Source organism: Bombina bombina, chromosome 5 (genome assembly GCF_027579735.1).
Source record: "Bombina bombina isolate aBomBom1 chromosome 5, aBomBom1.pri, whole genome shotgun sequence".
In the NCBI taxonomy this organism is placed as follows: Eukaryota; Metazoa; Chordata; class Amphibia; order Anura; family Bombinatoridae; genus Bombina; species Bombina bombina.
This window is the reverse complement of record NC_069503.1, coordinates 825,487,763-825,559,851: the sequence shown is the minus strand read 5'-3', so window position 1 is coordinate 825,559,851 and position 72,089 is coordinate 825,487,763. Positions and strand designations below refer to the sequence as shown.

At 36.1% G+C, this 72,089-nt stretch overlaps 1 protein-coding gene across 1 annotated transcript; it reads left to right on the top strand.

Annotated features, from left to right (window-relative positions):
- The first annotated feature begins 42,100 nt into the window (after window positions 1-42,100).
- On the top strand, window positions 42,101-58,251 carry TGIF1 (TGFB induced factor homeobox 1). The gene is made up of 3 exons (XM_053713125.1): window positions 42,101-42,706; window positions 54,381-54,607; window positions 56,845-58,251. The coding sequence occupies exons 1-3, from the start codon at window positions 42,646-42,648 to the stop codon at window positions 57,421-57,423; spliced, it is 867 nt and encodes a 288-aa protein (XP_053569100.1). The 5' UTR covers window positions 42,101-42,645; the 3' UTR covers window positions 57,424-58,251.
- The last annotated feature ends 13,838 nt before the right edge of the window (window positions 58,252-72,089 follow it).

Here is a 72,089-nt window from a genome sequence, read left to right as displayed (position 1 = left end):
TTACTTCTATTATCTAATTTGCATTGTTCATTGGAATCTTTTGTTGAAAAGCATACCTAGGTAGGCTCAGAAGAAGCAATGCACTATTGGGATCTAGCTGCTGATTGATGGCTGCACATATATGCCTCGTGTTATTGGCTCACCCAATGTGTTCAGCTAGCTCCCAGTAGGGCACTGATGATTCTTTAAGAAGGGAATAAGGGATATAAAGAAAATGAATTTGATAATAGAAGTAAAAGGGAAACTTGTGTTAATACCAAACTAATAATATATTATACAGACCAAGGATTGGAAAAAAAAATGTTAACGAGTCCTTAATTAAATCTTTATTGGGAATTCCAATCAGGATCAACCACAAAGAGAAGAAACAGATACAGCCATAGCTTGATTCTGCTTTCAATATAATCCAGAACACTTTTACTTTGCAGTGCTTCTACTCACATGATGCAGAGGCCTCTCATCAGCTCTGGTTATAGCGCTCGATTTAAAAAAACTTCTGGAACTACAGCATTGCAAGCACAGCTACTGTACACCTGCAATGTGTAAACGTCTATATTGTAAAACACTTTTAACCCGCACATGGCCAAGCTGCTGCAGTCATTTAGTGCAGACCCTTCCTTGTGATTCACCTGCTGACAACACCTGGCGATCGTTGTTATAGCTTTATCAAGGAGTATATTCACTTGTGTCTTTTGTTTGCACATTTGGTTACATTTTTATTTAGTAATTTGTTTAAAAGTGTAGGCTCTATCATCATGAAAAAAAATGTTGCTTTCCATGCCCATTTAAACAGTTATAGTACAAATTATTTGTAATGTGAGATATCCTACTAAACTACAAAATGACAATAATTTCTTTTACATTTTTATTTGTAATTATTAGTCCATTACTGTCCCTCTTGAAGCACCATTATAGTATTAAAATTACACACTCTAATCTGTTAGAGCATGTAATTTTAACTCTAGCTACGCTAAAGTGCTATGTGATTAACCCCCGCAAAAGGGTTAAAGGGACACTAAACCCACATTTTTTCTTTCCTGCTTCAGATAGAGCATGCAATTTTAAGTAACTTTCTAATTTACTCCTATTATCAATTTTTCTTCGTTTTCTTGCTATCTTTATTTAAAAAGCAGGAATGTGACGCATAGGAGCCGGCCCATTTTTGGTTGAGAACTTGGGTTATGCTTGCTTATTGGTGGGTTAATGTAAGCCTCCAATAAGCAAGCACTATCCATGGTGCTGGACTTAAAATGGGCTGGCTGCTAAGATTTACATTCCTGCTTTTAAAATAAAGATAGCAAGAGAACGAATAAAAATTGATAATAGGAGTAAATTAGAACGTTGATTAAAATTTCATGCTTTATCTGAATCATGAAAGAAAAAAAATTCGGTTCAGTGTCCCTTTAATCACATAAAGTCCAATCAGCAGAACTAGTAGCAGGGTTTAATCACATAACATTACAGCATCACTAGTGATAATATTACATGCTTGTAAGAGGATGTCATTTTAAAGGGATACTAAACCTAAATTTTTCCTTTCATGATTCAGATAGTGCATGCAATTTTAACCCTTTAGTGACCAGACCATTTTTTTATTTTCTTGCTGTTAAGGACCAGGGCTGTTTTTACATTTCTGCACTGTTTAGCTGTCATTTTCCTCTTACTCACTTACTGTACCCACACATATTATATACCATTTTTCTTGTCATTAAATTGACTTTCTAAAGATACCATTATTTTAATCATGTCATATAATTTACTATAAAACAAATTCTAAAATATGATGAAAAATTTGAAAAAACACACTTTTTCTAACTTTGACCCCCAAAATATTACACATCCCCTTTGTTCAGAAATAGCAGACATATATGGCTTTGGCATTGCTTTTTGGTAATTAGAAGGCCGCTAAATGCCGCTGCGCACGACACTTGTATTATGCCCAGCAGTGATGGGGTTAATTGGGTAGCTTGTAGGGTTAATTTTAGTTTAGTGTAGAGATCAGTCTCTCACCTGACACATCCCACCCCCTGATCCTTCCCTGACCCCTCTCAAACAGCTCTCTTCCCTCCCCCACCCCCCAAGGATCACCTTCCTTTTAAGTACTGGCAGAAAGTCTGCCAGTATAAAAATTAAAGATTTATTTTTTTATTTAAAAATAAATAAATAATTATTATATATTTTCTCCAGTGTAGGATCCCCCTTACCACCCAACCTCCCTGGGCCCCCCAAACAGCTCTTTAACCCTCCCCCCTCTACCTATTAGCTGCCATGTTAGGTACATACTGGCAGCTGTCTGCCAGTACCCAGTTTGCAGGAAATTAGTCTTTTTCTTTTCTTTTTCTTTTTTAAATATGAAATAACCATTTTTTTCTGTAGTGTAGCTGCCCCCCTCATTTTATGTTTGGGTTTTATGTCTCTTTAAAATTATATCAGATATTTTGCAAGTTTTGCTTAATTGGCACCACAAAGCAAATAATCCACTTCCTTGTTATCTCCCGACTTGACTACTGCAATAACCTACTCGCTGATCTTCCTCTTTCCTGCCTCTCGCCCCTTCAATCCATCCTAAATGCCTCTGCCAGGCTGATCCGGTGTCTTAAATTAAGATGTCTACCATAGGAATTTGACTACCACGTCACTTCCGGTGACGTGTAATCAGCTGCTGGTGGGTTGTGGCGCTCTCTGCGCATGTTTAAGGCACAATAAACAGCGCTCACTGGAGGCCCAACCTCCTACAAAAAGCTGTTTAAGGCAGAATAGGTGACAACTTATTTTAGAATACCGGTGTTCTAAAGTAAGTTGTCTACCGCGTAGGAATTCCCGCCTTATCGCTCTGTCCTTCTCTCCATAACACAGATTTTATTTTGCAATAATTTTGAAATAGTTTTTACTTGCTGTATTTAGTTCCTTTTTCACCGTTCTATACCTTTATAGCAATATCTCAAATTAGTCAACGCTGTACCGTGCTGTATTTTTGTGTTTTCTGAATCATCATTTCCTAAAGCCTCCAATATAATCCTCAGACGTTTTTACCTCGTTATGAATTATCTTCTTGCTTCCACCAATGTCTAATTGATTAGTTTTTAAACAATAGTAGCAACCTGTGCAATAATAAGACTTAATTGTGTAACTTTATTTTTAATATTTAAGCCCATTAAATTACATAGAAAATGCAATCAAAACAGAGCAATAGCCATGGGACTGTAACGGGAGTTTCGTTTCCAGGAGTTGTTTTAAGGACTTCAGTCGGAGCTAATTAGACATTGGTGGAAGCAAGAAGATAAAATTCATAACGAGGTAAAAACGTCTGAGGATTATATTGGAGGCTTTAGGAAATGATCATTCAGAAAACACAAAAATACAGCACGGTACAGCGTTGACTAATTTGAGATATTGCTATAAAGGTATAGAACGGCGAAAAGGAAACTAAATACAGCAAGTAAAAACTATTTCAAAATTATTGCAAAATAAAATCTGTGTTATGGAGAGAAGGACAGAGCGATCAGGCGCCAATTCATATGCGGTACACAACTTAACTTTAGAACACCGATGTTCTAAAGTAAGTTGTCATCTATTCTGCCTTAAACTGCTGTTTGCATGCGCAGAGAGCCCCACAATCCTCCAGCAGCTGTTTACACGGCACCGGAAGTGACGAGGTAGTCACATACCTACGCGGTAGACAACTTACTTTAGAACACCACCTTTCCCGTCGATCTGTATCTGCTGCACCTCTCTTTGAGTCCCTTCATTGGCTCCCCATTCACAGCAGAATTAAATTCAAAATTCTTACCCTTACATACAAAGCTCTCACCAACGCTGCTCCCCTCTACCTATCCTCTCTAATACACAAATATACTCCAGCTCGTCCACTAAGATCCAACAATGACCTGCTCCTTGCATCCGCAACTATCACCTCCTCTCATGCTAGACTGCAGGACTTCTGTCATGCAACACCTACCCTCTGGAACACTCTCCCTCGTGCTGTCAGGCTTAGCCCTAATCTTTCTTCCTTTAAATGTTCCCTGAAGACTTTTCTGTTCAGGGAAGCCTACCACCCAACTCAATAATAAATTAACTTCACTTACCTAACATTTCCCTCATCTAACTCTGTATTAACATCTTTCCAAATCTTGCAGTCCTCACCTCCTGTTTCTCAACCTCCTACCCTTCTAGATTGTAAGTTCCCACGGGAATAGGGCCCTCAATCCCTACTGTATGTGTTTGTAAATTTTGTCCTGTCTCTTACAAGTCTTGTATTGTTTTATTTAAATGAATTGTATCCATGGACAGCGCTGCGGAATATGTTTGCGCTTCATAAATAAAGTATAATAATAATAATAATAATAATATACATACTAAGCACACTTAAAACTTACTTTAATACCCCTTTAAGGTACCTCACTGCTAGGCCAGAATGTGTCTCCACAAACCTGAAAGCAGGTTTATTCAGTAGAGTGACATCCATTAACAAAATGTTTCAAAATACTATGCAATCTTTGTCCTTTCAAGTAATTTATGAGCAACCAGTATCACTCAAATGGTAAATGTGTGGCCCCAGAGGTATCAACGATAGGCTACATTATATTTTAATCTATAATGAAGCCACAGCAATTTAATGTTAAAAAAGTACAGTAATTCACATATCCATTTAAGTCAGAAGACCTGTGTTTCCACAGATTTCCTCAGCACATGGTAGTTCCACTGCAGCTAGGGGTTCTGAGTTAGAAAATATAGAAAAGCATGTTGGTGAGTACATACCGTCCATGTGACAATCAAGTGTGCTCAAAGCATAAAACACCAGTTTCTCTGAGATCAGCACTGGTTGTGTGCAAAAGACACCAATCTCAGATAAGTAATACACACATTCAGAGGTATATTTTGTTAAATATTGTGTTGGAGCCCTATGGACCCAACTAAAAAAAAATTAAATGTTTTTTTTTCCCTTGTTGTTTTGTTTGAGTCAAAGTATTAAGAATGCCTAGGCACTATGTCCTGTGACAGATCTTGGTAATGGATTGTATGTCCTATGTTTTGTTTTTGACAATATGTTGATTATTGATAATACTAAAAATTCAATGATTAATTTGTCTGTATAACCTTATGACATTTTTTTATTATTTTTATGCTGACGTACTTTATACTTTGTTATGTATAATATATATGATTATGATATGATGTATAATTAATATATTATGATTTTTCAATAAAAAAATATAATATAAATTTTTTTTGAAATGTGCATTCAAGTTTGAAAAGAAGTTTGTAAAATATGTTACTCTTTCAGTGCCATATGTACATATGCTACAAGTGTCTTCTACACCTATATTTAAAGTGACAGTCAACTCCAAAATTGTTATTGTTGAAAAAGATAGATAATCCCTTTATTACTCATTCCCCAGTTTTGCAACAGCCACAGATACAGGCGTTATATATCTTTATAAACAATAACAATGTTGGTGTAGACTGTCCCTTTAAATGCCACACCTGTCAGCAATGGTGCAGATCACGTCAGGGATAATTTAAATTATATTATACAAACTACCACCAAAAATCTGTGCAGGAACGGTGTTTGAATTCTGGTGCGAGTCTTTAAAGGGACAGTCTAGGCCAAAATAAACTTTCATGATTCAGATAGAGCATGCAATTTTAAACAATTTTCCAATTTACTTTTATCACCAATTTTGCTTTGTTCTCTTGGTATTCTTAGTTGAAAGCTTAACATAGGAGGTTCATATGCTAATTTCTTAGACCTTGAAGCCCACCTCTTTTCAGATTGCATTTTAACAGTTTTTCACCACTAGAGGGTGTTAGTTCACGTATTTCATATAGATAACACTGTGCTCGTGCACGTGAAGTTATCTGGGAGCAGGCACTGATTGGCTAGACTGCAAGTCTGTCAAAAGAACTGAAAAAAGGGGCAGTTTGCAGAGGCTTAGATACAAGATAAGCACAGAGGTTAAAAGTATATTATTATAACTGTGTTGGTTATGCAAAACTGGGAAATGGGTAATAAAGGGATTATCTATCTTTTAAAACAATAAAAATTCTGGTGTAGACTGTCCCTTTAAGTTCAATTAGCAATTTCTGTCTTGGGACATGCAAGGACAGATAAGTTTCTGTCCTATTCAGACCTCAGTTCATGCCTTGATAAACAAAGCACAAGTGCTGGTGTCTAGAGGAGGGGCAAGAGAAGGCAGCCCGCCGCCCTGCCCTGCATGATGCTCTTCAATCCAATTATACATATGTTTGCATTTGTATTATATACATTATTATTATGGGGGACATTTGTTGCCCCCTCCCTAGAACAATTTTTGTGGATGCCCATGCCTGCAAGTGTTTGCTATAGATAATACTGGTTACTTAGTCTCTTGACTAAATCCTGCCATAAATAAAATTTAAAACATTCTCAGACAAGATATTATAAAATAATAATAATAAAAAATAGTAATAATTCACTCACTACATGGTGAATTGATTGCTGTAAGTAACATCTGTATTACTAGATACCTTACTTGACACTCCTCACCTGCTGCATCACATTGTGCAACACTGTTTTGGTTCCCCATGTCTTGCTGAATGAAACTCAAATTATTGCAAGTACCCCCTATTACCTTCGCTTTTGCCAAAATGAAATTGCTGTGAGCATGAGTGCTTGCTTTTTATTCACCCTTATGTCATAAAGGGCTATAAACCAGACATCCCAAGTCTCCCTGAAGTTCAGGGAGTCTCCCTGATTGTAATAGCAGCTCCCTGATGCCAGCAAATGGAATGCAATCTCCCTGAAACTCCAAGTACCATGAGCCAATGTTGCCCAAATCCAGAAAGGTGTTTCTTTAAGGAATGCCTTTAATTGCTGGGACGTTATAGAACCCTCAAAGCATGCATCAGTAACCAAAAAGCCCCCACTGATTTTAATAAAATAAAACACAAATACTATCTTATTTTCTGCACGTAAATAAACTTTGTATTCTAAAATATTTGAGCATTCAACAAGCGTACGATCACTGGAAAATAGGTTTGTTGTATGTGGTTCTGCAATAAAGCTACTTTTTTAATGTGACTTTAGTGGGAAGCTAGTTTAATGATAAGTCTCTATCTTATTTAGGTTTCAAGGTGTCCAATATATAACTGGGAGGGGGGGTGAAGCCACCTCCCTGAAATTATTTTTTGCAGGTTGGGATGTCTGTATAAACCGTCCAGTGTAACCTCTGACAGCCACACGTGCTTCAGAACAGAAAACAATATTTGCCTGCTAATAAAATATTTATCTTTATAAAATGGGGGCCAGCATGATTAATAAATATAAAATAAAAAGGAATATTTTGCTTGAATCTTCTATTAAAAAAATAATGCCTAAGGAATCAATTATTAGACATGTACAATGTGAAAATGTGTTTCCAATTACAAATTCTTTCTTTTTTGTTTTGTTACAGACACTAGTGTATAAAAACTACACCAGATTTATAAGCCAAATTAGAGGAAGTGTTTATTCAAAAAATGAAATACTATAAATGATGCCAACATTAGTGTATTTAGCCACCACAACACATTGCAGGTCTGGAGCAGGACTTGGTAGGTGGCTGGTAGCTACCTGCATATGCTACTGATAACTGGCTAGTCAGTAGTGTCTACTGAGGAGATACATCGTTTGCAAGTACCCCAGTGCTAAAATAGATATTTTTAACATTTTTTAGTAAATTAGTTTTTTTTTTTTTGTTTTGTTTTTTTTAAATAAATGTCCTTTTAATGTTTCACACAGATTTCAATGTGTACAATGTAGTGTTATATGAAAGGTATTTGGCCTTTCAGACATTTATTAGTGGCATGTTTTTATGCTGAGGCAAATTTTATTCCACATTTGAGATTGTGAAACCAAATGTTACTGAGTTTTACACATTGAGATTTCAGAGTTATTATTATTTATGTATTTATGTTGTGAAGCATTGGTTAAGTGTTTTATGTTTGTGTGAGGTATTATTATGGAATATGTAGGTGTTCCAAAAAAAAAATGTGCATAACATGAATAACTAAAGATGTATAAATTGGCACAGTGCTTCAAAAGCATTCCTGAGCTTCCTAAAGAAATATAATATGACTAGACATTATGGTGCTCTCTTGTCAAGAATGAAAAGAGAAAACTTTTCTCAAGCTTAAAATGTGGCCTTTTAATTTATCTTATCTTTTTGATTTAGGCAATAATTTAGATCAGTGGTTCTTAAACATTTCATTTTTTTTTAGTTTTTATATTAGTCATGAATATCACATTTAAATACAAGATTTACACAAATGAGTAGACTGTGCTGTGCCGCCAAGAACCACTTGCTAGGGCAGTACTTTGGTGCCATGCAGAATTTCATAATGAGAGTGGTAGATTTTGTTGATAACCGCTGCCAGGCCCCAAAGGATAATTAGCTGGTTGGAATCATGAGAAAATTACACATAACATTATAAATATACAAATACATTTAATTATAGCCTACTTTCTTCAATGATAAAATAAGCATAATCTGCCAGTGTATTTGCAGAATAAAAATTCTGAGATTTCATATAAATGTTGGTCTTAATATTACCTGCTATTTCAATAGTTAATTTTAAAGGGACTTAAAGCTGCAATAAGGAAATGATATAATGTGTTAAAGTGTTTTCTTTGTGTACGATTGTTTATATATTTAGCGAAACACAGCTGCAAATTGGCAGCATCACATAAATGCTGCCCCTGACTTTAACGTTGTGTTTAGCCATTCTTTTAAGTATAGACAAGCAATAGTGCAAACATTAAATTATACAATGCATTATTATTATCAGAGCATATTGTTATGACTTTATTATGTCCCTTTAATATCTACTATCAGTTGCTGTAGCATTTATTTTACCATGTCAGTCAATACTTTCTACCAGATGCCATCTATCATGTTGGACCTGGGCATATACAGTGCTATCATATGCGTGAACCGACTGACATATCTTTAGAATCTCTCTTTTTTCTTCTATTGTGTCCTTAGGCATGTATTTTTTACTTATTTTAAGATTGCGTTTGTGCGTTCTCAATGTTCAATTTTACATTAGATTGAGAACGCGCATTTGCAATTGCAATATTCATATTTCACAATATTGCAATTTCACATTTGTAATATTCATTCACTAGATATAGATATATATTATTATTATATTATATATATATATATATATATATATTATATTATTATATATTGCTACAGTGCAATTGCAATATTATAAGTAAAACACGATTGCTACTGTTCAGCAATGTTTGACTGATTCCGTTAAAGGGACATGAAACCCCACATTTTTATTTTCATGATTCAGATAGAACATACAATTTTAAACAACTTTCCAATTTACTTCTATTATGAATTTTGCTTAATACTCTTGTTATCCCTTGCTGAAGGAACAACACTGCACTACTGGCAGTTAGATGAACACATCTAGTTAGCCAATCAGTTAGCCAATTGTGTATGATGTGTGTATTATTTTTCAACAAGGGATACCAAGAGAACAAAGCACATTTGAAAATAGAAGTGAATTTAAAAGTGTCTTTTTTTTTTTTTTTAATCTTTATTTTACATATTGCCATTTCAAACAGTTACAGAAATCCAAAATAAACAGTTAGTGTGGCTAAATAGCCCTCAGAAAAATAAAGTCAGCATAACATAATCTTGATTACCAATCGACATAGTGTTCCATAATCGTTACTATAGTTACAAACATAATACTTCCTTACTAACATAAATAAGAAACATAAATAAGAAACTGGTTGGGTAGAAAGAGGAGAATACAAGAAAAAGAAAAAAAAAAGGAACCAACTTAAGACATATACGTATATAAACGATTCCTCCGCCCCCATCTCGCCCATTATATCCCTACATTATTGATTGCAAGCCAGGTACTAGGAAAGGTACCAGCCAGCACTTGCAGCTGAAAGAAAACTGAATTAACAAATGGTTTAACTATAATATTTTGGGTCCCGGATGGTAGTGATAATATAAAAACTTTCCAATGTTTAAAGAACAGTTCTATTTGGTCATCAGACATTCCTTGAAGATTGTATTGTTCAGACATACAATGAGATAACAGGGCCTGTTTAAGCTCTTGCAAGGTGGGCGCCCTTTTTGCTTTCCATTTTCTCAATATCAAATTTCTACTCAAAATTATAATTATATTGATCAGTTTCAGATTCCGAACTGCTCCTTGGAATTTAACTAGAAAAAAAATCTCCAAGGGCTGAATAGCATAATCAAGTCTAAGAATTGCGTTCATCCAGTATACTATCTTAGCCCAAAACTGCCCAATCATAGGACAGGTCCTAAAACAATGTATGATATCTGCCAAGGTAGCACTGCATCTTACACAAGGAATATTAACCCCATACCATCTCGATAATTTTGCGGGGGTCAAATATGTCATTAGCGCTATTTTTATTTGAGATTCTCTCCATGCTGTCAAAACCCAGCTCTTTTCTGTTAACTTGAAAGTATCCACTATTACCTGTCTATCAATATGTGGAAACGCAGAGCGCCATTTAGTAACTATGTAATCTAATTGTTCTAAGGAGGGATTCTGATTGAGAATAGAGTAGAGAACAGAGATAGAATAGCATCCCGTTAAATAAATGTTAATCTTGATTTGTAAATCTTGGAGCGACCAGTCCAACCCATATCTTTGTTTAAGTCCACCTATGTAATTCCTTACTTGCAAGAATGCATAAAAATCGCGCTTTGTAAGTTCAAATTGGTTACTTACCTCTCCGAAAGTTAATACGTTTAGGTTTACGTCCACCAGTTGCATAATGTAAATCAAACCTTTCCTCAACCATTGCGTAAATGGTCCAACACCTAGATCTGGCAAGAAATTTGGATTCCCAACAATAGGGAGAAATTTGGAGACATGTGGAGAACAACCTGTTTCATTACATATTTCCTGCCAGGCCATAATAATATTCCTGAAAGTTACTAGTTGAAAGGGGTCTGAAGGAAGTTCTGTAATTGTACAGTGTAAGAAAGCATCTAGTCTAAATGGGGAGACCAGTGCGGTTTCCCAGGCTATAGAAGAGATTTGTTCCCGCTCTAGAAGCCAATCTATCGCGACCTTACTGCGCGCAGCTAGACTATACAGTTGCATATTCGGAAGCGCCAACCCTGCCTCTGTTTTATTATTCATAACCCGGGCTATCGCTATACGTGGTTTAGCGCCTTTCCAGAGAAATTTCAAACAGGCCCTGTTATATTCTATTAGGTCAGTTTTATGAATAGGAATTGGAATATTTTGTATATAATACAATAACTTGGGAAATAGGACTGTTTTTATTAGCATAACCCTAGCAGTTAAAGAAATTGGAAGATTGATCCAATCCTCCAATTTCCGTTTACAGGCAATAAAACATTTATGGAAATTCATATTGTACCATTCCTCCGGATTAGGGCTTAACATAATACCCAGATATGATATATTCCGAACTTCGGCAAAAGGATGTATGGTATCATACTCTTTTTTTCTGTCCAGCCACATCAATTCCGATTTTGTCAAGTTGATCTTATAACCAGATATTTTCCCGAAAATACTAATTATTTCCAAGAATTTGGCTAAGGTATCTTTGATGTTACTCATAAATAGGAGCAGATCATCTGCATACAACAATAGAACTAGTTTTTGCCCCGCAATCTTGATGCCCTCTAGTTGTTGCCGCAGCATAATCGCTAAAGGCTCTAGAGATATATTAAATAGTAGGGGGCAGCCTTGACGGGTAACCCTTTGTAGTAGGAAACGTTCTGTAATCTCTCCATTAATAATTAAAGCCGACCTTGGGTCTGAGTAGATTAATTGAATGTATTGATTAAAATTTCCCGTTATTCCGAATTGTTCTAGTGAGAGAAACAAGTGCTCCCAAGAAATACGATCAAATGCCTTTTCCGCATCAACCGATAGTAAGGCTAAATCTTCAGTACTCCCGCGTGTATCTTTTTTAAAGTTATTAGCGCAGAAGTCCAGTAATGTCAGGACTTTCTGCATATTTTTAGCAGGATTCCTATTAGGCATAAAGCCAGATTTAAAAGTGTCTTAAATTAACAAGCTCTATCTGAATCATGCAAGTTTAATTTTGACTTTCCTGTCCCTTTAAGGCTAATATGTTTGGGAGTCCAAGTGCCGCACAATATATAAGGCATTAGTTTATTACAATGAAGGAGTAAGATGCGGTTATATGAGTGTTTATCTTTTTTCTTCTGTTTTGATATTATGATTTATTTATACTGCACAACGGCTGAATACAATATGTACTTATTTAGGTTATGATGAGGGAGCTGTCACTATCACGTGACTATCTGGTGCTAGATCAGTAAACTGCTGGGAAAGCTTAATAGCAAATTATAATTTAAAAAAACTAAAATTTAAAATAAACAGACAAATAATGTAATATTTTTAAATTGTAGATTATTTTGGCAAAACAATAAGCTAGTAAAAGGAAGTCCAGTTTGAAAAAAGGGATAATTATGTGTAATTTTATCACTAGCTAGGCTTTAACACTTTTTGTTTATCCCCTGCAGGTGTTAAATACATAGTTAAAGTACTGCTCAGGAGCTGCAGAACAATGCTGGTCCCAAGGGTAAACTACCATGGATCCAATCAGCATAAAATCTATATAGGTATAGTCTGTGAATTCTTGCACATAAAAAGATTGTGCAGATTTAGATAATGGAAACAAATTGGAAAGTTGTGTGCTCTATCTGAATCATGAACGTTTTATTTTGACTTTTTTTTTCTTTCATGATTCAGAAAGATCATACAATTTTAAACAACTTTCCAATTTACTTCTGTTGTCTCATATGCTTTATTCTCTTGGTAACCTTTGTTGAAGGAGCAGTAATGCACTACTGGGAGCTATCTGAAAACCAATGGCAAGAGGCATATATGTGCAGCCACCAATCAACAGCTTCTGAGCCTACCTAGGTATTCTTTTTAAAAAAGGATACAAAGAGAACAAAATAAATAAATTGGAAAGTTATTTAAAATTGCACGTCCAATCTTAATCATAAAAAAAGGGTTTTATTATAAACACTCAAAACTATTCTGTCTTCATAGTGCAGAGATTGGTCTTTAACCATTTACCTTTATTTTTCTTAGGGTATTTAGTAATGCCTCCTAATGAATGTACTGTGATTTTAGGTCTTGTATTTCTGATTTCATATTTTCAAATCCGTAAATATGTTTGTGATGGACCAAACGTCTGTGATGTCGTTATAGTTGCCCATGAAGAAATGAGCAAACTTGTAGCAGGTCCAGTGTAGTTGGATGTGTGGCTTCTATAGAGAAAGCTGTGGGTGTAAGTAACCTTAACCTTTTGCCAGCATGTGGTTAGGAACATTTTTCAATAGAATTGAATTACATTTAATAAATAAATTATGCAGATAAAAACAAAAAGAGAGAGAGGCGCCAAGGCATAGGACAGTACCGTCGGATCACAACAGAGAGATAAATGACCCCTCCCCAGGTGATCAGAATACTCACAAGCGGAGCGACACTATCGTATGGGCAAGCCGGAACTATTTGGAGTCGCCCGGCAGACACACTGTGGCTAGATGACAGACAGGCTCCATGTCCAATCACAGTATCGGTACATTGAGGATTTTGCGATTTCTACCATACACCAGCGCACCTCCTTTTGGGATTTCCTATCCTGTTCTGAATAAATAAATTAAACTAATGTAATTAAATAGCAAAACCTTACACTCATTCTAGAGCTCAAGTTCTCTCTCATCAAATACAAAAAAAGCATAGTTTCACATATTAATAGAAATTCCAAATTTAAAGGAGCATGCATATTATTTTAATATATGCAAATATATATCAGCAAATAAATAACCTAAATAAATAGTAAAGGAGCATTTAAATGCCATTTTGTTTTGCGGTCAAGGGACACACCCTTTTGAAAACATATAAAACCTTATATCAGTTCAGAGGACTGCAGTTAAAGAACTACGCTCTGCTGGTCCTGCATTTGTATAGCATTTGGTTGTAAACATGTTACTATGTTTTTGGCTAGGAATAGCTCACACAAAGTGAATTAGTGGTAAGAAAATGTCCCATCCCGCAAAACAACCACAAGAGGTGTCAGTACAGATTGGGTTTATGTGGTAAATGGTGACATCCCTCTTTAGCAAATATCACAAATGAGACACCATCAAACATTGAATAGAGTAAAAAAAAAAAAAAAAAAGCTAGTCAACCACAACAGGAGCAGATGTTTTAATACCAAAATGTGTCTTTAGCATAGAGGAAGTTATCTGCAGTATATCTGTATGGCCCCATTTAAAAAAGACAGTCTAATCCCAAAATACTATGCAATTGCCCTCTGAACAAGCGATATAATGTCACGATTGTAAGGTACTAGGCAAGGTCTCATCTATGAAGCTAACTATGAACCATTCTGAACACATATGGTCACTTCAACCATGACTCAGGCTGTATCAACACCTCAGCAACCTGCTGTGATGCGCGGGTCAATCTCTGCTCATGCACATAATACTATGTAATGTAAGTAAGACATCTTGCCTTTTGATTTGACACACAAGCTCTCTATAAATTCTGTTTGTCTTTCTGAGGTGTTTGGTTATTCTAAGAGCTTTGCTGCTCAATAACTGGTGTGTTTTTCCGTCTACCTTCCCTAATTCCTGTACCAGTTACCTGTCTCTGAGCATGTTACTGCTGTTTTTATAGTATTCCTTACTATATTTGTATCTTATACCCTGGCTACTGTTGCTACTAATCGATTCATACATACACTTCTCACTGTTCTTTTGGTTACTGTTGCTGCTGATATTGGGCGCGATCACATATACGGCGCAGGTTTCGGTGCAAGCGTGGGAACCTGCGCCGCCCGTAAATTCACCTCGCACATCGGGGTATTACATATACGGCGCCGGCAGTTCATAAAGTGCCGTAAGTCTGATAAACTAGTGATGTCCAGAAATGAGCGTAACTACAAATTTCTGGAGTCGCTAGTGACTTACGGCACTTTAGAAACTGTCGGTGTTCTGTGAAGGGACCGAACTTTGTAAAAGATCGAACAATGTCACTTCCTGTGACGTTTCATCAGCTGTTGCTCTCATTTTGCACGAAATGCCCATGTGTGCCAGTGTCATCACATACCTGGCCGCATACGTCACGGTCAAACTATTTAGACTTGTGAAATTCTGAAACCTTGTTATAGCGCATGTGTGGGCTGTTTTATCACGAATGAGGGTGGTTTATGGAACGATGTTTATTCAACACTGTATGTGGTGTGAAACAGATATAAAAGTATACTTATTTTAAAATATTTATTTATATGGAACCTCAAACATGGAATGATGTTTATTCGTCCCTGCATGACTCGGCTATCGCCACTGCATGTCTATTTTAAAGTAATCATAAAGTTAAGTGCTTTGAATGCACGCCTTCTTGTTTGTATGCGTTTGAGGTTTACATAAATATTTTTAAATAAGTATACATTTACTTCTGTTTCACACCACATACAGTGTTGAATAAACATCATTCCATAAACCACCCCCATTCGTGATAGAACAGCCCACGCATGCGCTATAACAAGGTTTCAGAATTTCACAAGTCTAAATAGTTTCACCGTGACGTATGCGGCCAGGTATGTGATGACGCTGGCACGCATGGGCATTTTGTGCAAAATGAGAGCAACAGCTGATGAAACATCACTGGAAGTGACATGGTTCGCTCTTTTACAAAGTTCAGTCCCTTGACAGAACACCGGCGCCTAAGAAAAGTAAAGAAAATAACAAATCTCGCGTAAAAGTCTAACGAGCCTCCCAAAAATAAGCCCGACACGTAAAAACCCCTATATCCACAATCCCCCCTCTCACTACTAATAATAAATGTATTAACCCCAAGACCGACAACCCCCCCAACGCAATAAGCCTAATTATTAACCCCTAAACTGCCATAGCCCACACCGCAAGTAATAACTAAATTATTAACCCCTAAACCGCCATAGCCCACAACGCAATTAACCTATTCAAGTATTAACCCCTAAACTGCCATAGCCCACATAGCCTATTAAATGAATTAACCCCAAATCTGCCGCCGCCAACGTCGCCGCCACTATAATAAAGTTATTAACCCCTAAACCTAAGTCTAACTCAACCCTAACACCCCCCTAACTTAAATATTATTTAAATAAATATAAATAAATATTACTATTATTAACTAAATTATTCCTATTTAAAACTAAATACTTACCTATAAAATAAACCCTAAGATAGCTACAATATAATTAATAATTACATTGTAGCTATTTTAGGATTTATTTTTATTTTACAGGCACAAGTACAATAGCTATAAAATAGTTAATAACTATTTAATAGCTACCTAGTTAAAATAACTTCAAATTTACCTGTAAAATAAATCCTAACCTAAGTTACAATTACACCTAACACTACACTATCATTAAATAAATTAAATTAATTACAATTACCTAAAAATAAATACAATAAAATAAACTATAGTACAAAAAACCAAACACTAAATTACAGAAAATAAAAAAAATTACAAGAAGTTTAAACTAATTACACCTAATCTAAGCCCCCTAATAAAATAAAAAAGACCCCAAAATAATAAAATTCCCTACCCTATACTAAATTACAAATAGCCCTTAAAAGGGCTTTTTGCGGGGCATTGCCCCAAAGTAATCAGCTCTTTTACCTGTAAAAAAAGAAATACAACCCCCCCAACATTGAAACCCATCACCCACACACCCAACCTTACTCTAAAACCCACCCAATCCCCCCTTAAAAAAACCTATCACTAACCCCTTGAAGACCACCCTACCTTGAGCCCTCTTCACCCAGCCGGGCAGAAGTCTTCATCCGATCCGGGCAGAAGAGGTCCTCCAGCCGGGCAGAAGTCTTCATCCAAGCGGCATCTTCTATCTTCTTCCATCCGACGTAGAGCGGCTCCATCTTGAAGGCATCCGACGCTGAGCATCCTTCCTGGCCGACGACTACCCGACGAATGATGGTTCCTTTAAATGACGTCATCCAAGATGGCGTCCCTTCAATTCCGATTGGCTGATAGAATTCTATTGGCTGATGCAATCAGCCAATCGGATTGAAGTTCAATCTGATTGGCTGATCCAATCAGCCAATAGGATTGACCTCACACTCTATTGGCTGTTGCAATCAGCCAATAAAATGCAAGCTCAATCCTATTGGCTGATTGCAGAATTCTATCAGCCAATCGGAATTGAAGGGACGCCATCTTGGATGACGTCATTTAAAGGAACCTTCATTCGTCGGGTAGTCGTCAGCCAGGAAGGATGCTCCGCGTCGGATGTCTTCAAGATGGAGCCGCTCCTCGTCAGATGGAAGAAGATAGAAGATGCCGCTTGGCTTCTGCCCGGCTGGAGGACCTCTTCTGCCCGGATCGGATGAAGACTTCTGCCCGGCTGGAGGATCTCTTCGGCCCGGATTGGATGAAGACTTCTGCCCGGCTGGGTGAAGACGGCTCAAGGTAGGGTGGTCTTCAAGGGGTTAGTGTTAGGTTTTTTTTAAGGGAGGATTGGGTAGGTTTTAGAGCAAGGTTGGGTGTGTGGGTGCTGGGTTTTAATGTTGGGTAGAGTTGTATTTCTTTTTTTACAGGTAAAAGAGCTGATTACTTTGGGGCAATGCCCCGCAAAAAGCCCTTTTAAGGGCTATTTGTAATTTAGTATAGGGTAGGGAATTTTATTATTTTGGGGGGCTTTTTATTGTATTAGGGGGCTTAGATTAGGTGTAATTAGTTTAAACTTCTTGTAATTTTTTTTATTTTCTGAAATTTAGTGCTTGTTTTTTTGTTCTATAGTTTATTTTATTTAATTGTATTTAATTTTAGGTAATTGTAGTTAATTAATTTAATTTATTTAATGATAGTGTAGTGTTAGGTGTAATTGTAACTTAGGTTAGGATTTATTTTACAGGTAAATTTGTAGTTATTTTAACTAGGTAGCTATTAAAAAGTTATTAACTATTTAATAGCTATTGTACCTAGTTAAAATAAATACAAACTTGCCTGTAAAATAAAAATAAATCCTAAAATAGCTACAATGTAGTTATTAATTATATTGTAGCTATCTTAGGGTTTATTTTATAGGTAAGCATTTAGTTTTAAATAGGAATAATTTAGTTAATAATAGTAATATTTATTTATATTTATTTAAATAATATTTAAGTTAGGGGGGTGTTAGGGTTAGACTTAGGTTTAGGGGTTAATAACTTTATTATAGTGGCGGCGACAGATTAGGGGTTAATACATTTAATAGGCTATAGATTACAAGGTAGGACTACTCAGCATTGATGCAATGTAAATAGTGTTATACGTAAAGTACATGTAGGTGAAACCAACTCTATCAACGAGTCCCACTTATGCGGACGTCACCTATATGGTAGAAATTTCCAAGTGTAAGTAAAAAAGGTAAGGACTCACCCAGATGGCACCCTCTCAGTGTAGAATGATCTATGATATTCAGTTGCTGTAATTGTAGCAGTCCCATTTGCACATTCTAACACTGAGCATCCGTATGTACAGAGTGTTGTAATCCAGGGCCTTCCTAAGTATCGGCGTGATACCGGTTTAGCAGGCATATACTTCCATTGCCGCTGGGGCTCTCCAAACCCCTATTTTAAAAGTCACAGAAAGGAAACAGATTCCGCAGCAAAGATGTAATGAAGGACTATGAGAGATTTGCAAGTAAAACGGTATTTAATACATCTCAAAACGTGTATAACATAACAGGCACAGCAAAACAAACCCGCTGACGCGTTTCCCGCTTCACAAGCAGTTCATCAGAGCTGGGGAAAAGGTGTTACAAACAGCTGTTAAATCACAGGTAACAAAGGTGAGTAGCCAATCGGCATACAGTATTCTCACCTACGTCTCAACAAATCACAGACATGTTAGTTTACATTGTCAATAAAGTTGATACACATACATTCTAAATAATCATGTACATACAAAGGATCGTTAAAACAAAAACACCAATTCTAAAAAGAGTAATATATCAAAGTACTGAATAGCGGTACCCTTTTGCAAACAACTAGTGCAGCTGTCATTACATTTGAAGTAACACAGTCCCGCATTATAAAGTTCCCACAATATAAAAGTCAAATGCAAGCAAGTATCTTTTAGGGCAAATGCGGAAATGTGTTACAATGTAACGACCATACTTGTTAGAAAGAAACTGTAATTGTATATAGGATATAATTAAATATCTGAGCACTCAAAATCTTGTTAATAAATTTGATAACAACACTAGGACTGAATATATAATTTGAGATGTGAACGCTCCAGTGATTTAGTCTAATACATCCCATTTATTACATATGTTACCCAGTCATTAGATTAGCAATGAAAATCCAAATTTATATTTGAATTTGGAGTTTCACTTACACCAGTGAGTAGAACATGAAGTACGTATTAACTTTATTTAGGCATCAATGAACAGTTTGATATCACTTATTTTGTTAATCCCTAAGGGGGAACCTGTTTTTAAAGTATAGATCCAATAGATCTCTCTCTTACTCAGAGCTTTATATCTGTCACCACCTCTGGAGTTCACTTTCACTTGTTCAATACCTTGGAAACGAAAATACCTAAATTTGTCAACATGTTCAAAAAAATGCTTAGCCACTGGTGTTTTTGGTACATCTGCCTCTAGGGACAAAAGGTGTTCCCTAATCCTATCCTTTAGGCCCCTAGAGGTGAGACCCACATATTGAAAATTACAATGTAGGCAAGTTATGAGGTACACCACAAATGTAGAGCTACAGTTGATACGTTCCCTGATATTATAAATGATATTAGTATTTGTTGAATGGAAAGTATCCCCTACAAGAGCATAATCACAGCTCTTGCACGGTCTCACTCCACATTTGTAGAAACCACATTTTTTGGACAACCAATTGCCTGTTTTGCCCCCCTTCTTCAAGGTATTGCTATTGGCTCCAAAGCTAAGATTCTTATTTATTTTATCACCTATGGTATCAGATCTATAGGAGATAAATTTACAATTTCTCGATATTACTTTAAGATCTTCATCCATTTCCAATAGGGGTAACCTTTTCCTAATGACATTACAAATAGCATCATATTGGTTACTGAATTTAGTTATAAAATTAATACCAGTGCTGCTATGGGTCACATTCCTATTCTTGGGTTTATCTTTAAGTAAATTGCCTCTATTGAAACTAGAGACTAAATTAGCAATTTTGGTTAATTCCTCTAGGTTATAACCTCTGTCAACAAGGCGTGCAGTTAACTCATTTGCATGTTTCCAGTAGCCATCTAATGTACTGCAGTTACGCATTAACCTGATATATTGGCCTTTGGGGATTCCCTTTTTCAAATGTTTTGGATGTAATGAATCAGCTCTCAAAATTGTATTCCCAGAGGTCTCCTTTCTGTATACCTCTGTGATAATTGAGTTCTCATTGTGTCCTATTAGTACATCTAGATAGGATATACTATCTCCTGAGACATTATAAGTGAAACTGAGGTTGTTATCATTACTATTCATATCGTCAACAAATCTCTCTAGATTTACTATTTCACCCCCCCCAGACTATCAGAATATCGTCGATAAATCTGGTATATAGCAGAATGTCATCTTTGTATGGATTATCATTGTTAAAGATCTTCCTTGTTTCAAAATCAGCTAAATATAGATTAGCATACGAGGGGGCAAATTTTGCCCCCATCGCTGTCCCTCTAAGTTGTAAATAAAAATCGCCATTATACATGAAGTAGTTGTGATGTAGCAAAAAAGAGATAGCTTCTATTAGAAACTCAATTAAACTATCATCATATCCAGAGTACCTAAGGAGCATTCTTCTAATTGCACTTAATCCTTGTTCATGCGGTATGCATGAATACAGGGAAACTGCATCTATAGTCGAGAATAAAAAACCTTCTTTCCATTCAAAATCTCTAATGGACCTCAATAAATGTTTAGTGTCTCTCAAGAACCCCGGTAATGACTGGACTATTGGCTGAAGCTGTGCATCAACCCATTGGCCCAGTCTTTCCCCCAGAGAGCCAATTGCAGAAATAATTGGTCTCCCTGGGGGATTAACCAAGGACTTATGTATTTTAGGTAAATACTTAAATACTGGTATCCGTGGGTATTCAACATAAATGGAATCCACTAACTTGTTGGTAAGAACAGCATTCTCTGTCCCTAAATCCAACAAATGCTTAAGCTCCCTTTGAAATTTAATAGTGGGATTGAAGGTAAGCTTTTTGTATGTATTGGTATCCCCTAACTGACGAAGAACTTCTTTATTGTAATCAACTTTATCCAACACAACAATGGACCCTCCCTTATCGGAATTGACTATCATCAGTTCAGAATTAGTGCTCAATCGGTTTAATGCAGATATTTCTTTTTTATTTAAATTACTATATTTAGATGTTTTCTTGCTATTATCATTATTTAGTTTTAAAGACAGTTCTACTAGATCTTGTTCTAGAATTGAATGAAACAACTCAATTACATCATTTCGTGCCTGTACTGGATAGAAATCGGTAGACTTAGGTTTCAACATTGGTTGTTGTTTCGATACAACTCCAGAACAAGATCCATCACTCTGTAAATCACAAAGAGTCACAACATCACATAGTTCTTTAAAGTTACAATTATCACTAATGGTAATCGTGTCTCTCATATCATCCTCCACAACCTGTGGTTCAGCATTAGCACTGAAATGCTTTTTCAAAGCTATTTTGCGTATGAACTTATTTACGTCCAGCATTGTATCAAATAGATTAAAGTCTCGTGCAGGAGAGAAACCCAATCCCTTAGATAACACAGATCTCTCATGTGACCCCAAGTTCTTGGAGGATAAATTAATTATTTGGTGTTCTTGTTGTTGTTCTTTTTCCATTGTGTCCTTCGACTTGGATACCTGGGTACACTCTTGGAAGTCTCTGTTTTCTCCACGATAGCTGTTGTATGTTTCTCCTTTTTTGTGCGCTCGTCTGAAGACTGCCCGTTTTTTGGCCTCGCTCCCAGTTCACTGCTATCGGTCACTGGTATTCTCACTGGTGTGGAAGTTGTTGGCAGAGACTTTGTTAATATTGAGGTGGTTGACATGGAAGAGGATGCATTGCTGGAGTCGCTATGGCCTGTTGCACTTTCAAAACTAGAAAATGTCACTTTACGTTGACTTTTATTCTTATTTTTATTATTCGTCTTCTGTTTATTTTTCCGTTGTTTCCTGTCTGCACTCCAGCTATAAACTATCCCCAATTCATAGTCTTTAGAATCCCTTTCATATTTCTTATATTTGTTGTCTGACAACTCCGTGCTTAATTTCTCTAGAGTGTCATCAAGTTGTTTTTGAAAGGGTAACATTCTTTCATCATCCTTAAAGACTACCAATTCCTTATCCAGATCCTCAATCTCTGTTAAAATGGTTGCTCTCTGTTCTTTTTTGAATTTAACAAGTTTCTCCATAAGGATCAGAGAGCACTCTGAAAGGGACTGATTCCACTCCTGCATAAACTCAGGAAATTCCTTATGAAATGCTGGAAATTTTTTCATTCTCAAACCTCGCGGTATCTTTTTTTCTTCCAGATAACATTCTAGGAATTCTATATCCCACCACAGTTTCAATTCTTTAATGTGTATTTTCTCTTTGTTTGCAAATAGGGTTCCTAATTCAGCTTTGTTTTCACAAATTGCTGTGCCTTTAAATAATTCTGCAAATCTCTCCCTCCTAGCTGTATCAGTCACAGCAGCCATCATATTATAATATTAACTTGGAAAAAAGTTCTTAGCAAAAAATGTACTGAAGATAGTCTCTGTCAGAGAAATTTTTTATTGTATATAGATTACAAGGTAGGACTACTCAGCATTGATGCAATGTAAATAGTGTTATACGTAAAGTACATGTAGGTGAAACCAACTCTATCAACGAGTCCCACTTATGCGGACGTCACCTATATGGTAGAAATTTCCAAGTGTAAGTAAAAAAGGTAAGGACTCACCCAGATGGCACCCTCTCAGTGTAGAATGATCTATGATATTCAGTTGCTGTAATTGTAGCAGTCCCGTTTGCACATTCTAACACCGAGCATCCGTATGTACAGAGTGTTGTAATCCAGGGCCTTTTGCTGTGCCTGTTATGTTATACACGTTTTGAGATGTATTAAATACCGTTTTACTTGCAAATCTCTCATAGTCCTTCATTACATCTTTGCTGCGGAATCTGTTTCATTTAATAGGCTATGTGGGCTATGGCGGTTTAGGGGTTAATACTTGAATAGGTTAATTGCGTTGTGGGGTATGGCGGTTTAGGGGTTAATAATTTAGTTATTACTTGCGTTGTGGGCTATGGCAGTTTAGGGGTTAATAATTTAGTTATTACTTGCGGTGTGGGCTATGGCGGTTTAGGGGTTAATAGAGTTTATTAGGGATTGCGGTTGACAGGTAGATAGACATTGCGCATGTGTTAGGTGTTAGTTTATTTTTGCAGGCATTTTATGGAGTTACGGTGCTCCCATGCTCAGCGCAAGGCCTGCTACGGCTGCCTTTTATGGCGAGGTAAAAATAAAGTAAGATTTCTCCATTTTCGCCACGTAAGGCCTTACGTTGGATATTGGATACCGATTTACGACGTGGTCCCATGTTAGCCTATGGGAGTTAAAATTGCGAGCGACGGGTGAAATATACGCGCGTAACTTGTATGCTACGCCGTATATGTAATACCAAAATTGCGGAAAATCTGGCAGCGCCGGCTTTTGCGGGCGACGCTGCATATGTGATCGAGGCCCTGGTATATAATCCTGGCCTAGGTCCAGACTACACTCCTCTCTACTGCTGCTGTGGATCATGTATATGACCATAGAATTGCTTCTGATTGCGCACTATTGGTTGCTGCCATACTGCTTTCTTCATTCATTTTGTCTGGACCCTTGAACTCTTCTTAGTTTTTGCGAAATCAGAATTTAAATGTGAACATTGAAATATTTTTTATTTATTTTTTTGTCTTAAAAAATGGGGAATATAAGTGTGTTTACTTTTTAATCGAAGCTAATACAGCATTATCAGTTTTGTTCTTCCTACTAATGTGATCAGTACTTCCTACTAATGCTGATTGACTGACAGGCACTTGCTAATTCCCATATTTAAAGGGACAGTCTCCCAGAAAATGTTTATTTTATTCTTAAAGATAATCTCTTTATTGCTAATTTGCCAGTTTTGCATAACCAAAACTGTTATATTAATATACTTTTTACCTTTGTGATTACCTTGTATCTAAACCTCTGCAGACTGCCACCTTATCTCAGTGTTATTTACAAACTTGCATTTTAGCCAATTAATGCTGGTTCCTGCATAACTCCAGAGGATTGAACACAATGTTATCTATATGGCACACATGAAATAGCACTGTCTGACAGTGTGAAAAGTTAATAAAATGCTCTGAGATAAGAGGTAGCCTGCAGAGGCTTAGAAACCGTCTAAAAGAGGAGATTTAAAGGTTATAAAGTATATTAATATAACAATGTTGGTTGTGCAAAGCTGGGGAATGGGTTAGTAAATGTGTTAACTATCTTTTTAAACAATAATAAAAATCAAGTAGACTGTCCCTTTAAATACTGTTCTTTCAAATCAGTATATATATTTTGAGTACAGTGTAACTTTAAAGGGACAGAAAAGTAAGAATTTTCATGATGCCGATAGAGCATGCATTTTAAAACAACTTACTCTAATTTACTTCTATTATCAAATCTGCTTTGTTCTTTTTAAATCATTTGTTAAAGAGTAGGCTCAGGCGCATCAATCTGGTGAGAAAATGACAATAGGCAGCAGTAGCCCATTGCAGCTCCTGAGCCTACCTGGGTATACTTGTCAACAAAGGATATCATGAGAACAAAGCAAATTTGGTAATAGAAGTAAATTGCAACATTGTTTAAAATGTCATGCTCTTTCGTGATTTGGATAGAACATAACATGTTAAACAACTTTCCACTTTACTTCTATTATCAAATTTGGTTCATTCTCTTGTTATCCTTTGCTAAAAGCACAGCATTGCACTACTGGCAGCTAGCTGAACCCATCTAGTAAGCCAATCACAAGAGACAGGCACCAATCAGCCTCCAGCTCCCACTAGTGTAGGCACCAATCAGCCTCCAGCTCCCACTAGTGTATGATATGTGCGTATTCATTTTCAACAAGCACTTTTTAAAATAGAAGTTAATTTAAAAGTGTCTTAAAATTAAATGATCAATCTGGATCATGCAAGTTTTATTTTGACTTTACTATCTTAAGTTTGACTAAACAAACTAATTTACATGGAAACTTTAAAATGCGTACAACTCTTGAAAGCCTTAACAAATTTTCTCAAAAGTTTTATATATATATATATATATATATATATATATATATATATATATATATATATATATATATATATATATATATATATATATATATAGACCTGTAATCACTACAAACCCTAAACATCTGGAACGAATCAGTTCAGCATTTTTTTTTTATTTACTTCTATGTGAAAAACGACTTATTTCACAAATGACAATATAAAGATCTTGGTCCAAAGGTGCAACCTAAACTACTGCAACAATCTTCACAAAATTTGGCATGCAGAGGGCTTATATCATAGGGCTTTGATAGCATAATTTGATGAGAATGTGCTCATTAGATTCAGAGACATAACTGAGATGTGAAGTTTATTGTGTAAATGATTGCTTGCGTTCATGAGAAAGAACAATGCTAGACATTTGAATAATAATTCTACATAGGTTTTATTTTGATTCTGAAAGTTTTAAAAGATAGATAAGTTGATTTTGGCTGATTTTTTTAAAATGTGTTAATCTCATGTGTAGATCATTTGCCTTGAAAACTTGAATACCTTTTAACTGTGTTTTAAGATGGAACAAATGGCTAATTTACTATGTAGTAACTATGAAAAAAGAAACTGACATAAACAAATTGGGTCAGGTTCACATCCCACTCAAGGTGATTACATGTTTTGCAATAGTCATGTATCAGAATTAAGGCATACAAATACTTGTTTCTGTATTCTACATATAGAAAGGGATTTTGGTCCAAGTGTCATTATCAGCTTTTTAGGAATTGGGAAATTAAATTATAAATGTTTACATTAATTCCTGAGTTCTTACCTAAACACAGAAAAGCGTGGAAATTCCTTGTTTCAATATTCACTTAAAGGGACAGTCTACACCAGAATTTTTATTGTTTTAAAAGATAGATAATCCCTTTATTACCCATTCCCCAGTTTTGCATAACCAACACAGTTATATTAATATACTTTTAACCTCTGTGATTAGCTTGTATCTAAGCCTGTGCAAACTGCCCCCTTATTTTAGTTATTTTGACAGACTTGCAGTTTAGCCAATCAGTGCCTACTCCCAGATAACGTCACGTGGACGAGCACAGTATTATCTATATGAAATACATGAACTAACACCTTCTAGTGGTGAAAAACTGTTAAAATGCACTCTGAAAAGAGGTGGCCTTCAAGGTCTAAGAAATTAGCATATGAACCTCCTAGGTTAAGCTTTCAACTAAGAATACCAAGAGAACAAAGCAAAATTGGTGATAAAAATAAATTGGAAAATTGTTTAAAATTATATGCTCTATCTGAATCATGAAAGTTTTTTTTGGCCTAGACTGTCCCTTTAAAGGGACATTCCAGACAAAATTGGAATGCACATGGGTGCATTTCAGTTTTGAATATAAGCATTTTTACAAAACGCATGTGTTAACAAAATTAATCTAGTAAAAGCTATAGCTGTTTAGGGTGGAGGCATTTCCGGTGGGAGGAGCTGTTCAGCAGCACACGCTGAGTCTGGCATGGTGCATGGAGATTGAGCAGCTGTGTACAACGAACTCCTGTGGCCATCTCTCCCGTTGCTGGTGCTCTGCTGCATCCTAGGGAGACGGCCGAATAAATCCTGGCCTAGGCGGGAAAAACCTCCAAGGACTGTTTTCTACGGCTTCTAGTCCGAGCCGCAACCTCACCCTGTAAAATAAAATGGGATTTGAGAGAAACAATTAAATAATACTGGTTAACTGAAGCCTGTGGACATATCCATCCCGCAAAAACGTAAAGATTCAGCTGGCGGGGCTGGGGTACACTTGGTCCGGCACGGATACAGCGGCACTGTGGCACTGGAGCAGAGCGTCTGCAGAGGACCGAACTGAGACCAGGGAAGGAGAGCGGTACCCGTTGTGGGGTGATTACACCTCCTAGGATTCGCTCAAGGTGAAGGATTCCCCCTGCTTTAGGGGTATGTCATATCGGACAGCTGTGAGAACAGCGACGCAGCAGAAGAAGAGAGCCGACCAATCTGAAAGCCACCCTGCGGTTGAGCCCTTTGATTCTCCCAATGAGAAGTGAAGGTGTGTGAAAACCTCTCAATCAAGTCACGCCTTGTATCCAGTTAGTTTCTGCTTTGAGTATCGGAGCAGTGCCCGGGTTACACAGGCAGAGGAACGGGCTCCTAGATACTTGCGGCCATAATTGGATACAGAGGAGAAGTCCAGAGTGGGGCACGTAAGTTAAAATCTCCTGTCGCCTGCCTTGCTACCACAGAACTGTGAAGCTCGCTTGCTAATGGGAGCCATTAGATATTGGCTGTAGGAGAGAGGCTGACTCTCGAGCTAAAAGACATAGTGTTTGCTCCTTTTCCTATTGTTAGACCACAAGAAAAGAAAAGGGGATATCTGTACAGTGAACTGGGTTTGCCTCACCAGGGTTGATACTGAGTCTTTGCCCTAAATAACGCTTTCCCTATATGTGAGACTCTCAAACTGCTAGTTTCAGATTGCCACTTAGATATGGAGGACAATATTGGTATTATATGAAAGTGGCTAATTCTACGTGTCAACAAAGAAATGTTAGAAATGTATTTCCAGGGTTGCATATTGTAATTTGAGAATTGAGGGGATAACCAATATGTTTATGTATGTATTAACCTGTTATGACAAGTTTGGTCAAACCTTATCTTTCACAGGGAGATCCTGAATGTGTTTAATTGGGGTTGTCTGCCTATATCTACATAGTAATGTGTAATAAGGTTTTCTTTAGGTGCTGTGTACTTTTCTAATCCCCTATACATTTTCTGTATACTCGTTGGCTCTTAGAGGAGTTAACAAATTAGACCTAGGCTTAGGAAAGCTTTATGTGAACAAACAGTGGTGTAACAACTATGTAATAAGCCCCTTTTCTGATTGTCTTAATTTGACTATACTTAGTCCTCCACCCCAATTGTTTTTTCACAAAAAAGAAAAGGTTAGAAAGAGGAAAAAAGGGGGAAGGAAAGCTACAAAAGGAAGGGGAAAGGGAAAAAAAAAAGGAAAAAAAAAGAGGGAAAATAAAAGAAGGGAATAAAAGGAAAAAAAGCTAATACCATCTGGATAAGGTAGTAGAGACTTTCAGGCCATACGCACTACTTTGCTCTATTAAGCACTTTGTAGTAACACTAGTATAATTGCTATATAATAGTTTGAGAATTTATATAGGGGGAACGGGTGGGAGGGGGGTTTTGTGATTTTTTTTTATTTTTTTTGTTGCATGGGTCTTCACTTTAAGTGCACTTGATTTATTTTTATTTTTTCGATCTATCCTTTAAGGATAGATTTATCACTCAGGTGAAGTCGAATTCACCCAAAATGCCTGTAAAAGTAAAAGATATAAAAAGTAAAATAGCAGATTCCAGTTTGGATAGCTCTTCAGAAATTAGTAAAATGTCTTCTGATTCACATACACTGATTGCACAGTTAACAGAGATATTTTCTCCTCAGTTCGATGTAATTAAGAAAGAACTAGGGACTATCTCTGCTGAATTAGTTTCATTGTCCTCTGAAATCAGACAGTTTTCAAACAGACTAACTGAGGCGGAGACAAGAATCTCTGAGGTTGAAGATATAACTCATATTCATGGGGATTTAATCCAGAAACAGGATGCTAAAATTAAAAGTATACAGTCACGCCTGGAGGATCTGGAGGATCGTTCCAGGCGGAACAATATTAGGATAGTGGGTCTCCCAGAAACATCGGAATTTGAGGATTTATTAAAATTCACCTCAATTACATTACCACAAACGTTAGGGTTTTCCCCTGAGTTGTTACCACTGGCGATAGAACGGGCACATAGGTTGGGCCAAAAGAAACCCTCTTCAGATGGAGTCTTGAGGAAGAGAATCTGTATTTTTAAATTACTAAAATTTCAAGATAAAGTTGAAATCCTGAAACGTTTTAAAAATAATGATCCTCGGATTCTGTTGTTTCAAGACTTTTCATATGAGACTTCTGCTAAAAGGAAGTTGATGGCCCCATATTGTTCGCAGCTGATAAATAAAGGGATTAAAGCTCGACTGGTATATCCTGCACGTATAATTATTGAGGACAAAGGTACTAAACTTTCTTTTGAAGAGGTAGCAGATGTTAAAAAATTTATAGAGACAGGGTAAAGTTGGCTGTCTTATGTGGAAATGTGTTTCTCTCTCCCAGATAATAAGGAACATATGTCAATAGAAGTTGTGAGGCTGTTGTTTTTGTACCTTTTAGGTACTATGTCTTTTCCCTTTCCCCCTCCCTCCCCCCCATTTTGTAAATTTTTTTTTTTTTCTCTCCCTCTCTCTCTCTCTCTCTCTCTCTCCCTCTCGCCCCTCTCCGCCGCCGCCCCTCCCCTACCTCCCTCGCCCCAGGCCTTCAACCCACCCCGAGCGGTTTATTTTTTGTATAATGGCTAAATTAGCTGGATTTTAGATGGCGGAAGGTATTAAGATTTTATCTTGGAATATAGGAGGGATATCTTCCCCCATTAAACGTAAATTGATTATTAAAACTCTGGCTAGCTATAAACCAGACATTGTTCTCCTTCAGGAGACACATCTTAATGAGCAAGAAGCGGCTAAATTGAAGATAAAATGGGTTGGGGAAGTAGTCTCCACTACCGGTCGTGCTAGAAAATGCGGGGTCGCTATTTTGTTTCACAAAGAGTTAGAATATAAAATAGATAAGGTAGAAATAGATCCGGCGGCTAGATACATCTTAATTCATGTGTTTATAAAGAATTTTAAATTGATAATCTGCAATATATATGCCCCAAATAAGTTCTCCAGAGAATTTTGGGAGAAAATACAAATCAAATTATTTCCTTTTAGTGCCGAAAACTTAATTTTAGGGGGGGATTTTAATGCCACTTTATCCCCAACACTTGATAGATTTTCTAACAAAAACAGATTAGTTAACGCAAAGAATGCAAAATATCTATCACTATTTTGTGCAAAGCTAAAATTATTGGATATATGGCGTTTAAAAAACCCCGATAAACAGGTATTTTCTTGCGAATCTAAAGCACACTGTACTTTTTCGAGAATTGACTTTTTGTTAATTACGGAGTGCTTGGCCAATCAGGAATTAGAGGTAGGAATTGGAGATATCATTATTTCAGACCACGCCATTATTTCTTTGTCACTTCTTTCCGGGCTAAAGAACAGGACACAAATGCCTAGTTTTTATTTCCCTCGATATTTGCATACTAATCCTAGATTTGTTAATTTCTTGAGATCCCTCTGGCAACGATATTATTCTGATAATATAAGCTATGCTAATAAACCGGAAATTTTTTGGGAAGCTTTTAAAGCTGTAATGCGGGGAGAAATACAATCATATATTAGTATAGCGAAGAAAAAGAGTAAAGCATGGGAAATCCAAATCATGAATAAAATTAGGAACTCATATAGAAAATATTGCTTGAGGCGCACTTCAGGAATATCTCTTTAGAGCGATGGAGAAGTTTGGCTTAAAAGGGGAATTTCTACAATTTATCATTAGATTATATCACAAACCAATTTCTTTTCTACTTATTAATGGGTCTTTATCTTCTAAAATCATACTACAAAGAGGCACTCGGCAAGGGTGTCCTCTTTCGCCTTTACTTTTTAATATAGCTTTGGAATCTTTTGCGATCCGATGCAGAGATATTTTGATTGGAGTCCCATTTGGTACATATCATCTAAAAATGTTGCTTTATGCAGACGATGTGTTGATCTTTCTTACCAATGTCCAGCAATCTATTCCTATGATTCTACAGGTGTTAGAAGTCTTCAGCTCCTTTTCAGGCTATAAGATAAACTTGGAAAAGAGCGAATTAATGTGCATAAATACTTCTCAGTTGGAGGGCCTTGTTATCCCATTTAAGTTGGTTGATGCTATTAAATATCTAGGTTTGGTTTTGCATAAAAACCCTAAATTCTGGTATAAAGCCAATTTTGAGCCTCTTTTCCAAAAAAATGGATCTGACTTACACCTCTGGGCTACCTTTCCATTATCTATCACAGCCAGAGTCAATTTGATAAAATCAATCATTTTTCCGCGCTTGCTATACCCACTCCAGAATTTGCCCTTATTCCTAATGAATAAGGACTTGAAGCTTTTTAATTCTCAAGTTTCTAAATTTATCTGGAACAATAAAAAACGTCGAATCGCGCTCGCTAGATTAATGCAAAACTCGGGATTGGCGCTTCCCAATATCAAATTGTATAACTTAGCCGCCATGGTCAAAACAGCAATAGATTGGATTGCTGGTACTAATTCAGTTTCATCAGAAGATTTAGAAAATCATTTGATTGCCCCATTTGTGTTAAAAGCAATATTACACATTGATGTCCAGAAGTTGCCTCAGAATGTTAGGTGTCTTATTACTGTTAGGAATATAGTTTTTGCCTGGCAAAAGTTCTGCGTGATGTTAAATATAGATTATTCATTTTCTGAATGGTTGCCTATTGTAAATAATCCTAATTTCTTGCCCGGCCTCCATCAAAAAGTTTTCAAAGATTGGTCTGATAAAGGACTACATTACGTTAAACAGTTACTAGATGAGAATGACCAATTATTAACGGCGGATACGATCTTTAATAAATTTGACCTGGCTAGATCCAATTTATTTGCTTATTTTCAAATTCGCCACTTTGTCCTTTCACAAAGTTGGCCCTCTCCCTCGTCCTCGGACTGGTCGGTTATCAAGCTGTTTATACGAAAAGCTGTGGCTGGAGATTCTTCAATATCATTGATGTATGACATCATGTTGACCAAACAGAGTCTCGTAATTAGGGAAAATATCTACACGTTCTGGCTGCCGCTAATCCCATCAGTAAATCAAGATAAGATTATTCAGAGTTTTGTCTCTTTACGTAAGTGTAAAGCCCCGGTAGCTTGGAAAGAATCTCACATGAAATTGATCAATAATTTTTACCTTTCTCCGTGGAAAATTTCCAGATTTTACCCGACTTCTATTAGTGTATGTCCCTGCTGTTCACATGAGAGGGCTGACCTGCTTCATATGTTTTGGACATGCCCTAGGGTAAGACAATTATGGTTAAAGATTATATTTTGGTTTAATAAACTATATAAAGTATCAATTGCTTTATCAGCGGAAGATGTCTTCTTCTTATGTCCTCCACAAGAGTCCTTTAATGTGAGCACCATCAATAGTTTAAATACTATTATTCTTACTGTTAGATACTGCATTCTTAAAAACTGGAAGGCCAGGCGGATGCCGGGATTAGCTTTGGTTTTTAGATTTTTGCAAGATCAAATTGTCTTTGAGTCATTTCATCTTTATGACGTATCAGAGAGCAGGATCAAGAAGTTTCTATTGAAATGGACACGTTATTTTGTCCTATCCATATCCCTTGCAAAAAAGGATACTCTCCCCCTTTCTTTCCTCGGTGAGTTTTGCGGAATTAACGTTACTTAATGTTTTTCCGCATACGTGGATTGAGGACACACTAGTTGATAGCTCTCGGGGGGGACGGGGTGGGGTGGCGGGCGGGGGCGGGATCGAGAGAGAGAGATTTGACTTTTGTGTGTTTATCCATTTGTGAAAGCAGAAGGGTGAGGATAGAGAGGAGGGGAGAGGGGAAGAAAAAAAAAATATTTTTTTTTTTTTCTTTTCCCTCTTTCCTTGTTATGTTATTATATAGGGCCGAAGTACGGTTGGTGAGAGAAGGATCTCACCTAACCTAAGATCTTTCAGTAATAAGTTAATATCTGTGATTAATTTTTGCGTTATGATTAGCTCTTATTTTTATTTTTTTTCGGAATACAAGGTTTAAAATTTACTCTTTTTATGTAACTAAAATAGGAAATGTGAGGTTTATTTATGGTATTTTCTTTTCTGGCATATTCATGATGTAACAGACTTGCTATATTTCAGCATCTTGTTTGCTAGGTTTTCTATTCATTGGTATATGTTGGTTGTATTTCATCATGCCTGATGTTTTTTGTTTCTTTGATTTTTAAACCTCAATAAAAAATTATTTAAAAAAAAAAAAAAAAAAGCTATAGCTGTTTTGTTAATTTAATTAAGTATGCTCCACGCACCAGCATTTTGCTCTGAGAGCCTAAGGTACTTGTATCATTTGGTAATGACTCGATTTGCATCATTATTGACTTTTAAGCCTATGAGCCCAGCTGTTTGCAGATCACCTTCATAAGAGCTGACTACAACAGTGCAACTCTCGGCAGGGCCCTCTACCCACTTGATCCCTATAAATGTTACCTTGCATACCACGCCTAGGTTTATAGTGCTGTGGAATATGTTGGCGCTCTACAAATAACTGATAATATATAATCCCACCATCTCTATGAGCCCCACTGGCACTCTGAGCAACTGCAGTATTTGAATTGTATTCGTGTGCTGAGAATATTTAGCTATGCTTTACTGGCATGTGCAGAGGAAAATGCTAACACTTAAACATTGATAACTTTTACTAGAAGCATTTTTGCCAATTTATGTATATTGTCAATATGTTTTTATTCAAAGATGTAATTCATCTATGCATATATATCAATGTTGACCAGAATGTGCCTTAAACATAAATGTAGGGCTGAAGACACACGCAAACTCTTGAGCTTCTATGAGGCTACCTAGGATTACTTTTCAACAAAGGCCATCAAGAGAATGCAGCAGATTTAATAACATATGTCAACTGGAACATTTTAAAAGTTGTGAGCTCTATTTAAATCATGAAGTTTCATTTTAGCTTTCCCTTTAAGCCATTTACAGGGGTTAAAGTGATGGTGTTTCCTAGCGTTTCGAAAACATTAGGATTTACCAGTGTTAGAAATTAAAGTAACCTTAATTCATCAGTTTGAAAAAAAGTATGTACCAATTACCTTTTTTTTTTTTTACTGCTCCCAAAGTGCTACACAGGTACAAATCCCCAAATCCGGAATTCCAAAACCCAAACATTCTAAAATCTAAACTTTATAATTAAAGTGATTGTCAATTTTCAGCTTTCTAATCAAAAATTTTGATTGTCAATACGCTTGCAATATAAACCGCTATATTTTTATTTTTTTTAATCATGCTGTCATGTTATAGTTTCAAATAATACTTAGCTACGATTTCAGGTTGAACTCCTCCCATCCATGATTTCCGGCTTGAAAGGTCCTTTCGTTATAGACCATTCCCTCACGCTCGCTTACGTATTACTGGAGCGCGCTCCCGCGGGCAAATCAATCTGCGCATGCGTTTCAATTTGGATTTCAATATGCGCTTGCGTGGCTTGTTCCGTTACTCCGAGCGATTGCGCCTGCTATGTAAATCAGAGAGTAAGGACCAAAGCGCATGCGCTAAACACGAACGAGCACGGAATGTGGATGACGATGTTATGAGACGCATGCGCAGTTGCATCGGTTCAATAGCGTGACGTAAATGAAAAAGGGGCAGGACGCCACGGGGTACGATCTCTAATTTGTCACAGCGGTCTGTCAATCAAATGCCAAACGAGGGACAAGATGGCGGGCGGAGGATTACAGTAAGAGAAATCGGGTTAAAAATGCTTCGTTACCTGAATAGAGCTATATTATAAAAAATTCATGAATTAAACTAACCTTTATTTTTATAGATTAATACATTAAGCAACAACAGAAAGCGTGACTTTACATACACTTTAATAGTTTGTTTGCTTTTTTAAAGAAAAAATGATCAAAAATTACTATTTTTCCATGCCTGAAAGTCACAATTTTGTCTGTCTGTGTCTTTGGTTTTTGTGTTCTAAAATGCAAATAATAGTCTATATTTATTTAAAAGAACAGTACTGTACTATCTGTCTGAGGGTATTATGTATACAAAAGTATTAAACATGATGTAAAACTACCTTTAGGTTATATGTATAAGCTGTAAATATTGTCTAAATAAGTGTTTCTCAACCGTTGAACTAGAGCACAGGTAAAATAATCAGCTGATGGGTGAGAGCAGGTTAGTAACCAAGGTTACTGATCAGCTGATTATTTCACCTGTGCTATAGTTCAGCTATAATGAAATCCTGGCCTGTTGGGGCTACTTGATGACCTCGGTTGAGAAACACTGGTCTAAATGACATACGACATTGCTGTTTACACTTGCTCCCATCCCTCTACAAACTATCTAATTTTACAGATGCCTATATTCCAAAATCCAAACCTTTTCCGGTTCCAAGCAGTTTGGATAAAGGGTTCTCTACCTGTAGTATGTGCCCCCAGCCGCCCACGGCACAGCTAAAAAATTGTCAGTGAAGTGACGTTTCCACCTCTTAGCCAATAGCCGTGTAGCAATGTGCTGTATTAATGAAACTGAGCATTTTATTATTAAATTAGAATGCACTTTTAGGTCTAGATTACGAGGTTATTGCAAAATTTCGCTTTCACAAGCAGGATATTTGCACTCCACTCGTAATACCAGCGCACATACCAGAGGTTAAGCGCAATGCAAATGTGACCTCGCGTTAGCATTGCATGGAAGGCTAATTAAGGATACCCGCAGAAATAACATTACGGCTATCAGATCTAATAAAGATAGATTTATCAATAATCAGGATATAACTAAAGTATTCTATGATTACTTTACCAAGCTGTATAGTGCTGAAGATCATGACATAGATAGTAGGAAAAGTTTTTGGGATAAAGTTAAGATACCTAAAATCCCAGCTGAAATACTACTAGAAATTAATAGTTTAATAACGGTAGAAGAGATCAGTCTGGCCATTAAGTCAGCCAAAAATAATAAAGCGGCAGGGCCAGACTGTCTACCTATAGAATTTTATAGGATCCTACATCAGCAGATAGTACCCTCACTGGCAGAGTTATTCAATTTCTATTTTTTCAAGAATAATAAATGCTCTACAAATTTCGCCGCGGCGACAATATCTTTAATTCCAAAAAAAATAAAGACCCTGAACTACTTGATGCATATAGGCCCATTTCTGTCTTAAATACAGATGATAAACTACTTGCAACGATTCTAGCGAAGAGATTGAGCACACATTTAGGACTATTAATTCATGAGAACCAGGCAGGGTTTATGTCTAGGAGAAATCCGGCTAAAAACATAAGAAAAATCATGACCCTATTAGATTACTTCTGGAACAAATTTAGAACAACTGGGCATAAAGATATGGCTGATCTAGCTTTACTAACGGTAGACGCCGAAAAGGCGTTTGACCGGATATCATGGAAACATTTATTCTTTTCACTAGAACAATTTGGACTGACTGGACAAATATATGAATTTGTACGCATAATTTACTCAGCACCTAATTCAGTGTTACTTGTTAATGGCGAGTTGTCTCAACGATTAGTATTACATAGGGGCACACGTCAAGGTTGCCCTCTATCCCCATTACTCTTTAATTTGTCGCTAGAACCATTAGCGATCTGGTTCCGTCAACAACTGGATGGAATCCAGATAGGCGATCAGAAATTGAGAGTACTAATGTATGCTGACGATATATTGTTATGTCTGAGTAATACTAAAAAATCTTTGCCCCTTGTGTTAGATATGTTTGAAACTTTTGGTGCCATTTCTGGCTACAAAATTAATGTATCTAAATCTGAATTGTTATGGATCAATAAGAGGGAGCAAGATAATAAATTTCCTTTCAGAGAAACCTCTCAAATAACATATCTAGGAATTAAACTCAGTATCAATCCGGAGGAATGGTATCAGCTGAATTTTACTAAAAGTTTTTTGGATTGTAAAAAGAAATTGGAAGACTGGGTGAATTTACCTATATCATTAACGGCAAGAGTAACGCTAATAAAAACCATTATCTTTCCAAAACTTTTTTACCTAATTCAAAACATACCAATTCCTATACATAAGGCAGATATAATAAAATATAATCAGATCTGTGCCAAATTTATCTGGAGAGGAGCAAAGGTTCAGATTGCCGTTGCCAGATTAATGAATAATAGGGAAGCAGCAGGTCTTAAACTCCCGAATATACAGCTATATAGTCTGGCATCCAGAGTTAAAATTGCGGTTGACTGGTTAACAGAACAAGATCAAGTGGCGGCGGCTGCATGGGAAACTGCGGTGATAGCCCCTTTTAGTCTAGGCGCTATCTTACATTCCCCAATTACTATGTTGCCCTCGACAGTGTTCTCGCTAATTACATTTAGAAATGTAATTTTAGCATGGCAAGATCTCTGTGGGTCACTAGACCGGTCTCCCTATGTCTCTGGCTTTTTACCAATTATTGGTAACCCGTCTTTCCCACCAGGGTTATCTAATAGAGTCTTTAGGGACTGGGCCATAAAGGGGCTCGTCCATATTAAACAAATAGTAGACATGGACCTTAACCCAATTCCATTTCAGGAACTAAGTAACCAATATGGCCTCGTGAACAAAGACTTCTACGCCTACTTACAAGTAAGACATTTGATATTTGAATTAAAACATAAGTATGGGTCAGAATGGGTATTAGGTGAGTTACAAGCCAGGATTAATATGTATAAGATAGGGTTCTATTCAATTGGACCGTTTTATTCATTACTCAATCAAAAAGCTTCAGATGACCAAATAGGATATATTGTGGGAAGATGGAGTAAGATATTTCCAGAGATAGATAGAGAAATTATAGAAAATTCTTTCAAAATATTAGATAAAAGTTGGGTCCTGACCTCCTGGAAAGAATCCCAGATTAAATTATCATTAATGATTTATCACACCCCGGAGAGATTATCTCGATGGTATAAAACTAGGAAATTCTGCACGCGATGTTGTGCTTCTAACGCGGATTTACTACACTGTTTCTGGGCTTGTCCGAAGATTGGTCAGTTTTGGGCAAAAATTTTTTATTGGATGAAGGTAATTTTAAAATTAGACTATGACATCCATCCAGTGGAAATTTTTTTCTTGGTAAAACTACAGAATGCCCAATATCAAGCTAAATTAATTAATACGATTATTCTGGTGGGACGTAACTTAATTTTAAAATCCTGGAAGGCTAAATCCGCTCCGAGCCTGAAAGAATTAAAAAGAGCATTAGTTTCGCAATTTACTTTTGAACAATATAACTTAACAGATCCAACAGATGAACGACTTGCATTGTTTTTGAGGCAGTGGAGGATGTTTATATTATCTTTTCCCCCTGCAATACAGGTTACCTTGGTAAAACCATTTAGGAAATCATATTATTTACAGGCTCAAGTATTGGCTGGTCATCTACCAAGGGCCTGGTTGGGGGAGGAGGGGGGGGGGGAGAGGTCGGGAGGGAGTGAAACCAGGGGATATATAATAACAAGATAAACTTTTTTTTTTTTTTTTTCTCTCTCTCGTTTTTTTTCTCTCTTTCGTTCCTCCCACTAGAGATAGTATATTTCTAGATCAATTGTTGTTTTTGTTTAGTAACAAGAATCCTATGATGATTATATGTAATTGGTATAGGTGGGAAATGGATTCTGACCTAATGTGAATTTTAAGTTGTATTTTCCGTTTTTTCTTTAAATTTGTGTTGTTGATTATATATGTCAAAATAAAATATTTAAAAAAAAAAAGCATTGCATGGAAGCTTTGAGCTCACAAGAGCAAGCTTCTATAGGGAGCCTTGTTCTTATGCCGATAGTCACCGCAGAGAACCTAGCGCTATAAAGGGGGTAAGTCGCACAGTGATGGACGGCAAAGTTTATATATATATCTGTATATGAATATAAATATATTTATTTGTATATGCATACATATATGTGTATATACATATAAAAATGTATGTACTGTATATAAACCTATACATATATAGTTCAAGTTTCAACCCAGTGCCCATAGACCGTAATGTAAAGGCACTTTTCAGTGCCATTTTTTCTATCACCCCACATCCGCTCACTTTAACCCCTTATAACTGTTTTGTGCAGTTATATTTAATAAAAAAAAATGCTCATATTTTTTAATTTTATTTTATAAAGGATATGCACACTTTATTAGGGGGGAAATTGGGGAACATTTTTTTTTAATTAACTATAGGTCTGACCTTTAGTTAATTCACTAAGCGCAAAGTGCTACCGCAAGCTCATTAACCAGCCACTTGGCTGGTTATTTGCCCGTTTCCGGGGCACGTTAAAATAGCCCTTAATGGGAATTTAAAACAAACCACTCAATCTGTTTGTGAACTTGTTGTTGTTGAATGAATAATCATGGATAAAGTAATGCAGTAATTGTTCAAGTTGCACTCGGTTGCTGAGTCTTGGGAAGGAGTTCAGAGTTTACATTGTGAATCTTTTGTTAGTAAAATCAAGAAGTTGACTGGCGTTTTTATTTTTTTCATTTAATATATATCATGCATACAAACACATATTGTGTACAGCATAGGTTGTAGCAATACAGTTTTGTACTTTACATAAATACTATCAAATTAAAATACAGTATATGCTGTGTGAATAACTAAAATATTTTAAAAGTAAGACACATTTCTTAATTTCCCTTAGCCTTTCAATGCATTAAACAAGAAAATATTCTGTGAAAACAATGACACATATGACATTTGTACACTCACGCCCCCACTCTTTCACTTTGTGATCACCTAACTCTGCTGCAGGGGTTCATAATTTAAAGAGTGGGCTGTGAAAGGAGGAGGGAATTACTGGACGTGCATTATATACCCCAGTCTTCACCTGCTGAGTCTCTCTCAGTGATTCAGAGGAATGGATTAGTCAAAGCAGAAAAAAAGAGAAACTAAGAAAAGTTCCCAGGGATCAAGTTATGTAATTTTACCTGGGTTAAAAATCAAACAAACAAAACAGACTGACACTTGTAAAAGTGTGCAATATTCTTTGTGTTTTAAAACTTGTTTTCGTATGTGAATAACTATAGTGGTAGAAAATACAATTTTCATGAATAAGTGTTGACACTAGCCCTTTTTTATTGACAGAATATGAGATTTGAATTTTCTGCTACACAGGACAATGTGTTCAGCCTTAAAAAGGAACAAATGCCACTATTCTTTTCTTGTAACCATAGAAACCCATACTCAGATAGTCCAAGGAAAGTGTATATTTTTTTTAAATATTGCATAAAGGGAATTTGCCTTAGAGATAACTATATACACACTGGGGTGAAAAACCTTTGTAACTTTTCAGGATTGGACAAACAGGTCGAACATGGGTTTTCTTTTAACAAACTTTTCTTTTCCGTTTGCGGTTTATAATTTTGTGACTGGTGATTCCAGCCATATAGTTTTGGTCTGAGATAGGTAATCTTGTTCAGTGAGCACAGTGAATAGGGAGAGGGGGTGTTTGGAAGGAATGTTTCAGTTTTACAACCCTTGCAAGCTGCAGCTTGGCGGTTGAACAAAAGCAGTTTCTGTTTTTCAGCTGCCAGTGAGCACTATGAGAGTGGGGGAGGAGGAGGCGGGAACCAGGCAACTTCAGGTCTCCCCTCCCCCGGCCAGAAGCTTTAGTGACTCAGGCTGAGTATGTCTAGCCCCCTCCATGAGGCCGGATATGAGCCACCAATCCCCGGAGCAAACAAATGCAAGGAAGAGAGTAAAATAAAACCAGCCACGTATAACATCAAATAGCATAGTTTGTTTTTTCCAACACTTGTAGTTTATGATTTGGTACATGACTTCACCAATTGGCACACAGATATATTACCAAGTCTCCTCCCAACGCTATCTCGTTTCCTCCCTGTCACAAAGGATAAAAGCTGTATTGTATCTGTCTGATTGGAGGAACAAGTAGTTTGTGGATACAGACAAGAAACACCGGGACTGAGTCTGTCAACAGACAGAACACACTGTTTATGTTATTGTGCAATGCCTGTCAGTTTACTTGGGTGAATACGCTTATGGATATGTGTAATCATCTGGCTAATAAAACTAATAACGGTTATGCTAAAAAGTGATCACAATATTTAATTTAGCATTTATAATAACAATAGTATAAAATAAATGTTAAACTAGCGAGATTAATTGATCTGCGAAGTAAATATGGAAAATAATTACAGATAGTAGCCAGACATATAAACTATATATTGATTGCCCAACTGACACTTTAATTACACTGCATCAGCATGAGTAATACTCGTTACCTAAAATTACTTGTACACATTCTCTTTTAAAAGCCTTCGTCCCCCAGAAGTCATGCGGTTCTGTATGTCCTGAATTTGCTGGACAAACATGAAATCACTATTACCCAATACTAAATCAGAGAAGGATTACAAAGGAGGAAACAGCCGAGTCTAATAAACAATTCACATGAATCTATCCCCAGCTCAACTTTTACACCATGTGCAAATGACACTGTCTGCATTGTGTCAGCTGCACATATGCTCTGTGTTGAATTGGGGGAAAAACGCATACTAATTTGCATTTAATATTTAAATATGCTGAGTCAAAAATATTTATACATAATGTGGTCATGCCTCGAGGAATCCTATGATTGCTTGCTCTGTCTGTCATCAACTAATCACTTATTTGTAGGGAATGAAGTAGATCACTGCAGTTATGTTATCACTTTTAATATTAGAATGTGACAGTTTTTACTTTTTGATAATACATGGAATTTGTCTTTAAGGAATTATATATCCGCGATATTTTTTAACATAAGCCTTCAGAAAAACCAACTAAGTTAACTCCTTGGTAACCAGGGAAACCCACATTGAATCTACTGGTAGACAATGGGTTAAAATAACCTGATCCCATGACACCCCCACCACCAGCTTGCATACTTTTCTTCCCCTCTTTCTCTCTGCAGTTTGTTGGGAGGGGGGTTTGGATCATCCCGTAGCAACAAGAGAGAGGCAGCTGTCAAAAGAGAAAGAATTAGGAGGGAAAAAAAAAAATCAGGAGCCGCCTCTGCAGTTTAATGATCAAACGGCTGTCTGGGAAAATAACAGGAAGCAGCCAAATCACTGAAGCTCCCCCTGCAGCCTATGCAGTGTCAAAAAGCCCAGTCTGTCTGGAAGCGAAAAGGGGGGAATCCAGGAGGCTTTTTTCTTTCTTAAATCTCCTCCCCTTGTGTGTGTCTGAGTCTGACAGTCACTGGGAGGGTGAGAGAGCTGGAGATCTTTTTTCTTACAAACCATTACTCATTAGTATAAGGGGGAGGACGAGGCTGACACTACATCTACCTCTTTTCTTTAACCTGAACTGCCTCATTGTGGTACCAGTCAGACAGCAAACGAGCACACTAGAGAAAAACCTCATTGGGAAAACTTTTTTTCTTTTATAATTTAAAAAAAAAAAAAAAGTCAACGTACTTCTACAAATTACAAACTTATTTGTGATCAGGACATACTAGGTCATCCAAAAGGGAAGACGAACTGATTTGTAGGATCTGTTTTATGTTGACTGAAGCAAGGAGTTTACATCTGGTGTCTGTATTCATGATGAAAGCTAAAAAGGGTGAGTAGAATGGAGTTTAAATGTCTGATGGGGTCGGGGTGTTCGACAGATAAGACGTCTAATTAACCCGTTGGATGCCAAACAGGGATGCAACACATTGCATAGGAAAGAATCCCCTGTTGCTCTCTCTGACAGATTACAAGTCTGTTGTTTAATAGAATTCATATAAGCTGAGTAAACTTGTTATTTGATGGAATTGATAGCGTTGTAGACAACATAGTTGCTGTTTGGACATTTGTTTCCCCCATGCTGCTGGCACGCTGTCAAACTCAGCTTGTTCTGCAATAGCCTCTGGAGCTTCTCTTGTCCCTTCTTTCAGGAAAACAAAATGCTCACCTATATTTTACATGTGGTCTTCCAGCTTCTGAAAATAAACACTATGTGTATTTATACAATTTATATATGTTCTGCTGTGTTCACTCTGAAATAATATTCTGTTACTTTAGTATTTTGGGACACTGACTTTTTTCACATCCATGGTCTAGTCTTTGTTACAGAAAGTTCTAAAGCTAAACTTTGTCCGTAATAAATTTGTAGAAAAAAAAAATGTAGTGATTTATTGCTACTTGGAAAAGTTTTGATGGTGTGCAAACTCGAAGCAGAGCACAACAAAGGAAAAGTAAAGCGTGGCTCAGTCTCTAGCTGCACTTGTGAAACAAAGAAAGTTACAACACGAGGAGGGGGGAATCACAACCGCGTGTAAATTCTGGAAACCAGCAAAGTGGTTTCTAGATGATAAATGTTGCAATAAATAAGTCGAAAAAAGAACTTCTAGAACTTGTTGTTGTCGCTTTGCAGGAGATTTAAAGTTTAAAAAAAAACTTGTGTTTCAAAAACAGCCCAGTCAGTCACGAGCAATTTGGTTGGCTGAAGATGTCTTTGTTTGGAAAGTAACCTGCATTCCTGGGTGCAGGGGGTAAATAACCTACTTTTTAAGGACAACAAGTTGTAACTTTTATTCTTTCTTTGTTGTTGCTAATTTGCACGTAGTTCAGTATTCAACTTCTGGACAAAACAAGTTCTAAACTTTTTTTTCCCCCTCGTTCACACAAGACGTTATGGTCAGTGTCCAAGTTTGAATTCTTTTGTTCTTGTTCTCGCCATGTGCTCTCCATAAGCACAAGCTGTAAGCTTCTGTGACATATGCCATAGGGACCTCACAAATAATGCAGGTCATCTTTTCCGTTTGAAGCTACTCTGACACAGTTTTGAAATGTGTGACACTTCTAATTATTATGGTGCCTGTGGCATCTCATACTCCGCTAACAATACTGTGTGTGTGTGTGTGTGTGTAATATATATATATATATACTTCGACGTGTGTTTTATGTACATAATTAGTCTGTATAACTACTTTTTATACAATCTATGCTGAAAGATGTAACTAGGATTATGGGTTTTTTGCCCTCAGTTCTCTGTGACACCTCTTGACACCCTAGTATGGAGTAACTGTTATAATAAATACAAACTGTATACTTTTACTGTTATACCATTATTATTTACTACAATATTTAAATTTTGATCAACAATTCAATTGATCAGTTTTTTATTGTACAGTGTTCTTTTAAATAATCTTAGCTTTTTATTTAACAGTTGATACATTTGCTATTTCACTCTTTCTTTTGACTGATAAAGTGTTTAAGAAAATATGCTGGTCAGTTGCCCTCCCCTTGTTTTATGAAATGTGCCATGTGAGTTGGATTGTGTGTGCTCAGCATTGTTCAGACAGAAGACAGCAGGGCACGCTGAGGAACAGGATGACAGGGAGGGGGCAGTGCTGCTGACAGATCAGGATGTGAGAAAGTGCTTGCAGATGCTTGAAACTTTTTTCAGGCAGTTGGAACAAAGACTTCTCCCAACCACCATTGGGACATGATGGATTCAGTCCTTTGTTCTGGTTATGACAAAGCAGGGTATTTAATTCCTTGAATATTATTGGTGTATTTGCAATGCCCTTTAAAAAATGTAATTTCCAAATGGTCTTTGTTAAATACTGATCATGCAGTGGTCCTGGTCTAAAAATAAGATTTTTTTTATTTCATGGTTCAGATAGAGCATTCATGTTTAAATAACTATTCTATTTATTGGTATCCTTATTGAAGGAGCAGTAATGTGCTACTGGGAGCTAGCTGAACACACCAGTAAGCCAATGAAAAGAGGCATACATCTGCAGCATCCAATCGGCAGCTAGCTCACAGCTTCTGAGTCTCCCTAGGTATGTTTTTCAACAAAGGATGCCAAGAAAATAAAGCCAATTACATAATAGAGGTAAAATGGGAAGTTATTATTTTTTTTAAATTGCATGCTCTATCTGAATCATGAATGGGGAAAAAAAATGTTTCATATCTATTTAATGATACAACAGCTACTTAAAAACACTTGTATGCTTATCTTATCTCCTTTTAATCATTAACAGTGAGGGTGTAGCTGTAAATCCACTTTTCTAAACAATCACTGTCTAGTTTGCTGGTTTAGCATTTTTGGGGCATGGGAAAGCACATTTTTATGTAAAGCAGGGTAATTTACAGCAAAAACTAACAAAATAATATTTTTACTGTTACATGAAAACAATTTAAGTTACAATTTTAAAGTGTTTGATGACCTTTCCTGGGTGAGCAGTGGGACCCAAAACGGCAAAGGGAACTTGGTTTTCGTGCTTGGAAAGCCCCTTTAGTTTCCTGTTTACATACAAATATTTCAAGCTAACAGATGCAAAACATGCTCTATATTCTTATGATAGATTGACAGTAAGTGGCTGGGAGCATGTTTTTTGTTTATTCTGCACAAATAAGACAGTCTTCAAGTGATACTCCTTTTTTTTTTTTTTTTTTTTTTTTTTACAAGTTATGTCATTTAAAAAAAAAACAAAACTTTTGCTAGCCCTTTTAATCATATTTCAGGCATGGACACTGAACCCAACATTTTTCTTTCGTGTTTCAGATCGATCATGCAATTTTAAGCAACTTTCTAATTTACTCATATTATCAATTTGTCTTCGTTCTCTTGCTATCTTTATTTGAAAAAGAAGGCATCTAAGCTTTTTTTTATTGGTTGAGGACTCTGGACAGCACTTTTTTTTATTGGTGGATGAATTTATCCACCAATCAGCAAGAACAACCCAGGTTGTTCACCAAAATTGGTCCGGCATCTAAACTTTCATTCTTGCATTTCAAATAAAGATACCAAGAGAATAAATACAATTTGATAATAGGAGTAAATTAGAAAGTTGCTTAAAATTCCATGCTCTATCTGAATCACAAAAGGGAAAAAAATGGGTTCAGTGTCCCTTTTAAGAAATGATACAGTTTAAAACGGGGATCAAGCTCAATGTATCAGGGGCCACTGAACAAGTGTTTCTCCTAAAGGGGCCCCCTTGAACTGAATAAGTGCTCCGGAACTGGATATACTAAGAACCCAAGTAGAAGTGCATGGTGGTGGGAGTTGTAGCAAACAATAGACATACAAAGTTGTATATATTTATCTTGTGAGTGCTAAGTGAAGTAATCATTTTGGAATTGTATAACAACGTAAAAAGTGACATTTATCAAAGCAGTGCACGGTGGAAGTCTACATTGGACACTTGTCTTTATATTTATTTTGTGAGTACCTATTTTAAACATCAACAAGTTACACCTCTTAGAGCCCTCAAGAAAAATTGAGAGCCCAAATTAATGGTTTAGGGAGGGCCAGATAAAACTATCTTGAGGGCCACATATGGCCCTGGGGCCTGTACTTTGAGACCACTGGTTTAAAACAATGCTCTTTGTCTGCAAAGCTCTTAGTTTTAAACCTGTTAGCGTTTATTATGTTAGTGTTTATTAGCATTAGGTAATTGTAGGGAAATGTGCTATAATTACATGTGAATCTGCTATTGAGATTGCTGAAGTTGCAATGTTTGGTCTCATTCTTTATTTTTTTTCTTAAATCAATCAAATATTTTTGTTATATATATTATTTACTGCTTATGTCAGAACACCAGATAAGAACAAAATGGTTAAAAGCTAGATGTTACATCTCATAGACTTGTGTTACCCTGTGTGTATACCTGCATGCAAATGTACTGACATTTGTCAGTCACTTAGTTTTATTGTTTAGTAGACATTTGGACTCCCCACCCAATAAGAGCCTTCAGGTAAACTGACCTGTATGGCATCACACGTTTTGTAGACAATTAACTTGGGATGGACTTCATCAGCGTTTTAATGTTCTGCTGAGCAGATATCCTGTATCTGACAAATTACCCCAGCAGATACCTCGGCATAATATTGAAGCTTGTAACTAACGTAACCTAGCAGATCTTATTTATTTGAAATCAGTTTAATACTTTGTGACTTGTGGAGGTGTGTACTTGTCCACCTGGATTGTTGTGAGAGCCAGGGCTATAAGCAAGTGAGCAAATGTTACTTGAGTTGACTGTACAAACATGATTTTCCTGCTAGCTTTGTTGTCATTTTAAAGGGATATAATGGCTGAATTTGAATGTGCTGCAGTGAGGAGAGTGCATGCACAGAGCCTATTGTATCAATGTCCGGGCCCGGTGCACACCATAAATGACTTCTGAAACTGATAGCTTTTATCAACATATTGTTTGTTTTTTATTTTGTTATTGAGAATAACTAACATAATTGAAGCACACTGTGGGCCATTTCAAATCCTCACTTTGTCCCTTTAAATATGTATATTTCTTTATAAAAATGTTTTAGTGTTGCTTCATTTGTACTGTAAATATCTTTTTTGTTTAATGTTCCTTTAACTACATCGCTTTGAGTCACTTTTTGTGTGTGTGTAGAGATTACATTTTTTCTTAGTAACACTGACACACACACTGAGCAAATATAAGGCTATTTCATTATCTGACAATCCCTTAATAAAATAACTGGCAATCTCTCCCTTTTGTGCAGTTGTCATTCTTAATTGTTGTTTAGCCTCACATACGCTATCGAATCTGGTATAAGGCCAAATACCAGCCGTGCTGCTATCCAGAGATTATATGAAAGATTACTAAATAATTGTTTACTAGCATAAATGTTAATTACTTTTATCCCAATCAGATGAATTCTAATACATATTTACATTCTTTTGATAAGAACTTAAACTTTGTCTGAGCAGTTTCCTGTTGGGTTTGATAGAGATACAAAACATTAAAGGGCCGTTATAGTGATGCGACAAGCTCTGATTCATTGGAGCATGTCATTTTACCACCAATGATGCTGCAAATATGTTTTATCCTCCACAAAGGGCTTAAATGCATAGTTAAAGTGCCACAGAGCACCCCTAGTTGTGAGTGGAAACTGTAGGTGATCCAATCAGTAGTGCTAGTGAGTGGATCAGTGTCAGTTTCCACTTGGCACCAGCAGTGCTCTGTAAGTCCTGAGCAGCACTATAACTATGTGTTTAACTTGTTAGGGTTAAGAACATCATCATTAGTGATAAAATTACTTAAGAATTGGAGCATGTCATTTTATTACTATAATCACTCTTTAATCAATGCAACTGTTTACAGTTACTTTTTAATTCAATATAAATGTATCTCTTCTTACTGAAATACTTATTTTGGCATCTTAGTTACTTTTTAAGAGACTTAAAGGGACAGTCTACAATAGAATTGTTATTGTTTTTTAAAAGATAGATAATCCCTTTATTACCCATTCCCCAGTTTTGCACAACCAGCACAGTTATATTAAAGGGACAGTCAAGTATAAATTAAACTTTCATTATTCAGATAGGACTTTTAATTTTAATCAACTTTCCAATTTACTTTTATCATCAAATTTGCTTTTTTCTCTTGGTATTCTTAGTTTAAACTAAACATAGGTAGGCTCATATGCTAATTTCTAAGCCTTTGAGGGCTCCCTCTTATCACAGGCTTTTTAAATCTCTTTTCAACACAAAGAGACAGAAAGTACACGTGGGCCATATAGACAACACTGTGTTCAGGCACTGGGAGTTATTTAAGATTTAGCACAAAACAATGCTAAATGCAAGATAATAGATAATAAACGGTCACAGTCATTTGATCAGGGGGCTGGAAGAAGGTTGCTAGATACAAATGGAATCCACAGCACCAATTAGGTAAAAGAAAATACCTTTATTTTCACATTACATAAAGGTATTTTCTTTTACCTAATTGGTGCTGTGGATTCCATTTGTCTATGTTGCTGTAAGGGTGGCAGTAACCCTTTCTCCACGGGCATCACACAGAACTAAAACCTGCTTTAAGGAACCAACAGGTGCTGTACTCATTTACTACTTTTGTTGCTAGATACAAGGTAATCACAGAGGTAAAAAGTATATTACTATAACTGTGTTGGATATGCAAAACTGGGGAATGAGTAATAAAGGGATTATCTATCTTTTAAAACAATAACAATTCTATGGTTGACTGTCCCTTTAATATACTTTTTACCTCTGTGATTACCTTGTATTTAAAGGGACAGTCTAGTCAAAATTAAACTTTCATGATTCAGATAGGGTATGCAATTTTAAACAACTTTCCAATTTACTTCTATTATCTAATTTGCTCAATTCTTTAGATATCCTTTGTTGAAGAAATAGCAATGCACATATGTGAGCCAATCACACAAGGCCTTTATGTGCAGCAACCAATCAGCAGCTACTGAGCATATCTAGATATGCTTTTCAGCAATTGATATCAAGAGAATGAAGCAAATTAGATAATAGAAGTAAATTAGAAAATTGTTTAAAATGACATGCTCTTTCTAAATCACAAAATAAAAAAAATGTGTTTCATCTCCCTTTAAGAACCTTCTTCCAGCCCCCTGATCACATGACTGTGACTGTTTATTATCTATTGTCTTGCATTTAGCATTGTTTTGTGTTAAATCTTAAATAACTCCCTGTGCCTGAACACAGTGTTATCTATATAGCCCATGTGTACTTTCTGTCTCTTTGTGTTGAAAGGGAATTTAAAAAGCCTGTGATAAGTGGCAGCCTTCAAGGGCTTAGAAATTAGCATATGAGTCTGCCTAGGTTTAGTTTCAACTAAGAATACCAAGAGGAAAAAAAAGCAAATTTGATGATAAAATTAAATTGGAAAATTGATTAAAATTACAAGTCCTACCTGAATAATGAAAGTTTTTAATTTTGACTAGACTGTCCCTTTAAAGGAAACATGAAACCCAAAATTTATTCTTTCATGATTCAGATAGCGCATAACATTTTAAACCACTTTATAATTTACTTCTATTATCAAACTTTCATTGTTCTTTTGTTGAAAATCAGGGATGTAAGCTCAGGACCATGCACTTGTCTAGATCACTGTATGGCAGCAATTTACAAGAATGTTATTCATATGCAAGAGCACTAGATGGCAGCACTATTTCCTGCCATGTCATAACCAGATGCCTACCTAGGTATCCCTTCAACACAAATACATGATCTGTTATCAGGTTTGCTGTATCCTTGTTGAAAAGTAAACATAGTTAATGCATTACTGGGTGCTAGCTGACGAAAATGGGTGAGACAATGACAAGAGGAATATGCATCCAACAATCAGCAGCAAGGTCCCAGTATTCCATTGCTGCAACTTAGCCTACCTAAGTTTACCCTCCAACAAAGAATACCAAGAGAATTAAAGTGAGTGTAAATTTTGATGAATCAGTGCCCGGTTTTTAACCCTTTGAGTGCTAATGACGGCTCTGAGCCGTCACAGAGTTTCCCACTCTGGTGCTAATGACGGCTCAGAGCCATCACTAGCACTCTCCCACCTTGAGGGAGATCTAGGGGTTCCCACCCGCTCCTACCCCAGCGATCATGCCTGTAGAGTGACAGGCATTGCAGGGGCTTCCCGTTTTGCGTGGTGACATCACGCGCAATAACGTGATGACATCACCGCGCAACTTTATTTATACTTAACAATGTTAAGTATAGGAGCAGGGGGCATGCTGCTTAGAAGCCTGTATCTCAGGCATCTAAGCAGCTACAGACCCCCAAGACCCACTATTGAAAAGGTAATCGCCTAACCTTTCCAACAGTGTAAGTCTTGGGGGTCTAAAAAAAAAAAAAAATTAATTAAAAAAATCTTAGCACTCAAAGGGTTAATAATCCTCTTAAAACATGGGCACTTTCATTAATCAAAATTTTAAATGTCACTGCTTTTTTAAAAAAAATACTTACCTTTTTTCTTTCTGCAAGTCGCTCCAGCGCGTCCTCCGCCCGTCACAAGCCTCTGCCGACGTCAGAAATGATGATTCCGGCCTTCCACCAATCACGGTGTTGCTTTAAGCAATGATTCCCCCGGGGGGGGGGAGCCGTAATTGGAGGATGCCGGAATCGTCATTCCTGACAGAAGAAGAGGCTTGCGATGGGCTGGAGAAGCGCAGGAGCGGCTTGCAGAAAGAAAAGGTAAGTATTTTAACAGAAGCAGTGTAATTTAAATTTTGATGAATTAAAGTGCCCTGTTTTTAATAGGATTATTAAAAACCGGGCACTCATTCCTCAAACTTTACATTCACTTTAAGCAAATTTGATAGTAAAAATAAATTGGAAAGTTGTTTAAAACTACATACTGTGTCTGAATCATAAACATTTAATCTAACTTTACTGTTCTTTTGACTCATGTTTGACAATACTGTAACCCCCCCTAAAAAAAATAAATCAACATCTGATACCACAAAATGACAAAACTCATTTGTTTTAGCTCCGATATTCTAATTACTTGATATTTGGCATCATGTAAACGTTTCCCCTGAGTGTAGCCAGTCATGTATAACTTATGGGGTGTGAGGAAGAGCAAACTTGGGCACAGGAATAAGTGTTCACAGAAGTAGTTACATTCTTATACTTTGTATCGTTCAGTGAGTCTGACAAAAAAAAGGCAGGAAGGAACCTGACAGGGCTTAGCAGGAATGTAGGAAGTTTACACATCTGACAGCTCTGTCAATTCTGAGGTAGATTTGAATATTTTTATGAAAAATCATTTATTTGTATCAAACATTTTGGAGGATGCAATATTTACACAATAACGTTGACTTTGGCAGTTTAGCCCCAAGTGGCGTCTCCAACACACAAGAAAAATATGCCCCAATGCAGATTCTCTTGAGTAGCACATTTCAATGAAAATCATAATATGAAAAGAGGTATGTAAATGGGGAACGCTCATTAGGGGATATGCAAATGAACAGGCCCACAGTGCTATCGCCTTTCAGTTACAACTATTTATATATAAATACCTGTATGCTAAGTAGTTAATGGAAATTAAATAAATGTTTTCTAGTTCTTAAACAACCACAATGTGCCCTTTACTTCACTGGTCCTTAAGTTTGTTTTTCCTGTAATAGTGCATATCTCGCTGCTATTAAAACTGACTGACTATTTTTGGTTTCATGTCCCTTTTAAATTATACGGCAAAGGAGTTATCAAACTGCTTACGCGAACAGGAATGCACTATGAACCACCACATGGGAAACTGCTTTGCATGTCAAGTATTTGGATAAATATTTAAACTTTTTCTCTTTGTTCATACAATTAGACGGGGACAAATTGTAGTAGTATTTGGAGGGTTTGATACTTTAATTTCTCTTAAAAAAAAGATCAACCAACCACTCTCTACTACAGCTAGCCTGACCCCTGTGATTTCTTAACAAGCTTGAAGCATCCTATTGCGTATCTGTTGTGTATGACATTTGCTATAATAATAGGGCACACAAGTTTGTTGTAGCCTTTAAATATGGTCATTGAGATAGCTGGTTGATTTGTAGGTTTTGTCTATTGATCATTAAAATGGTTATGTGAATTTTTATGTAAATCTATTTATAGAATTTCTATACTTTATTTTTTCCACCTTCACAGGACAAGTGAATAATTGTAGCCTCACCTTTTGAAACAGTTATGTTAATTTGTAAGGGCACAACAAAACCTTTATAAACTTTAAAGCTAATATTAATCTACAACACTTAAGTATTACTATATATATAAAATTGATATAATTGAATTTGTGTTATGTGCATGAAAGGAAAGTTTTTAAACTTGTTTTTTCATTCCGGCCATAAACTGTTGACGCTGCACTTTTTGTTTTTGGTTGTGATGGTAGTGTGTTACTTTTGAGGGAGCCATTGTAGACAAGAACAGCGCTTATGCCGCCAATGTACAATTATTATTATTATTTTTTTAATGTATTTATATGGGTTTTATTTTAACAAATCTGTAACGGGCCAATGTTGCTTTCTTCATAGGGTTAGATTTTGCAAGACCAGTCAGTTTTACACATAATGTTCAGATGATTATCTTACTGCTTTGCAGTGTATGAGTGCAGGTTACTTAAACATCTGCACAATGAAGTAGTAGTCAGTCTCTTGAGCTATTAAAGGGACAGTCTACACCAGAATTGTTATTGTTTTAAAAGATAGATAATCCCTTGTTTACCCATTCCCTAGTTTTGCATAACCAACACGGTTATATTTATATATTTTTTACCTCTGTGATTATCTTGTATCTAAGCCTCTGCAGACTATTCCTTTATTTGTTCTTTTGACAGACTTGCAGTTTAGCCAATCAGTGATGGCTCCCAGGTAACTTCACGTGCACGAGCACAGCGTTATCTATATGAACAACATGAACTAACACCCTCTAGTGGTGAAAAACCTGTTAAAATGCATTCTTAAGAGGCGGCCTTCAAGGTCTAAGAAATTAGCATATGAACCTTCTAAGTTAAGCTTTCAACTAAGAATACCAAGAGAACAAAGAAAAATTGGTGATAAAAGTAAATTGGAAAATTGTTTAAAATTACATGCCCTATCTGAATCATGAAAGTTTTTTTTTTTTTTTTTTTTTTGGACTAGACTGTCCCTTTAAGGGAGACTTTTACCATATAATTGTGTATTAATTAAAGGGACACAAGTGTAAACATAGCATTCTGTAACGTGTTACAGCATTTTATTATAGCACTATTGATTGCATATAACTCCTGCCAATGGGTTAAATACATGGTTTAATGTCAGCTCCCGAGCAGCAATGCACTACTAGGGCCTAGATGAACACATCTGATGAGCTATTAACAAGAGGCATATGGTGATTGGTGGTTACACACCGCTAGCTCTCAGCAGTGCATTACTGCTCTGGAGTCAATCTAGATAAATTTGATAACAAAAGTAAATAGGGAAGTCTGTAACAATTGCATACTCTATCTAAATCATGAACAGTTCCTTTTAGATTTTTATTTTTTACATTATCAGTCGTGGATCTCAAGCTCTTCCTTTAATCTCTTATTGGTGTTATTTTTATGTTTGGTGTATCACTATGAATGTCAGTGTTCTCCCCAGAACCTTATTAGCGGGTACACTACCCGGCTGATTTTACTGACCACCCGGCTAACATTTTAGCTAATATTAAAATATTACATTTTTATTTCACAAACTTTACATAGCAGAAACTGATATAATATTAGAAATATTACACTGCCTCTACTTGGCTACTTTATAACACCACCGGCTACTTTATAATACCACTGGCCACCCGGCTACTTTATAATGCTACCCGGCTGACAACATTTTCTGTGGAGAACACTGAATGTTTTTGCTTATAACGAAATCAGAAGGAAAATGTATGTCCCAAATCTAAAGATTTAGCCATAGGAGAGGGGGTCTAAAACTTGGGTTTTACTGTACGAGCTCCTGATACAGTGGGTACTTTTGACTAACAGGATATTTTTTTGTAGGTTTTGTACCCCTCTCAGGGAGTGAGACAGAAGATGATGATGGTATGGACATCCCCTTGGATCTCTCTTCTACTGCTGGCTCTGGGAAGAGAAGGAGACGTGGAAACCTCCCTAAAGAATCTGTTCAGATTCTGCGAGATTGGCTTTATGAACACCGTTTTAATGCATATCCATCAGAGCAGGAAAAAGCACTCCTGTCCCGACAAACCCATCTCTCCACACTACAGGTATCTGAAAATGATTTTGTATGAAAGCAAATACTAGTTGCCCAGAAATATATGAAATTTTCTAAATAGAGCATGATAGTAAACTCTATACGGTCAAGCTCTTTAACATGCTCCTGTGATTTCATACTACATGAATGCGTTGTTTCAAAGCTTTTTAGATACTCTGCTGACTTTAAATTAAGGTGTTTTAATACCCACTGAGGGCCAGATTATAAGCGGAGCGGTAGTTTGTGCTCATCTTCGGGCGTTAAAAACGCTAGAAGTAGTTTTTTTTGCACTCACGCTTGTATTATGAGTTGAAAGTAAAAAGTTTGTGTACTCGCTTTCGTAACATTGCGGTAAGAAATATACTTTGAGAAGTCGCAAATGCAAAAACGCATTCCCCCATAGACTTCAATGGAGCTGCAAAAGTTTTAAAAACACCCACAAGTCACACAAACATGATCACGTTATTTCAAAGCGCAACATAAGAGATTGCATATTTCATAATCCAATGTTCTGCATATGTTCTATTTAGTCTTAAAGAGATATTTAAATATATCTGATGGATTTATGTATGTATGTATATATCTCCATGTTAAAGCGCTTTGCATCCCTTTTTTTTTTATTTTTTTAGCATCTGAAACCTCATATCTTTGAGGCCTTATAACTTTATTGTGCAATATATATATTTTTTTTGTCAATACACAATATATTTTATTAGATGGTGTTATGAGTGTAACTGTACTTTTTTGGGATGTATTTTGTGACTTTTTTTTTGTAGAGCGTAACAGTTAACTAGAGCTCTGAAGTCACGGTAATTATTCTTGCGTAGTCCCGATTGCGCTCGCACATTCGCATTTACTTTCAATTTGTAACACAAGCGGAATTTAATTTGCGCACAAACAGCCACAGAAACCTGATATCGCTTGCGTGCAAACGATAGCACTCCACTCGCAATCTACCCCTGAATGTATAAGCTCTAAGATATAATCAGGAGGAAGCGATATTTCACAGGTGTATTGTGCAGGAATATATTTGAAACAACTCTTATTTCTTATTTTTGTCAAGCAAATGAGCCACTTACCAGACATGGCTAAGGGGTGTGTGGCTTTAACCTAAAGTAATAATAAATCTGTTCTATTTATATATGCAAAATAATCTGCAATTTAAATACTAAATTGCAAGCTTTTATAGCAAGTCCCAGCAAAATAAATAATGTGTATTGTTATTTTGTTTTTCCTTTAATTTATGAGGAATTAACATTTTGAGTTTATTGTCCCTTTTTAAATATTCCTCCTCTATTTTGAATAGTCAGTTTCATCTAAACCCCTGTTGTATTTTGATGCACCCACCTATAGTTATATGGGTATGTTCTTTATTGCGTTTGGGCCTGTGGCAGCCCTTGTTGTAGTTGGTAGTTCAGCTGTTTTTATAGATTTTTGGTAGAATCTGATTACATTTTAGTACAGTCTAAAGTTGCATTTGAAGGGTTAACATTGTGACAGTTAAAGTGAAGTAATTGAAGACCTGCCTGGTAGCACACAGTTCACAGGCCCCAATGAGTCACTGCGTTCTCTGAAAGAAGACAAACAGCATCTTGTTTCAAAGGAAAATTTCCCACCATTAGCCTAAGGTATGGGAAATAACAGATAAAGAACATTTAAAATTGAATGCCTTAAGTTGTAAGTTGCTTCATCAGTTTAAATTACCTAGGGCTTTATAAGGCAGGGCTTCATGTGTGTCATACTGACAACTGCTTCATTGTGTCTTATGATTCTGCTTTAAGGGTTTGCAGATGTATAAATACAGAACTGGGACCTGTTTGTCACCTTAGGCATCCAATTATATATCAGATTTACTATCAGACTGTGTAATCAAATCAACAAGTTCATGAATTTATTGATGATCCTCTGAACCTTTTGAAGAGAATGTGTTTAAAAAAACAAAAAAAAACCCATATATATATATTTGCTTTTGCTGTCACTTTCATTGACTCACATTTCATAAACTATTTTCAGCACAAAAACGTCTGTAATCACACATAAGAAACGAGTTCATGGATTGGCATTCTGTTGTTAAGAGCATTCATGTATACTTCTTAAAGATAGCCTCCTACTCCAGTGAGTTAATTTATAACCAGACTATAAATGTTCTGTTTTAGCATGTGGTATGTTCTACCTAAAAAATCTGTTTAAATGTGACAAATCAGGAATATGTGATGTAATTATTAATCACTTTTTTTTTTTTCTCCTCAGGTCTGCAATTGGTTCATCAATGCACGTCGAAGACTTTTGCCTGATATGCTAAGAAAAGATGGAAAAGATCCTAATCAATTCACAATTTCTCGCAAAGGGGCAAAAATAACAGATGTGATGCAGATGGATTCTCCAACGGGTACAAAGACCTACATTCCCACCATAGATGAAAGCTCATTTCAGTTCAGTTCAGCAGGACCTAACCAGACCTCAGGGAAGTTACTGGCTTCTAATATCTCTTCTCAGCAGTCTCTTCTGGCTCGGCCTTCTGTGATCTGTCATACCACTGTAACATCACTGAACGATGCTCCTTTCAACTTCACACATGTGTTGAATGCTGGACAAATCCCAGACCAGCAGCAGACTGATATAAACCACTTCACAGAGACATCACTTGTGTGTCACGAGGAGAATAGTCAACTTGGACAAAATGCAAACACACAAAGTGGACTTTTCAACACTCCCCCACCTACTCCACCAGATCACAACCAGGATTTTAGTGGGTTTCAATTATTGGTTGATGTTGCTCTCAAGCGGGCTGCAGAAATGGAGCTGCAGCAAGCAAAACTGGTGGCTTAAAATATTACCAAGAGCTGGCAACATTCAGAACTAGAACTGTAATTTTGAACTGCCAAGGTTTAAATCAAAGACTGTCTCCATTTTTTGAGACCATATCTATTTTTTTCCCTATTTGTGTTGTTTGCACACGGGATTGTAAAAGTGAAGCTTTCTTATCACAAAGAAGTCTTACGCCTTAGACTGATTCTTTTTTTTATTTTAATTTTTTGGGCCTTATATAAACGGACTGTGACTACAACTATTGACTCTTGTGATGTTTTCAGATGCCATTTAAGGACATTACATTTCACAAAGTTAATGTTAGTGTACTCTTACTCCAATACGGTTACAAAAACAAAGTCTCAGGGTGATGGAGATCAGATATTTCCTATATGTGCGCATGCATGTACATGCATACATATATAAAAATCTGTATTTCATTCCGAGAAGTTTAAGTAGAGCTACTGGAGAAACGTACTGTTTCTTCGTAGACTGCAAAATGTGAGTTGTTTCCCAAAATTGTGATTATATATTATATATATTTTTTGTATCTTCCAGACTGTGCAATATTTAGAAATACATAGACCTTTATCATTCCAGTGCATCAGGCGATGCTCACATATTTTCTACCACATTTTCTTTTTTTAAATCCACTGTGTAATAAAATATTTTCTTTAAGGTCTTGTACAAACTACATGTTTTTGTTTAACAGGGGATGGCATTAGAATACTATATAACTGGACACTGTTCCCACCTGGAATATTACCTGCTATGTAAAGATTTTTTTCTTTTGACATGTATTATTTTTTGTATGCTTTTGTAATATAGAGAATAACAAATGAAAAAGAATTGTGTTTATTTCTTAGTGGTAATGATCCAGTTGCAGCAAAACGCACATTTTACACATGGTAGTCTTTTAGGGAAAAGACCAATGTTATAACTACATGCAATTAAAATAGAAATTAAGCGTTCATAACCATTTTTAAGAAAGTTATGTCCTTTTAATTGATTAAAATATAGGTAGTCAAGGCTATAATTTAGTATTGTATTTTTAGATCATTAATAATAAATATTCTAATTATCATAGCAAGGAAAACAAGCTATTTCATCTTTGATAAATATTTTTTTATGAATAAAACGTAAAAAGTTCAAAAATGTTTAACACATTATAATAACATTTTAATAGTTAAACATTGGAAGTTTAATTTTGACTAGACTGTCCCTTTAAGATATATAAACCAAAACCACAAATAATACATTAAAGGGGTAAGAAACCATGCTTCCTTAGTATAAAAAAGTAAATATAAAAATAAATAGATTGTTACAAACCACAAACAACTTACTGTTTTTTGTTTTGTTTTTTTGCAAAATGAGCACTCGAGATTAGGGAGCTACCATTATGAAACTTAACTTCTGTCGTCACATTATTTTTGCAGCAAAAGACCTCTACTGAGAGTACAACCCACTACTTATTGCTTTTTTTTTTTATTACAACGAAACATATAAAGTGTGTGTATGTATATGTGTATATATATATATATATGTATATATATATGTATATATATATATATATACGGTATATATGTATGTGTGTGTATGTGTGTATATATATATATATATATATATATATATACGGTATATGTATATGTGTGTATATGTGTGTGTGTGTGTGTCTGTGTGTGTATATATGTATGTGTGTGTGTATATATATATATATATATATATATATATATATATATATATATATATATATATATATATATATATATATATATATATATATATATATATATATATATATATATATATATATATATATGTACTTATTGGTCACAATAAATGACAGAGAACTGATTAATTTTCCTTCCAAATGAAAAGTTAAAGTGAATGTCAAGTTTGACGAATGTGTGCCCGGTTTTAAAAAGCCTATTAAAAACAGGCGCACTTTCATTCATCACACATTACATTTCACTTGTTTTGTTAAAATACTTGGCTTTTATTCTTGAAAGCCGCTCCAGTGCTTCCCCCGCCCGTCGCAAGTCTCTTCATACGTCAAAAATGACGAATACGGCTTCCTCCAATAACGGCTTGGCCTCAGGCAACGTTTGCTCTGGGGGGAAGCCATGATTGGAGGAAGCTGGATTTGTCATTGCTGACGTATGAAGAGGCTTGCGGCGGGTGGGGGAAGCGCTGGAGCGGCTTTCAAGAATAAAAGGTATTTAAACAAGACGAGTGAAATGTAAAGTTTGATGAATTACAGTGTACTTCTGCCCAGCCTATTAATCAACCTTTGCTTAGAATGAAAGGCCAGTCTTTATCATATCTGTTCTGTATTTTTGTCTATATTTGATCATGAGGCATTAAACGTGTGTGTATATAATAAATATTAAAATTGAGCTGCTATAAAAGGGGTTAAACAAGTCAGCTGAAATGCCCCTTTTTTTTTTTTTTTTTTTTTTTTTTTCAGAAATCACATTTTAAGGTAAATTATATTTTAAGCCACAAACCTTTTTAATTTAGAGATTTGGCAAACCTTTTCTTTAAAGAGACATTGTACACTAGATTTTCTTTGCATAAATTATTTCTAGATCCATTTAAATAGCCCATCTGGGAGTGTTTATGTAACAATGTATAGTTTTTGCTTCTTTTTTTTAGTAACATTGTGCTGATTTTCAGACTCCTAACCAAGCCCTAAAGTATCAGATGTAGACTCAAGTCTACAGATTCCTACTTGCTCCTGTTTGTGTAATGTGTCTTTCCATATGCAGGGGTTTCTGCTCTTCCTGCTTTCTCAGCCCCTTTCAATGAGTGTCCCAGCCTAACCTCATCAAAAAGTTTTATACTGGATTTTTAGATCAGTATCTGCATATTTTTTTATAGTAGTGTCTTATTACAGGCCGTTTTACGAAAATTGGCGTATACTGCACCTTTTAAAAGATATTCTTAGAATCCTCTTTTTTTTTTTTTTTTTTTTTTTTTTTTTTTGTAGTGATTTTACATTCATTTTTTTAGATACAGTGGTACACTTGGATGATTCTCTAATGTGATTGGGACAAACCTGAACAGCATCATTGTTGTAGCTGATTAAAGCCTTCCTTTAGCAGAGCAATGTATAACAATGATGATCACTAGGGCTGGCATCTTTAAAAAAAAACAAACAAACTTTTTTTGTGATTCAGATAGAGAATACAATTTTACAAAAAGTTTCCAATTTACTTCTATTGCTTTGTTACAATGGTTTTCTTTTGTTGTCGTTTTTCTTGTTTCCAGAGCACAAACATTCACAAAAATGTATGTTAAGTTCCATCATCTTGGCCGCTGATGATGTAACCACAACCTTGTATAATAGAAGTATGAAATGAGATCAGTTACTATCATTGTCAAAAATACAATTTAAGGTATTGAACATATACTATTGGCATATCTATAAACCTAAAACATGTAATACACCAACATAACAGGATTAAATAACCAAAACCAGCTGACAAAGATTACGCGTGGAGCGCAAAATTGCGTGCTTTCATAGGTTCCAATGGGAGCCCCTTTCTCATGCCGATAGACACAGCACAGAACCTGGTGCAGGGTAATATATATATATATATATTTACAGTTTAAACACAGTCCCCATAGACTGCTATGTAAAGGCACTTTTCAGTGCCTTTCTTTTTTTTTCTAACACCCCACATCCCCTCACTTTAACCCTTATAACTTCTTTGTGTGGTTATTTAAAACAATAAATAAAGATGCTAATAATTTTTATTTTTAAAATGAACACTACATTTTATTTTAGGAAAATTGGGGGACTTTTTTATTTATTAACCAGAGGTCTGACATCTAATGAATTTTAGCGAGCTTGTGGTCGCATTAACCAGCCACTTGTAATGGCTGGTTATTTAACGTGTGCCCGTATATGGGCAAATTTGCCCCTTTAGGGGTGCACGTTAAAATAGGGCTTCACTTATAATCTAGCCCAGTGATTTTTAACCTTTTTTTTTTGCCGTGGCACACTTTTTTACATTAAAAAATCCTGTGGCACACCACCATCCCAAAATTTTAAAAAAATCACACATTGTAGCCTAATACAGCATATATATATACATATACACACACATACTGTATGTATTGTGCTGTTATGCCATGCCTCATACAAACTACCCCTGCACTGGGAGTAAAAAACAAGCAAAGTTTAAAAAATATGTCACACTGTTGTCAGTCTGCCGTGGCACACCTGAGGATCTCTCACGGCACACTAGCGTGCCACGGCACACTGGTTGAAAAACACTGATCTAGCCCATAGTGTGTATCATCGATTCCCATTATCACATCTCTGTGTATTGATAGTTACATTTATAAAATTAACTGAATGTTAAGGGAGTCCGGAGGTGCTAATTTGAAAAATAAAATAAAAAATCTTTACTTAAGTCACTCCAAATGTCCAGAGTTCCAGCTGAATTATGACAGGGTGCTTCTAATCAGAAACTCTGGGGTAACACCTTGCTTATTTAGTCTGTCAGTCAAGACATAATTCTGGGGAGTTAATGGTGAAGTATGGCACAGCACGAGGGTCTTGTCAGGACACAAATACTAGAAACTGCCCATAGAGATAAACTTTGAACATTCTTACCTGGAAGCAATCTAGGTACTTCAGCAAACTTGATCAATTTGCTCCGGTGGCATATATATATATATATATATATATATATATATATATATATATATATATATATATATATATATATTCTGCAGAGCCGCATCAATTCGCCAGATGGTTCTATAAGTTTCAGCCCACCCCAGTTCTCATCATCAGGTAGGTATCCAAATTGTAAATAATTTAGGCTGATTGTAACGATGTTCAAGACAATAATCTGATTATTGCTCTCCATGTCAGAGTTTCTGATATTATGGCCACACGTCTCTAGACTTTTTCAATATTTAAATGATCTTCATAATCAATAAATTCACAATAAAAAGATAATGAAATAAATACTCACATTTTTTAAATGAGCAGTAGATTTATTTTTTCTGACAAATTTTAAAAATCACTTTGATTTGCTGGCCCCTGTATCATGTGACATCCATCAGCCAATAACAGACTCATATACATTGTGAACTCTTGTACATGCTCAGTAGTAGATAGTGTCTCAAAGTGTTCATTTAAAGGCAATTTTATAATGGAAGTAAACTTGTAAAGTCTTTTAAAACAGCGTCCTCAATTTGAATCATGTTTGATTTTAACTGGTGCAGGAAAACCCTTTCATATGGGCTGGGCGCATTATTTCTCTTACTTCCCCACTAGGAGGTTGATTTTGAGGCTGCTACCTCTTGTTTACATATCTTTTCTATAACCAGTTTTGCGGTATTGAAATTTCAATTTAAGTGGCAGTTTCATCAAAAAGGCAAAAAAAAACCCAGCAAACATTTCAAATGGCAAAGTAAATTAGGCAAAAACAACTATTTCAAATGGCAAAAATAAAGTTAAATTAGCTATTTGTAAACGATTCAACACACTCCAGTAAGTAAGATCGATAAATAAAGAGGAGAAAATGTTACACTACAATATCCCTTTAAGGATATTTGTTAAGAATAATTGTGTATTACTTGCAGCAATCTACCGTTAGCTCCAGAGCCTCCCCAATATTGAGACGTAATGGAAAATGTGTGGTCAGATTTTAGTTTTCTTTAATAATATTCTTGTTATAATGAAGGGATGTGTGATTGGTGAAGTTAGAATGCCAATGATTTCAGTATACCATTCCCCAGCATATGATGATATATTTTGTTTAGAACTTAATAACAATAACTTATAGGGAGATGTTTATATTTTAATGGTGTAGTAGAAATACTTTTCAAATTAGCAGAGTTAACTGTACATTGTAAAATTATTCATTTAAAAATATCAATAGTTTTTGCAAATGTTGATAAAAAAAATTTGCCCACGTTTAGCAGTATGAGGATAGAATTCATTTTCTTATATTTTATGTTTTTTTATATATATATATATATATATATATATATATATATATATATATATATATATATATACACATACATACACACAGTGCTTTAAAAATGCAGTTGTCCCATTGTACAGGACAAGTACAAAATCACACCATCATAAGCAATGGGTACAACTAGAACATGACCAACTTAGGTTTCCCTCAGCTGGGTAAGTTTTTTTTTGTCCATGACAAAATAACACATTGATCAAACCCCATTATTTCGGAAACATATGAAAGGCCGCACTCAGAACTCACCTAGGCATGTCATCAATCCCTTCAACTTTGACCCCCACCTTGCAGAACACAGATTTCACTCCAGGAATTTAAACCGGACCATTTGGCATGAATGATGTACACCTGTTGTTACCATTTACATCCTGCTGGAGAATGGCAAACTTTTACATATGCAACAGATTCTAAAAGGGACATTGTTTTTCTTTGCATAAATGTTTTGTAGATGATCCATTTATATAGCTTATCTGGAAGTGCTTTTGTAACAATGTATAGTTTTGCATGTGTTTACATACTACTGCTGGCTCCTGTTGTCTAATCTGTCTTTTCATATGCAGAGGGGGGGCGGACAAGTTAAGGAGCAGCGGCAGATTAAGCAGTATCCGCTGCATATTAAATTCGCCCCCATGTATCAACTACATATATGCTGCCCTTGGATATAACATACCACTATACCCCTTAATATTTATATTCCATCTAGCCTCAAAATTTTAATTGAAACTTCATCTGAAACTTTTTTCAGCTGCTGAATCATGAAAGTTAAATTTTGAATAGACTGTCCATTTAATGTTAAATTTGAAGTAAATTACTGTACATTTAAAATGTGACTTTTTATGTACCTTAAAGTATGTTGCAAATTGCATGTCCCAGCTTTATTTATATCTGGCCCTAATTTGTCATAATGAAAGGAGATGTCAAAAAAGGTCTTTATGGGGGTATATATCTGAACTACTCTTGATTTGCAAAAGTCTGCAAACTGTGCTAATAAAAAAATGCTTTCACAATGAATAATTTGGGTAGCAGATATTTTACAATATACCGCGCTACACTGCCTATATAAAAATGTTTTTAATGTCTGTTAAAGGCATGAGTTCCATGTCCCTTTAATTTGATAATATTGCATTTAGCCTTTTTTGGCCCCAAAAATATTTATTTATTTTTTTATGATAGACGGAGGCGCTGGTCTAGGAGGGGGTTCTCAATATGTAGCAACACTTCTTAATAACACTAGGAAAAAAATCCACAGTAGTGTAGTATGCCAAACCAATGTCAAATGGAAAATACTCACTGGGAATAGGTTCCAAACTCCAATGAATTAAAAATCTTGAAATCAGATCACAGCTCCATTGTATAATACGTATAGCAGTACAATTTTATTTGGCTGAACACGTTTCAAGGATTTTTATAAAAATTGTTTATTGACATCTATGGTGAGAACTATTGTGCATAATATGAAGGCTGTATATCACAAATCTGGCAGCCATCTTGTTTTACGTGACAATTTCAAAAATCTATTTTCTCTGCAACCGCTTATGTTAGAATTGTGAAACTTGCTGTATAACCTTATATTGTGACCTAGAGTCACAGTTGTTCATGTTGAAGGAATTGGTCACAAGCTGTGGCAGCCATATTGGTTTACGCAAAAAAATGTGTTTTCTTTGCAACCGCTTATGTTAAAGCTGTGACCTTTTCTGTATAACCATATATTGTGACCTAGAGTTACATCTGTTCGTGGTGAAAGTATTAGTCATATGGAGTGGCAGCCATCTTGAAAAACGCAAACATTTCAAAAATGTCTTTTCTTTCCATCTGCTTATGTTAGAACTGTAAAAACTTGATTTATAGCTTTATAGTGTGACTTAGCTGCTTGTATGCCATTGCAAAGGTGATGCGCTTGGCCACCTCTATTGCTGCTTGCAGCTATATTTTGCTTTGTTTTTGGCATTTATTCACTCTCAGCTGGTAGCTGTACTAGTAGTAGACAGTGTTTTGGCATGGGATTAATCTTCCATGCTTTTCAGAATCTCTAGGGATAAATTACCCAATTACCTCAGAAGTCTTCATGCCAATATAGACCAACATTTGCCAGTAAAAATTGTAGAAACGGCTGTAAATTGACCCATAATGACCTAAACGTATTTCTGTGTTGGATGGCATTTCTAAATAGTGTAATTGTATTATTCTTAGATTCATGCAGTGACCATTCCTACCTCCCGATGGTCGTTTCATTGCAACTAATTACTTTTCTGTCTTTATATATTTGCGCTAGGAATTAATTTGCTAACAGATTAGCCAAAAAAGTTAGTTTTTTTAGTTTTTGTTTTCATTTGACATTTTTTTGTAAATAATGTCATCCCTATATTGTGCAGAAATATTGATTGCAATTGATATTTCTGTGTATGTGTTGATTTAATAGAAAAACAAAGTATAATTCTACAAAGCAATGTTTAAGACTTATCTATTAGGTAATAAAAATATTTAAAGGTACATGAAACCCAAACTTTTTCTTTCAGGATTCGGATAGAGAATACAATTTAAAAAAGTTTCCAATTTACATTTTTTTTTTCAAAACGACTTTATTCTCTTGTTATTCTTTGTTGAATAGATATCTATAGGTAGTGTGCATATGTCTGGAGCACTACATGACAGGAAATAATGCTGCTATCTAGTGCTCTTGCATTGTTGCAAAACTGTTTCCATATAGTACTGCAGACACGTGCACATTCCTGAACTTACATTCTGCTTACATTACATCTGCTTTTCAACAAAAAATGTGACAATAGTAAATTGGAAAATTGTTTAAAATTGCACGCTCTATCTGAATCATAAAATACATTTTTGGGATTTTATGTCCCTTTAAAGCTTTTTTTTTTAGCAGAAAGCATTCAAGTTAGAACCTTATATTTTCTTCCCCCCCTATCCCTTTAAAGGTCACTTGAAAATCGTAGGACTTGTATTTTGTATTATCAACCCTTAGGAGAGACTTAAATACACTCACAAGAGGTTATAGAGTTCTTTCAAAATGAGAAATTACAATAAAATATTAGTAAGCCCCTTAAGCTAGAATTCTCTATTTTATCATTTGTCAACGTGTATTCCCATCTAAAGTTCTGGATAACATTTTAAAATAAACATATCCAATTTTTAAGTTCTGCATAACATTAACCTGCATGCAGTTGATATATTTTAAGTATATTTTGTATTTCTTTTTTTTTTCCAACCAAACATACGGCTAGATTACGAGTTGTGCGTTAAGGTAAAAAAGCAGCGTTAAAAGGTCCTAACGCTGCTTTTTAACGCCCGCTGCTATTATGAGTCTTGCAGGTTTAGGGGCACCGCACACTTTTTTGGCCTTACCGCAAAACGACTTGCGTAAACTTTGTAAAGTCTTTTTTCTATGGGACTTCCATAGCGCTGATATTACGAGTCTGTCCTGGGAGGCCAAAAAGTGAGCAGTACACCCTACCCCGTCAAGAGTCCTAACGCATTTAAAAGTCAGTAGTTAAGAGTTTTATGGTACAACGTCGTAGTATAAAACTCATAACTAAAGTGCTAAAAAGTACACTAACACCCATAAACTACCTATTAACCCCTAAACCGAGGCCCTCTCGTATCGCAAACACTATAATAACATTTTTAACCCCTAATCTACTGCTCCGGACATCGCTGCAAACTATAATAAAAATATTAACCCCTAAACCGCCGCACTCCAGCCTCGCAAACACTAGTTAAATATTATTAACCCCAATCTGCCGTCTCTAACATCGCCGCCACTATACTAAATGTATTAACCACTAAACCTAAGTCTAACCCTAACACCCCCTAACTTAAATAGAATTACAATAAATCTAAATAAAAATTAATATTCTTACCTAAATAATTCCTGCAATCAGCCAATAGGATTGAAGTTCAATCCTATTGGCTGATCTAATCAGCCAATGGGATTGAGCTTGCATTCTATTGGCTGATTGGAACAGCCAATAGAATGTGAGCTCAATCCTATTGGCTGATTGCATCAGCTAATAGGATTTTTTCTACCTTAATTCCGATTGGCTGATATAATTCTATCAACCAATTTGAATCTAAGGGATGCCATCTTGGATGACATCACTTAAAGGAACCGTCATTCAGTAAGAAGCCTTCGTTTGAAGAGGATGCTCCGCGTCGGATATCTTGAAGATGGAGCCGCTCCACGTTGGATGGATGAAGATAGAAGATGTCATCTGGATGAAGACTTCTGCCCATCTGGAGGACCACTTCGCCCGACTTGGATGAAGACTTTTCCGGCTTCGTTGAGGACTTTCTGTTGGGGGGGTTGGTTGTATTTTTTTTACAGGTAAAAGAGCTGATTACTTTGGGGCAATGGCCTTTTAATTAATTAGTTTAGGCTAGGTTTTTTTTTTATTTTGGGGGGCTTTTTTTATTTTGATAGGGCTATTAGATTAGGTGTAATTAGTTTAAATATCTTGTAATTTGTTTATTATTTTCTGTAATTTAGTGTGTTTTTTGTACTTTAGCTAATTTAATTTAATTGTTTATTTATTTAATTGTAGGGTTAGGTTAGGTGTTATTGTAACTTAGGTTAGGTTTTATTTTACAGGTAAATTTGTATTTATTTTAGCTAGGTAGTTATTAAATAGTTAATAACTATTTAATAACTATTCTACCTAGTTACAATAAATACAAACTTGCCTGTAAAATAAAAATAAACCCTAAGCTAGCTACAATGTAACTATTAGTTATATTGTAGCTAGCTTAGGGTTTATTTTATAGGTAAGTATTTAGTTTTAAATAGGAATTATTTAGTTAATGATAGGAATTTTTATTTAGATTTATTGTAATTATATTTAAGTTAGGGGGTGTTAGGGTTAGACTTAGGTGTTAGGGTTAGACTTAGGTTTAGGGGTTAATACATTTAGTATAATGGCGGCGACATTGGGGGTGGCAAATTAGGGGTTAATAAATGTAGGTTGCTGCGATGTTAGGGACGGCAGATTAGGGGTTAATAATATTTAGCTAATGTTTGCGAGGTGGGAGTGCGGCGGTTTAGGATTTAATTTGTTTATTATAGTGGTGACGACGTTGGGGGCACCAGATTAGGGGTTAATAAGTGTAGGTAGGTTGCGGCGACATTTGAGGGCAAATTAGGGGTTAATAAATATAATGTAGGTGTCGGCAATGTTGGGGGCAGCAGATTAGGGGTTCATAAGTATAATGTAGGTGGTGGCGGTGTCTGGAGCGGCAGATTAGGGGTTAATAAATATAATGCAGGTGTCGGCGATGTCGGGGGCGGCAGATTAGTAAGTGTAAAATTAGAGGTGTTTAGACTCGGGGTTCATGTTAGGGTGTTAGGTGTAGACATAAATTTAATTTCCCCATAGGAATCAATGGGGCTGCGTTACTTAGTTTTACGCTGCTTTTTTGCAGGTGTTATACTTTTTCTCAGCCGGCTCTCCCCGTTGATTCCTATGGGGAAATCGTGCACAAGCACGTACGATTAGCTCACCGCTGACTTAAGCAGCGCTGGTATTGGAATGCGTTAAGGAGCAAAATTTTGCTCAACGCTCACTTCATGCCTTTTAACGCCGGGTTTGTAAAAACCCGTATTACCAGCGCTGTAGGTAAGTGAGCGGTGAGAGAAAACTGCTCGTTAGCACCGCACAGCCTCTAACCCAAAGCTCGGAATCTGGCCGATAATATTGCAAATCCAGAGCGTTCCTGGGTTACGCCCATTACAAGATTTGTGAGTTTACTTTGTCTAGTTGGTTGAGGCCAGTAAGCTCTATGTAAATGAAATTATGAACTGCTCTAAACTGTAACTATTAATCTGCAGCATTGACATAAATACAGTCATGCACTAGCAATCAGAGAATTGTGCCTAGAAAAACCCCCAGCTTTGGGAACATGCCATATGTACCTGAGGGAAATGCACAATACATTTTATGTAAATTGCATTGAAAAAGACTAGACGTCCCTGCAGACGGACAGCATACGCTGTCTTCATTTAACATTGCACAAGTATTTCACCAGAAATGCTTGTGCAATGCCGCCTCCTGCTCACTGGCAGCCAATCGGCCGCTAGCAGGGGCTGTCAATCATCCCGACCTCTGCTTCTTAGCTTTCGTTTCAGGCTAGCCTAAAAGATGGGCCTAGGAAGCTGCAACCGCTGCTTGATAAATGGAGCCCTATGTATGTAAAATACATGCAGGAAAAGAAGTTAAAGGGACAGTCAACACCAGACTTTTTATTGTTTAAAAGATAGATAATCCCTTAATTACCAATTCCCCAGTTTTGCATAACCAACACAGTTATAATTATATACGTTTTACCTCTGTAATTACCTTGTATCTAAGCCTCAGCAGAGTGCCCCCTAATTTCAGTTCTTTTGACAGACTTGCAGTTTAGCCAATCAGAGCTGTCTCCATGGTAAATTCACGTGCATGAGCTCAATGTTATCTATATGAAACGCATGAACTAATGCCCTTTAGTGGTGAAAAACTATCAAAATGCATTTAGATTAGAGGCGGCCTTCAAGGTCTAAGAAATTAGCATATGACCCTCCTAGGTTTAGCTTTCAACTAAGAATACCAAGAGGACAAAGTAAAATTGGTGATAAAAGTAAATTGGAAAGTTGTTTAAAATTACATGCCCTATCTGAATCATTAAAGTTTTTTTTGGTCTTGACTGTCCTTTTAACTGCAATTTATTCATGAGCAAAATGCTGCAAATGCTAAAAATACAAAATGGACAATTGAGCTACAGTTTTTGGCCAAGAGATGTTAAGCCTTCATTCAGGGCTTGACAAACTGATTTAGAGTCCACAAGATAATCATGGATGCTTCCCACTTTTCTAGGCCTTACAGCTGTGAAATAAGAATGGGTTATTATATAATGTGTGTAATAAATATAAAAAAATAATGTATGTATGCACACAAATATGTACATCAGCTGTTCCTGACCGGCTTCTGTTGTTTGGCTTTACTGGATTCCTAGAGCGAAGTGGTTTACCCGACATCGGTTCCTTAAAGCAAAGAGGCACACTTGGTTACCCTACGGCTCACAGAGGGAATCCACTACCATCGCAGAGAACCATTACGCTGTAAGTAGAAGTGAACACCTTAAATGTGTCTCTCTGCTTGTTTTTGATTTGGAATCATTCTCGTTCCAGCTTTCCCTGACGGCAAAGGAAATTTGTTGTCGATGTGGATATCCAATTAATCTGACACCGGATTCCTCTTTCTTCATTCATTTATTATTTTAATGGTTGTGAATGTATATTTATTGTTTTTTATTTTTATTTAGATTGTTGGATACTGCACTTTCATATAGCTTACAATACGTCTGATCAGCGTATTTTATTGATGTTTTTATGTTAATATATATAATAAATGATCATTTTTGTATTATTCCTTAGTTTATTATTTTTTTCTTTGGGGCCAATTTTACTATATTATTTATTTTTATTCATTTTTGCATTTGAATTCATTTCTCCTCTGACGCTGGTCCTATATTATATCTAGTCACTGATTTAAGCTGTACTTTACATTATCCTTTTTGCTTGTGAATAGGATATTATTGTGTTTTATGACAGCAGTATTTGCAACAATGTTTGTAACAATATTATACATTGTTGCAAACACTGTTTCCATATAGTGCTCAAGTTACATGCACACTCTTGAGCTTATCTAGATCTATTGAGATAGGTGAAGGAAAACCACACTTCATAGTTTTATGATACCTCATATACTTGGGGGCATATTTATTGAGCTCCGTATGGAAGCAGAAGTTATGAAGCAGCGGTCTAAAGACCGCTGCTCCATAACTTGTCCGCCTGCTCTCAATACGATCGGGCTGATTGACACCCCCTGCTAGTGGCCGGTTGGCTGCGAATCTGCAGGGGACGGCATTGCACCCGCAGTTCACAAGAATTGCTGGTGCAATGATAAATGCTGACAGCGTATGCCCGCACATTGATAAATATGCCCCTTAGTGTTGTTTTGTGTTATGCTTATATTGTACCCATTCTTTGTTGTTTCTTAAAGTGAAGATCAATTTTGACAAATTAGTGCCCGGTTTTTAATAATCCTCTTAAAAACAAGGGCAAAATTGACATTTCAAGCATTTTCTTCAAAAACTTACCTTTTAATCCTGAAAGCCTCTGCTAACGTCAGAAATGATGAATCCGGCTTCCTCCAATCATGGCGTTCCGTCCGGGGGGATCATGGCCTTAGGGAACGCCGTGATTGGATGAAGCCGGATTCGTCATTTTGGACCCACGAAGAGGGCTTGCGACGGGCGGAGGAAGCGCTGCAGCGGCTCTCAGGATTAAAAGGTAAGTTTTTGAAGAAAACACTTAAAATGTCAATTTTGATGAATAAAAGTTCACTTGTTTTTAATAGGATTATTAAAAACCGGGCACTAATTCGTCAAAATTGACCTTCACTTTAAAAAAGGCAGGTATTATTCAGAAACCAATTAATTGTTTTACTTGTTTTTTTAATAATTGTGGTCAAATAATGGTAGTTGAGCAGATGTAACCTCTCACACCCAGCTCCATTTTAACATCAGCATGTTTCCCCTTCATCAACATGATGCCCTAGTAAAGGTTGTGTCTTTGATATTAGCACTTCTTCCCTCAAGAATCATAAGCTTTAAAAGTGTAGCCTGTCCCAGATG

Coding starts and splice junctions, on each gene's coding strand:
- TGIF1 (XM_053713125.1), top strand. CDS start 42,646: ATGTTGACTGAAGCAAGGAGTTTACATCTGGTGTCTGTATTCATGATG. Junction 42,707..54,380: donor CATGATGAAAGCTAAAAAGG/GTGAGTAGAATG, acceptor ATTTTTTTGTAG/GTTTTGTACCCCTCTCAGGG. Junction 54,608..56,844: donor CCCATCTCTCCACACTACAG/GTATCTGAAAAT, acceptor TTTTCTCCTCAG/GTCTGCAATTGGTTCATCAA.